This window comes from Mercurialis annua, linkage group LG2 (assembly GCF_937616625.2).
Source record: "Mercurialis annua linkage group LG2, ddMerAnnu1.2, whole genome shotgun sequence".
Lineage (NCBI taxonomy): Eukaryota > Viridiplantae > Streptophyta > Magnoliopsida > Malpighiales > Euphorbiaceae > Mercurialis > Mercurialis annua.
Window position 1 is genome coordinate 2,650,979 of NC_065571.1, and position 72,089 is coordinate 2,723,067.

Genomic DNA, 72,089 nt, shown 5'->3' on the forward strand with positions numbered 1-72,089 from the left:
TTTAATTATTGTGAAAATCGCATGATATGATTTTATATTTGACCAAGTTGATCCACAACAGTATGTTTTTTTTTCAATTTCAAATATTAGAAAAATTTAAACTATAATAAACATAATTTTGGCTATAATCACTTTTTAAGAATTTATTTAGAACTTAAAATGGATATTTTGTCAATATACTTTAAATTTTGGGACGATGACAAAAGTACCTAAAATTTTAAAAATATTTATAAAAGTACCTGTAAACTTTTTTTATTTACAAAAATACGACTGATTTAAAATTAATTACAAAAGTATCAAAAAATAAAAATTAATTACAAAAATACGATTTGTATAATGTCGGTATAATTATAGTATAATTTTGAAATATTAAAACTACAAATCAGATAATTTAAAAATAATATTTGGTTTATTATTGGTATAATTTCAGTATATTTTTGGTATATTGATTATAAATTTTTATATATATTTTCTAGTTGATAACATGTATTTTTTTTATGTGTATTTTTCACTATAGTTGGTAATGAACTAGAAAATTTGTATACTCTTGGTATACTGATGGAATAATTTTGGTATATTATTAATTTAATTTTCAGTATACGATTTGATGTAATTTTGGTAAATTTTTATTTAATATTAATAAAATCTCAGTATGTATAATGTTGGTATAATTTTGGTACAATGTTGATATAATGTTAGTTTATTAGTATACTAACATTATACCCACAGTATACACCGTATGTTTGATATTATTTTTTATTTTTTTATACTTTTGTAAATATTATTAATATTTTTGTAAATAAAAAAAGTCAACATGTATCTTTTATAATTATTTTCATTTTTTTTGGTAAATGGTGTAATTTCCTCTTAGGCACCGTTTGGATTGATGGATTCTAAACGATGGATTTTAAACAATCAATGGATTTGGACAAAATCCATCGTTTGCCTCAAAAAAAATTAATAGAATCAATGGATTTATAGATTCCCTCATTTTCTACAATCCATCATTTTTTAGGGTTTTGATTTCCCACCTACTAGGTGGGAAAGTCTAAATCCACCATTTTTTATGAATGATGGATTGTTATACTATTTATTTTTTTCCATAAATAATGTTAAAAACCATTGATTTTATTTTCAATCCAAACGATGGAATTTTAAAATCTATGGATTTAAATTCCATTGATTTAAAATCCATCGATTTTGTTAAAATCCATGGATTTTAAAAACCCTCAATCCAAACGGTGCCTTAATTTTTTAGGCCTTTAGCCTTAAGCTATCGACCATAGATATATATTTTTTCTGAAAACTAATTTACATGTTGGTTTAATTGGCTATTTCTTTTATTTTTTTTCTTTCTAATTTCAATGGCTGAGTGTTGTATTGAATTGAACTTGCTGAGTACAAAAGCTTAAGCAGCAAGCTTATTATGTCAAAAGAGTTCTTATAATATTTGAATTGGTTAAAAATGACCCTATATTACTTTATTACGCCAACTCTTTTGCTACATGTTTTTCAACATGTTTATGTTCATAATAAAGTAAATTTAATTTTCAAACAAATCCCAAAAAAAATATAAATTCATTAAATTAAAATATTTAAAAAAGTTAAAAAAATTTATAGCTTGCAGAATAGTCCATTACATATTAATTTTTAAATATTAAAACTTTTTATAATATTTTTTTATAAATCATTTATCTCACGTGCTCACTAAAAAACCAAAGTTATCAATGAATTATAAGTAGAATAAGTGATGGTCGGTATTCTTTTAAAGTCGTAAGTATAGAGACATGCGTTTATTTTTTTCAATAATGACAAAACAGAAAATCGATTTTATATTCAAAATTTCAAATAATAGTAATAAAATTTACATTCAAATATTCTCAATTTTTCTTTTTCTTTTTAAGAGAAATATTCCCAATTTGGATGCAAGGAAATCCAAAAATTATTTATCTGTATTATTCTAGACATATATTTATTAGAAAAAAGAAACATGAATTATATATAAAATGTCTTTTTCAGCCTCCAAATTTACTGAATTGCCATTTATAATTAAGTGTGTCCTGTGTAGAGGCAATTATACAAGGCGTGTGGGCATACCAAACCAACCAGCTAACGGACTCACGCACGTGTCAAAGTCTATAAATTGAAGTTTGTTTGTGTGATTTGACACGAGTGCCGTCGCTATTGTCTCTCATGTCCCAAATCAAGAAGCTCACATGGCTCTCGGATTACGGATAGCATCAGCGACAATTCTTTGGGCCCTCACTATTAGGGCTGTGGATGTGTCATAGATTTCTTTTAAATTCGAATCAAAAAATATTAGAAAGTTTATAAATTTATCTAAAAAATATGCGCTTTTTATCTCGACACAGAAAAATTAAAAACAATACCTCATATTTTTTAAAAATTTATATTTTTTTCGGTATTTAAAATAATTATAATTTTACACCGCTATCATATAAGTAACATATAGTATATTATTATTACCATTATCGTAATCTTTTTGTAAAAACATTTTACATATTATATCATATTATTATCATAACCTATTTTCACAAAAGTTTAACATTATCATAAAATTATCATAAATATTATCATATTAGAAACATTATTAAATCAGTATCACAATTTTTCTATGAGATTATTTTACGTATTTTATCATACTACTCTTATAACCTATTTTCATAATCGTACCATTATCATAATGTATGTTATCATATAACATTATCATAATGTATTTTATCATATAACATTATCATAAATATTATCATAACATCATCATCATGTACTTTATCATGTCTTTACCCCCATGATTTTGCGACAAATTTGTCCATTGTTAAATAAGTGAAGAACTTTCTTTTGCGTCGTTAATAATTTAGCAACCCCTCAATTAGCGATGAAAAACCTATTTTTAGCGACTGAAAAATACCTCGCTAAAACAAGATTTATAATAGTGCATTTTCTTCATCATGAAGAATGTAGTTATGATTACTCTCCACCTGCAATCGCTAAATTTCACTCAGTCCAATCTCAAAAATCCAGTGCTTCGCTATCTCGTTTATCTCCACCTTCATTTTCAACGTTTGACCATTTTTATCGGCTTTCTAGTTAATTTTCTGCCTTCGTTAATCACTGCCGTAATTTGCGAGACCATGCTAACTTTGACGACGAACCAAAATCACCACCACCTTTCAATGGGTCTCCGTTTTTTTTTCATTAGGCACGAGACCCACCGTCGACAATTGCAGGCGGTGAAGAAGGAAGAAGAGGAGGATGGCGGCGGTGATAAAAAAAAAATTGATTTCGTTCAGATTTAGGTTGATTAGGATTAATTAGAATTTTAATTTAGGATTTTAATTAGGATTAGTTAAAATTATTCGGGGTATGTTAAGCTTAAATTTGCATCTCATTCTCCTTTTTTGTCAGAACGGTGAAACCGACCCGGTTTGACATAGTTTTGGAATAAAATGATATGGTTTGTTAATTTAGACCTTTTTGATATTTCGTGTTTAGTTGATGGGGTGAAATGATCCTTATCTATCATAGGAAAAAGACTAAAAAATGATCCTAATGTTGCCACCTAGGCTCTTATAACCCCTTCATGTTTTTTGACGCTCAATTATGATCCTCATGTTATTAAAATTTAAAATTTGCATCCTCTCATGTTAATATTTTAAGTAACAGTGTAGTAGGAAAGGGTGTAAATCTTAGGCTTAAATAATATGGGGATCATAATTGATTTTCAAAAAATATAAAGTAGCTACAAAAGACTTAGTAGTAACATTAGGGTTATTTTTTAGCCTTCTCCCTCCATTCTATATTACACCAATAAACGTTAGACAACATTTTGCCAAGATCGTGACTGCTATATCCCTCTCACAAACGCTCCAACTCTCAAATTATCAGAACTCAATACTACCAGTACTAGTAACTATGAAGCAACTAAATTTTAAATACTGATGACATGTCATTACACTAGTAGTTCGTGTTTAATCATCGTCTCCTAACCTAATGATGGATCTGTAACCTTTTGATAACTTCATTTCATCTAATTATATGCAAATTAAGAGTATATTTGGTGTAAATAAATATCACAGTAACATTTATATTTGAGTTAATTAAAAATTCATTTAAAATTTTGATTATTGTATGTACTATGTAATTAAATAAATTTTTGTTACGCTTTAAAAAAATAAAAATTAATTATAAAACATGAATAATATTTATATAACAATAGAATATGTATAATATTAGAAAAATATACTACACGTTAAAAATGTATTTAACTCAAATAAATTTACTTCAAAGACAATATTCATGTAATTTAATTTTATATGTCTTTCTTAAATATCACCAAATAAAATAAAATAAAATAAAAATGAACCAATCATATGTTTGTGGAAAGAATTGAACGCACGACCTAACAGTTTGTTACTCATCGTATATACCATTTAAGATATAACTCATTGGTACATATTTAAACATTTATAATAACATGAAAAGTGTTTTTTTTTATAATTGAAATAGAGAAAATGCTTGTGGGAGATTTTGATTTTGTTGTCAAGTGTTTATACCATTTAAATTATAATCCATTCGTTCAAAAGTGTTTTTATTTATATCGTTAGTAAAATCTATCATATTTGTTTAATTTATCAACTAATTGGTATTCATCGGTGAAAATATATTTTTAATAGCGGCACTCGATCTTCTAAATATGCTAGCTTCATATTTGATGAGTCATGAGAGTATTATGTAAATAAAAGAACAAAGGATCAAATTCACCTCCTCAGCTTGGCATAAAATATCATATAAGTCATTTTTACCGTTTTTGGATTAAACAGACTCGCAACTTTGCAAAATCGTACAAATCGCACCCTCTTTAGGATAGTGTAGCACACTCTCTGGTTTGAAGAAAAAAATTCAAAATAGTACTTAATATTTTTTTCATTTTCTGGTTTAATGGTTAATGATTGTAAAATTCTAATTTTATTCATTTTATTTCAAAACTTCAAAAATTAATATATTTTTCAAATAAATATTTGGGGACTAAAATTTCCTTTTTTCCTTCTTCTCTTTCCCACCTTCCATGTCCATTTCACCAAATTTGTCGTTTTTTTCTTCTTTTTCCACGGCCGCCGGCAGCCATCACTTCCAGGCGGAATTTTTTTTCTGGCGGATCAACAGACCCGTTCTTCAAAAGAAACAGATATCATATGTTTTCGGTGAAGAACAGCAGATCACGAAGAACAGCCTCTTTTCTTCGCGAGAAGAACAAAAACCAGTTCTTCTCGCGCAGAACAGATCTATGTTCTTCTCGCGAAGAACAGGGATCGGTTCTTCTCGTGAAGAACAGATGCAACCGGGAGGGAATTTTTTTCGGCAGCAGTCCTGGTGGTGGACGGTAGCGGCGGTTTCCGGTTGATTAGTTGTAGGTGTTTAATTTAAATAGATAGGTTTAGTTAGATTCTTAATGATGTTTAATTAGTATTAAATTAGGATTAATTTTTCTTGATTAGGTAATCCATTCTCTTTTTTTTGTCAGAAGGGTGAATTTGAGCCGGTTTTGCTAAGTTGCGGGTTGAATTGATCTGATTTTACTAAGTTGCGGGTTAGTTTGATCCAAAACCTCTTTTCCAATTATTAAAAAGAAAAAAGAAAAAAGCCATGAAAGTTATATCACTAAGCAAGATGCCTACACTGGAAATTATTTGGTGATACTGATAACAATTACGAGCATAAATAAATCATTAAATTCGTCTCCTAAAGGACAGTATCTTAGATATGTTATATGTGACTAACACGTCTTTGTTTTATTATTATTTCATCTCATGTCTTAACACACCCTTAGTATTATTTTTGTCTCTCTCTGGACTATATACTACACTAGTTTGAATCCGGACGGGTTTTAACAGATTTATTTTGTTTAAGTTGGGTTAATTATTCTAGTCAATTCAATTCGATTAAATAATTGATTTGATTATAGTTAAAAAAATTAAAAAACTCCATTTTAAAGTGTTCATAAAAAAATATTTATTGAAAAAAATGAAATATTTGATTAAAATGAAAAAAATATGAAAGTATCGAATAATTCGAGATACAAAATATTCAATGTGAAAATTAAATTCAACAACACCCTCTTCAGCCGATAAAAATAGTTAGGCATCGAGGTTTTGATGCCAACGAGAGAGTTTTTAAGATTAACTAGGGATATTTGAGATTAATTTTGGTTAATTAGAGATAACTAGAGTTATTTAAAGATTTTAACCGATTAAAATTAATTAAGGTTTAACTAGAATTTTAATTAAAATTTTACATTAAAAGTTAATTAGATAATTCACTCTTTTTTCATTTACCAAATTCAAAATAAAAGTGATCTTAGCTTAAAATTAATATTTTTGATAATTTGTGCCAACTAAATAAAAAAAACAGTTCTGCTAAAAAATAATATTACTATATTTCAAATATTTCTGAAAATTATTGATCCCATTAAACCTTTACTGAATTGATCCTTTAAACTGAACAATTAGTTAGCCATTACCTAACCCAAAAAACCATCCAAACAACATTAACTGCCGTTTCTTCTTCTTTTCTTGACCCGGCCCTTCCTTCTCCACTTTCCCGCGTCATCGTCACCATTAAACTAACCAAAAAAAACTAAATTAAAATTCCTTCCCTCTTCAACAACTCCTCCTCCCTCTCACTCTATCTTTTCCTTTCTTCCAAACACAACTTAAAAAAGACCCATTCAATTCCATTCCAAACTAACCAAATACCAAACAAACAAACTTTCAATTTCATTTCCTATTTCTTAAATTTTTTTATCACTTTAATTTTATTTTCCTCTGTTTTAGTCACATACATGCAATTCTCCTTACAATGTCTGTTCTTCATTTCATTTTAATCTTCTCTTGTTTTCTCTCCATATCCCTCTCTCAACCTCCACCTCCTAGAGGTAATTATAATCCAAAACGGAAAGCGTTTGTGGGAGAAATTGAGCTTGACAGTTGACAGTCTGCTGCCAAGCGTTTATACCCATTTGAGTTATAGCTCGTTATTTAGATTAATTTTTAAACGTTATTTCTGATTTTTTGTAATCTTTTTCAATTTCAGGTACGTTCATCAATTGTGGGGCCACTTCTCCGTCCACAATTTCCGGCCGTCAATGGCTACCGGACCTAGGGTTTGTATCCCAAGGAACACCGAAGAATCTCTCAATTTCTGTTCTATCTCCGATTCTCTCCACCGTCCGATCATTTCCGATCATAAAAAATGTCCTCGTCAAATTCTGCTACGTCGTCCCTGTGTTTCGCGGAGCTAAGTACATGGTGAGGACTACCTATTTTTACGGAGGGGTAAACGGCAACGATTCTCCGCCGGTTTTTGATCAGATTTTGGACGGAACTTTGTGGAGCGTGGTGAATACGACTGAGGATTATGCTAACGGCATGTCGTCTTATTATGAAGGTGTTTTTATTGCTCAAGGGAAGACGATGAGTTTATGTATTGGGGCTAACTCGTATACGGACTCCGACCCGTTTATTTCGGCTCTCGAGTTCGTGATTTTGGGTGGTTCGCTTTATAATTCTACTAATTTTAAACAAAATGGGTTGAGTTTAATTGCTAGGCATAGTTTTGGCTATAATGGATCCATTATTAGGTGAGTTTCAAAAGTTATCTCAGCTAATCATTATATTTAAATTAACTTTTTTAATTTTTATGTTTGTTTTTTGAATTTAACAGATTCCCTGACGACCAATTTGATCGATTTTGGGAGCCATTTGGAGAAAATGATGTTGCCGTTTCGAAAAACGAGAACGTTTCGGTTTCTGGCATTTGGAATCTTCCTCCCGCGAAGGTATTTCAAACGGAGTTAACGGGTCAGTCTGGCGGTGCCTTGGTGGTGAAGTGGCCTGCAGCGCCACTTCAGAATTCTACATACTACATTGCTTTATACTTTGCAGATGATCGGAGTTCTTCTGATGCGCCGGAAAGGTTGCTTAATGTAAGCATAAATGGGTTTACTTATTATAGTAATTTGAGTGTGTCACAAGAAGGGTCTTCTGTGTTTGCTACACAGTGGCCGCTCAGCGGTCCGATGACTGTTAGTTTGACTCCTTTTGATAATTCGAGTGTTCCTTTGATCAATGCTGGTGAGATTTTTGAGATTTTGGCGCTTGGAGGACGAACTCTTACAAGAGATGGTATGGTTGCTTGCAATCTGTTTTGGCTTATATGTTCATTTAAACTAAAGTTTTGTTTGATTTGCTCATGTATGCGTAACATTGAGGAAATTCATTTATCATTTTTTATTTGATTGAACATTGTAGTGATAATACTGGTTAATGACATGTTTCTGGTGCCTTTGTTGCAGTATCGTTGATGGAACAAGTGAAAAGTAGTTTTCAGAATCCGCCACATGATTGGAGTGGTGATCCCTGTTTGCCTCGACAGTATTCATGGACTGGAGTTACATGCTCTGAAGGCCCCCGAATTCGTGTGATTTCTCTGTGAGTTTGATGTAGTAGTGATTTACAACACATTCGTTTTTGTCTATTTTTAGCAGTTATTATTGTTTTACAAATTATTTACACTAGTTTCTGTCTTATTTGCAGGAATCTAACAGGCATGAGCCTATCAGGGTCACTTTCACCAAGTATTGCTAAAATTACTGCATTGACAGACATGTAGGTTATAAGAATCATATCCATTTACCAATAAATTGAGTAAGAATATTTTAGATTGACAATCTGTTATTTTGACAGCCTGCTTGGAAACAACAATTTAACAGGCTCATTACCTGATTTCAGTACATTGAAGATGCTGCAAACACTGTAAGAATAACTTCCACCATCAACCCCGCTCCTCGTTTCTGCCATTTTTCTTTTGCTTAGATTGAGACACTTCAATTTGCATGAAATATCAATACATAAGATACCATTTTAATGGCATTTTGCCCTATGGCTATAGGGTGCTTATAATACCCGTCAGGGGGTTTCTTTATGTTGTAATCTGCTGTTTGCACTGCTGAATTTGTTGGATAGTGAGGAACCAATCACTTCAATACTGATTTGGCAGTATCTGTTGAGGCTCGTTTTATCTGACTTTGTCTTTCTTTTGAAGGCACTTGGAAGACAACCAGTTCAATGGAGGGATCCCCTCATCACTTGGAAATATTAAGAATCTGCGAGAACTGTAAGTCTTTATTAAATGAGAAAAATTATGCAGTTTTCCCTTTTCTTTATAACCTTATGTGCTCTCTTTCCCTCAACTATTTATTGCATACATATTACAAATTGATATGGTTGGCGTGTAATTCGTGTGTCCTACTATATGCTTTTAGCTGCCTCCTCGTAGTAGTTGTTATGCTAAATAAACAGGATAAGTAGAGCCCTTTCTTGGATTCTTGTTCTTGAACTGAGGTCTTCTTAAGTGGAGGAATCTTGAACCATATAAAATGGTGGTAAGTTTTAGGTTAGGAATTGGTTTTGGTGGCTTTTAAAAGATACAAGAGAGAAATTTAGCCAATCATTCATTTCTTCCTTCGTCAACCACGTCTATGAGTTCGTTTCCAATTTTATGGTTAACAAACACATAGAAGTCATTCTTATTAGATGCGTGTTCTTCGCCTTAACCTCAAGCCAACGGTTCTTATGTTGTACTAAAAATTGTTTTAGATGAAGGTTTCTGACTTATGCAGATGTTATCTGCAAATTCACCACTGAACTTTATTGCTCAAATTAGCAAAAAGAATACAGAAATATTGGTTTCATCTTTTATACTGTCAGATCAGATTCATTACCATTCTAGGATTACTTCCATCAGACAGTTAAATAATGTCTTTTGTTCTGAACAATTGACCTATCAGATCATTTATTAACTTTGGATAATAAAGAGGCAGATAAGAGCACCATGCATGCAGCTTTAGTTAGGATGCAGGGGATTCTTGATGCAGTTATCAGTTGTGAGATAGTTCTGCTGCACCATCATTACACTTTTTTCATGAGTGCATTAGAAATATTTAAGTGAAGAAAGGTGTTAGATTGAACCCATTGACCTCATATACAGTGATATCGGCACCTAACAAATGGCTGAATGACATCATTTATGGTTGCGCAAATTGTGATTCCTTAACCCATGGCTTCTTGAACCACCAATGTAGAGGTAAGAGTGCGCACCAAAGAATTTACTAGAGTTCCAAATTAAGCGGCTTTCGTAGTCTGTTCTTTTAATCTTTTCCAAACTCAGGTAAAGGGATATTTCAAATTAATGAGGCGTATCCGTTTAAATCTCCTCGCAAAAATTAAGATATGGAGTTGTGCATGTGAACCAGAACATATGTTCATGCACCAAACTGAATATTGGACCAAAATTCGAGTTAATAATTGGATAAAAATTACTCTTAAGATGTTTTTTCTCGTTAGAAGAAAAAATAACTTTCAAAGTGTGGAAAAAACAGAATAGAATGGAAGGAATGCTGGAAAATTTGCTGCTGTTCTGAGCAAGTTAGAATTACCGATCTGATCTTAGATCTTTACATTAAGGGCAGGCCAACTTTCAACAGAATTTGACTGGAAATCTCCTTTTTTTCCATGACATTTGAAAACTTCGTTCCAAATTTGATTGTGCATTGCACTATCTGACAACTCTGTCCTACATGGCTGCTATATCAGCATTTTTATATGGTTGTTGACTAAACCATACAATAACAAAATTCATGATTAATTATGGTTAAGTGTCATCCTCAACTATTGGTTGATTGACCAATAAACGTGTCATCCTCAACCTTGATTAAGTCTACCACCAAACTTGTACTCCGAGTCTACCCAAGAATTCTTATTTGAGAATTGCAAATAAATTAACACCTTATCTAATAAATAAATTCAGTCAACATGCATCTGATGGTGTTTATGACTGAATTCGAGAAGTTTATCTTATCCATAATTTAGTTGGATTTGATGGCCGCTTAATTTTAAAAGCTGGGTCCATCTCCTGAATCTATTCATCATGATCTGACTCTTTTAACTATATCAGAAAGAAATTATCTCTTAAAGCTGTGGTGGCTCATAAAGCCATAAGTTTTGTGGTGAATACTGAGTACTGCAGGATTGCCATGTGATCTGTCTTCTTTGTTGGTTACTGCATAAACCTGCTATTTTTTGCATTTGTAGTGCTTACCTTTTTTATTCAACACAGTGGTTTCATCAAGTTTGGAATCCAAATTTATTTGCATTTGCTAATTTGTTTCCTAGATTTCCATGCTTTTTCTTCGAACAAAGGGTTATTGCGGTTCCCGAATTTGTATGTTAGAGTCAATTAACTCACACTTAACAATTTTAATCAGACAATAGTCTAATATTAGGTCAATTAACCTCTAAATTGGGTCATTGCAGCTCGTGAACGTTCCGTACAATTTTGGCGTCAGTTGACCTAAGTATGAGTTAGTTGTTCCCGATGTACAAGTTCAGGGACCGTGATGACCCTTTACTCTGATGTAAAAACTGAATGGTTCACCATTTTATGGCATATATGCTTGACTTGTCCTACTTTTGCAAAGATCTATATATGCTTCTGATTGTTGTGTTAACAATGGCATTGAATGACAACAACACATTTACACATTTGTTTGTGTGTTCTTTGTTGTATTGCAAAATATGTCATGCACCTGACTTGGTTTCTGTGCCTTGATCAGATTTTTGCAGAACAATAATCTGACAGGTCAAATTCCAAATAACCTTATTGGAAAACCTGGGTTGGACTTGAGGTAAAACATTATATACAGAACTCTTATTTATATACTTTTCTCTATTCTTATGGATCTAAGTAAGCATCAAATTTACTTTTACTTTTATTCTAATTACTTAAATTCATATATATTGTTAGGACCACCGGAAATCAGTTAATATCGCCGCCACCTTCTTGAGCGGAATGCACCCCGAGCAAAGGCGGAAAGTAGGCATTTTTATTTCACCCTTCAACTACACTTTACATTTTACAAAGTAACATATAGAGAGTTCTTGCTGCAAATTCGACCGTTGAAAAGGCTACTCTGGTTTGACCAATACAAATATACAATCAAGTGGATATGATTCTTTATTTTTATTTTTTTTGGGTCCAACACAGCATATAACTGAATCACACTTTGAATCTACAATTCTATATGTAATTAAACAAAAATAACATGTAGTCAATTTTTTTTTCTTTTGTGTAATCATTATTTTGTTTTAAATTCTTGATGTAATATGAAAGATACCTGTTTTCATGGGTTTATGAGATGGCAGGTTTGATCGTTTGCTGTGTTTCTATTCTTTGTGTTACTAACTTATTATTATTTTCAGGTTAGTCCTCACTAAGTACACCACATGATTCTCTGATCTGATTAATCTTGGATTTAGTTTTTAACTTAAGAATCAATTAAGACCGTCTGATGATCATGATCGGATTCCTCTGGCTGATTATTTTCCATGTGGGCCTTCCTAATTCTCAGGCTCTCTGCTTCCTGCATGTGCATTGATCCCTCACCTACTGCTTCTGATCCACACATCTCTTAAGAACTGTACTTATAGTTCATGCAAATAGGATATTTCTAATCCAATTTACTATTTATTTCATAGCAAATGGTCATCACAGTTTCTGAATTTATCGACAATTTTAATCAGTTAAGGATAATATATTCTGATTTTAAGTCAATTAATTTGAATCAATTAAAGATAATATACTCTAATTTTAAGTCAATTAACCTTCAGATTATGCAAAATGAACGTATTCACGAGCCACAATGACTTAATGTGTGAGTTAATTAACTGAAAATTAAAGAATATTGTTCCTAATCGATTAGAAGATTTAAGTGTGAGTTAATTGATTCCGACTAAAAAATGACTCTTTATTCATTTATTTCCATGATTCCAGCATTTTTACATATTGATAAAGAAAATGTGAAATTTATTATGTCACAAAATAACATGAAATATTAATAAATGTCAGCATTTACATTATAATTCATGAGAAACTCACCATAATTAACATTAATCTAGACACAAAAAAAAGCAATGAAATAATTTAAACAGAACTGACAAGAAGAAATAGTAACAAATGGAACAGTCCTAAAGATTAATTAATTAAACTCTAATTAATTAACCTTAATCACCTTTCTAATCTGCCTTTCTTAAGAGGAAATAATGGCGGCAAAGAACTGTTCTTCAACTGGGTGCAAATCGGCACATTAATCATCGGCCTAATCCTAATAGTCGCCGATCTCGTCCTCTCCAATCCCTTCTTAATTCTCTTCCCATTCCCACCAGTTTTTTCTTTATTCCCCGAGCCGCCATTTTTCTTTTCTTCAGCAGAGTTAGCTGCATCAGCTAACGAGCTCGAAGAAGAAGAAGTAGACGAAGAAGACGAAGATGGCGACAGAGACGAGTTAGCTCGTTGCTTCTTTAACTTCAGCAATTCTTTCCACAAAACGGTGCATTTTGGCGGTCTTGGAGACGGATCTTCATCGACAAACCAACTATTATTACAAACCCTAGACTCTTCTAACTTGCTGGAGATGATCACTTGTTGTTCGTCTTCATCATCTAACTCGTGTTTGGATTTGAGATTGATTTTGTGAAGCTTCTCGGATTGCTCCGTTTGCCAGAACGGGAGTAGTTTGCCTTCGAAAAAGAGCTCGTCCGCCGTTAACATGGCGGCGTGGCTGCTGATTTTGTTGGTGTTTGAGAGAAACTCGAAGTCTGAAGGGATGATTCTTGAACTTTCTTGGTCTTTTTCGGGTGGTTGATGATGGTTCGGAGTGATGGAAATGAAGTTGTTTTCGTCGAGAAATTCTGTGGAGAATGAGATTCTTGGACTTGACGGTTGGTCAGTAGATCTTGAAGCTGCTTGAACAGCTTCTTGAGATACCATTTTTATTAATTTTTTTTTGGATTTAGACAAGAATATGATGAAGAGGAGGATGAAGTTGGGTATAGTGAGGTATCAGTGTGCATGGGATTTCTGATATTTAAAGAGAAAAGATAGAATGTAATGTAAAAAGAGAGAATTAGCTAATTACCTAGATTAGAAAAATATTAGCATTTAGTAACCCTAAAATTCTAACTTGATTTACATACCCCACGCGTGTCAACCATTTATTTTTTTACTCTGCTCTTTATTTTTTATACTCCACTTATACCTAACACACTTTATTCAAAGTTTCTTCTTCTTCTTCTTCTTCTTCTTCTTCTTCTTCTTCTTCTTCTTCTTCTTCTTCTTCTTCTTCTTCTTCTTCTTCTTCTTCTTCTTCTTCTTCTTCTTCTTCTTCTTCTTCTTCTTCTTCTCTTCTCAGCTCATTTAAAGAGAAAAAAAACAACAAATCAACAATTCAATTTAAAATCTTCAGCTCATAACAATTCAACAAATTGATTTCTCTAATTCTATCATTACTTTTTAAAAATTTATTGTGACTTTAAAATTTAATTTCGATCCGCTCGAATTTTTAATTCCTAGTCAAATAGCTTCAAATTTCACTTCGAACTCAAATCTAACGATCATAACTTTCTTAAAAAACAAAGAAAACTGTAAATTATTAATTTATTTGTTCTTATTAAAAATCTATTAAAAAGGTTTCAAACGGTTTCAAGTACAGTTTCAATTACGGTTTCAAACCGTTTACAAAGGTTTCAAACAGTCTAAAACAGTTTCTAAAAAACACTTTTAAACAGTCTAAAAAATAACAGTTTCAAACAGTTTCAAAAAACAGTTTCGAACCGTATAAAACAGTTTCAAACCGTATAAAACAGTTTCAAACCGTTTACAAAGGTCTCAAACTGGATAAAACAGATTCTAAAAAATACTTTTTCAATAGTTTATAAAATAACAGTTTCAAATAGTATCAAACAGTTTCAAACCGTTTACATAAAAAATAACAGTTTCAAAAAAACAGTTTCAAACCGTTTACAAAGGTTTCAAACAGTATAAAACAGTTGCAAACCGTTTCCAAAGATCTCAAGCAGTCTAAAACAGTTTCTAAAAAACACTTTCAAACAGTTTAAAAAATAACAGTTTCAAACAGTATAAAACAGTTTCAAACCGTTTACAAAGGTTTCAAACAGTATAAAACAGTTTCGAGAAAACAGTTTCAAACGATTTCTAAAATTAATTTAAAACATTTGAAAACCAGGTCAAAATATCATTAATGAAGAACATTACGATTTTTTCAAAAAAAGTTGTAAAAAATACCAAAAAACGATGCTAAAATAATTTAAAACAACATAAAAAGAAAAAAGTAGAAGAAGAAGAAGAAGAAGAACTTTCTCATCTATCACCATCATATTATCTCTTAAACTCTTTTTTTATTCAAATTTTTTTGTCTTGTAGTTCATTTGTATAATGGGGAAAATAAAAAAAGCATATTTAAGAAAAACGAAGAAAAAAAAAAGTTGCAGAGGAAAGAAGAAGAAGAAGAAGAAGAAGAAGAAGAAGAAGAAGAAGAAAAAGAAGAAGAAGAGAGAGAAAAAGAAGTGAGAGAAAAAAAATGAGAAGGAAGAAAGAGAGAAAAGGAGAGAGAAAAGAAAAAAACGAAAAAAGAAAGAAGAAAGAGGAAAGAGAAAAAGGAGAGAGAAAAAAAAGGAAAATAAAATATGCATGTGTTTAAAAGAAGGAGAGTAAAAATACAAATAAGTTATTTTGCTAATTGAGGTACAACTAAAAATAATAGAAAAATAGAGTAAAAAAGTAAATTTTTGAAATTGAGGTATTTAGAACAAATAAGTTAAAAAAAGGAGTGTTTTGTGCAAATTCCTCATGTAAAAATGCATATTTAGATGGGCTAAGTACACAAATAACCTAAATAGGCCCCTTTCTTTCATAAATACATCAGCCTATAATAAAATGCAAGAATCTCTCAAAAAATAAAAATGCTTTTCACAAATACATAAAATGATAAAACACGGAAGTTTCATTTAAAAATAGGACAAGACTACCCTTCCTTAAATCAATTATGAATATGGAAAAAGTTTCTTTTCAAAATAACAATCAAGCTCTTCTTCAAGCTTGTAAATGCCGCCATTAGAGAACAACAGGAGCTCCACAAATCTGTCATAATCAGCAGTTTAAGCTCAATATCACCATATTTTTTGAATTAAACTTCCATCTCAACACAATCAAACAGTAAATCATCAAGAACAGCAAGGTAAGCAAGAAATTTAGTTTATGGATTGAAAAATAAAAACAGTACAGTTGCTCATAAAGGTTGTCACATGAATGATTTCAGTATCTCACCAATTCATTAAATAAACAAATCTAAATGTATAAACAACGGAAACAGCTAATTAATGAGCTTGATTTTTCCTATAAATAATACCTAATTTTATTTCAATTTCTGCTTGTTAGTTTTCAGTTGTATTAACAGTAAAAATCGTATTTATGTTTTAATTTCTGCAAAACATATTTGATCGAAGGATATAATTCAAGCAATTGTGTATTTTTAGTTTGAGGAAGCATTTGATAATCTAATTTCGATGACATCAATTAAATTGTTAAACACATGTAAATCAAATGTGGCCAGTTCTATTTCTATATTTGAAATTTGAATTGAATTATTACTCTGATTTGGATTTTATTCTTTTTTGTAAAAGAACATGCTATATTTATTTGTTGTTTTTTTATGGTTCCTTGAAATTAGTATTTTTATTTTTTGATATTGATGGTTTCTGTCTAGTAATTTGATGAATTTGGTGGTAATTTTATCTTTTAATAGTTTTATTTGTTATCTTGTGATTCATGAATTGAGGTTCTTCTTTTGTAGTTTCTAAACTGTCTAAATCTTAGATTGTTATTTTAGGTAGGTATGTCTTTTTTATATGCTAAGCAATTCTTATAAGTGTTTGCTGTCCATTTTTTTAGCTTAAGTACGTGTTATTGTTAATGTTGATTCTGCTTTGTTGAAACCTGTGTTTGGACATTTATATTTTTGGGTTTTTTTGTGTGTGCACTCTTGTGCAATATTTTGGTTATTTTTGCAGTTAATAACTTATTTTTTAATGTTTATATACAACAAATCCTCATTCTTGTCGAATCTTTTAACTTTGAATGCAATTGAGATCAAGACCATTAATTTGCTCGACTCATGGAACTGTTATTTAAAATTACAAGTTGACTATAAGTTGATCTATGATTAGAGTAACACAAAAAAAAAATTAATTAATTTGTAAATAAATATTAAAACTTTTATTGTTATTTTTAGTTTACATATAATTTACTTCAAATATATTTCAGGCATAAACAATTTGGTTTATTTTAGTTGATATTTTGTTGATTTTCAGTTGACCGTTTGAGTACTCTTTTAAATTTAGCCAAATAATAAAAGAAAAGGTTAAACATGTTAAAAAAAATCATCAAAAAATTTGAAATTGACACTTTTCGATCTTGTAGTTTATTTTTTTGAATTAACTATAACTAGACCAAATATAAAATTTAGAAATTATAAAAGTTTAAAATTCATTTTCTTCTTCTTTGTAATCCCTAAATAAAGGGAGTACATTAAAATTGAAAAATGACAACAAACAATAGCACTGTGTTACGAAAGAAAAATAAAAATTTAATTGATTGATATTTGGTTAATATTTAGTTCATATTTGGTTGATTTTTGGTTGACATTTTGGTTGCTTTTAGGTTGATTTTCAATCGATTAAAATTATCAAATATGTACTATTAATTTCTCTTTTAAAATATTAAAATTGAAAATCCAAATTGAAACTGAATCGTGTCCTCACTTCTGTAGCAGTGAAAAAAATTGACACTTGATTGATATTCAGTTGACATCCGGTTGATTTTTGGTTTATTTTTGGTTAACATTTGGTTGATATTCGGTTGATCTTTAAAAACTTGCCAAATTACAAAAGTAGGGTTTCAATAAGAACTCGTCAAATCAGTAAAAATCGACACTTCTTTAAGGAGAAGGAAATTGATACTTGTCCATTTGATAGTTTATTTGTTTTGAATTCTCTATAACTAAATCAAATATAAATTGTAGAAATTATAAAAGCTCGAGATCCATTTTATTTTTCTAAAGGGAGTATAACATATTGTATGAAGAATATAAACATAACGTGCAAAATATAACATATATATATATATATATATATATACATATACACACACACACACACACACACACACACACACACACACACACACACACACACACACACACACACACACACACACACACACACACACACACACACACACACACACACACACACACACACACACTATAAATGTAGCATTATATAATTTATGAAACAGTTTACATCAAGTTGATTTCAAGTTAATTCTGGGCTGATACAAGTAACTAGAACTAAATTAACATATATAAATTCAAACAAACATAAAAAAAATACTGAAAAGGTTACTTTATTAGACATAAAGTAAACGTTCTTATAAGCATTCACAAAAAACTAAAACTAAACTGAAAAAACAATAAATTCATATTAGTAGCTTATAAGATAAATCTAGGTACTTTCCTAAAACATAAAAATGCAAAATAAGAGTCTAAACATCAGATATTTGTGCCTCTTGTATTTGACGTGACGTTCGTCATCACAGATTATGTTTGAGTCTTCCTTCCAACAACCATAAGCATACAAAGAAGAAGCATAACAAGCACGATGTTGTGCAACATCAAAACCGGGTCCCATTTTTTTTCATCCACAAAAAAATCATCAGCACGGAATATGTGGACTCAATAGTCACTGAAAGACAAAAAACGAGAAAAAAATAATCACAACACATAACAAAATTATAGTTTACTTAGAGTTGATATATAGTTGATTCAAGTAATAGTCTGCAAAATAATAAATATACACATAACAAATTATAAAAGAAATACTTAATTATCAATTATAAAAGAAATACTTACAAATAGTTATACTCATTTAGTTTCTCTTTAATTTCCTTAATAACGTCATATTTCATGCAAGTATAGAGTGATAACAATTTGCAGACTTGATTTTAAACTGCCACATATAAACAAAATGAAATATAACATACAATTCAGAGTATTATAAGAAGATATGTCAACTGTTAATCAACAATATCAAGTAAACCTGGTCATTTCATAATTTATGTGCAAAATCTGAAAATCATAAGAAGCTATGTCAACTATAAATCAACATCAAGTAAACTTGGTCAATTCATAAATTATATGCAAAATTCGAAACCTATAACTATTTAAAAACATAAAAAATCAATACAAAATCAGAAAACACTAAAAACGAGATGAAAGCTGATATGAATAAACATAAAAATAAACTACAAATCAACTAAATTCAAACCCTATAAGATAAAAAAAACAAATTGATTCTAATGAATACTGAAATTAACAAACAAATTAACATCAAGCAAACTATGAATCAACCAATATGAAAACCTAAAAAGCAAATAACAATCTGATTCAAATAAAAACTGAAAGTATTTTTCTTTCTCCAAAGAACATCAAGAAAACCATATGAATCAACAAAAATTAAATCAGTAAAGTAAAAAATAATCTGATTTGAATGAAAATCGGGCAAAGTAAATTATAAAAAATTTAAAACAGTTCATGAAAAAGAAAAGTTAAAAAATACAATAAATTATTTTAAAATCATACCTCATATCCCTTTTGTTGCGTTTCTTCGAATGAAATTCGTTTTTTCCTTTTAGATTCACGAGCTGGTTCCTTTACATGCCTCTTCCTCGAAGATCTGGCGACTGATTTTGTTTTAGTTCGAGATATCTTACTCTTCTCTGCAGCATCGGAAGCTCGAGATCGAGCAATTATAATGAAAGAAAATCTCTAATGTAACAGAGAAAGAGAAAGAAAATAAAAAACAATAATGTTTAAGAGATTTAAGGAGATATAAATGACAGTTATCAAGTTTTAAGGTTTGGAAATATTTAAAGTTTGAAAATAGAGAGATAACAAAAATCGTGGGTAAGAGAAGTAGAAGAGTAGCGTGAAAGAAAATAGAGATAACAGTGTAGTGGGAAGTTAGGGGTAAAATGGGACTGAAATTATAATGAGGTATAAATGAAAACTCTAAAAAACAATTGAGAGATTTTTGCACAATTTTTAACTTTGAGTCGCTAACGTATAGTTTTATTAAAAATGAGGTATAGAGTATAATTTCCTCTATTTAGATTCCTGTATTATAACATTTTTATAAACTAGATATCTTTAATTTTAGTATTTGTCAAGATTAAATCCTTTAAAATATTAATTTATAGATGTTATGTTCCTCCCTTATAAAAATAAAAATGCATGTACTCCATACGCTTTTAATTTTGTCAAAAATAAGTTTATTAATCAACTTTTTTACTTGACACCATCAATATTTTTCATGCCATAAAGATTTAATATCTATAAAATTTAAAGTGTAAGACTTAATAATATTTTTATCAACATTCTTATTATAAATTATAAACGACCAGTGATTAAATATTATATTATAAACTAAGTCTAATTATAATATAATAGTAAAAAAATTATATTAGTTTCGAATTTACTTTTTGAATTTTGAACAAAAATAAATATTTAATTAAATAATATTTTTATAAATTGATATTTTATTTAAATGAATAAATACATTGAGAAGCTGCGAGTGATAAACAAGTAAACATGGTCATGTTTAGTAAAACATGGTTATGTTTACTAATTTGGTTTGGACGGTGAGATTATAAAAATGAAAATGGTCTGTTGAGGTAGAAACAAGTGTGTTTGAGTACATGGGAACAACACATGGACACCTTGGGAATTAAAAGACAACTCCTTTTCCTACTTTTTACCTTCTTCTGTTTTTTATCTAAATTAAAGCATTTCTAATCTCTTTAATCATATCTTTGTTAATTTTCTATAATAATCTCAACATATTATTAAAAATATAAAAAAATTAAAGGAATGAACTTTTCCATTATGTGCATATGCTTCTTTTCATGCAAAAGATTAGTGTTCGTATAGGGAAGTAAACGAACCGAGCTGCTTGCGAGCAGCTCGGTGTTCGGCTTGATAAAACTTCGGTTCGTGTTTGTTCATATTATAAACGAACCGAGCTCGAACTTGATTTTATGTTCATAAATATAAACGAGTCGAATATGAACATAGTGGTGTTCGACTCGTTTACGTTCACGAACAGCTCGACTACTAGTTCGAGAACAAGCTCGTGAACAAACTCGTGAACAAATTCGAACAAGAGTTTGTGAACGAGTTTGTATATAATTCGCGAACAAGCTCATTTAGATATTTGATTAGCGCGAACAATTTTATATAATTATCTTAAATAACCCGAAAATTATAAAGAGAAAACAAAACTGCGTAGTTTTGATATAGGAAAACTCATAACCTTAAAAATAGAAATGATATACTAAAATATAAAAGTCTAAAAGTAAAACCAGTAATCCTAAATCTAAAGAAAATGATATATTAAATTTTTAGAAATTGTTTTTTATAATAAATTCAGCTCGTATTTGTTTTTATTGAAGTTTTAAGATTTAACTTAACCATTCTCTTCATTGCTCACATTTTAGAAGTGACATTTTTTCCTTGTATTATGTACTAAAATTTGTATTTTAGAATTTCTCTTTTATTACTTTAAATATATATATATATATGTTTGAACGTAATTTATAAAATAAGATATTATTAAAATAAAAAAAATAACAATAAAAAATAAATTGTTATATCTTTAAACAGTGTGTAAAATAAAAAAATAATTAAAAGAAGGTGAAAGAAGGAATTTTCCCAACAGCAATATTAATTATATCTCAGATTTGTGTATTTCTAAAAATACTACTACTATATGTTTTGAAATGAAATTTATTTATATGAGTATAAATGAAGCAAGGATTTAATGATAACTAACTAGCAATTTGATAATGAACTTAGATCAGTCAAAGAAAAAGTTTGATGCTGGACTGACTCTAATTAACATAGAGATGAATTAGTCCTTAGCCATGTGGCCACATGAAGTGTAAGTTCTTCCCATGTGATAAACTGAACCAAAAACTGTTTTAGATAGATTTAAATGACAAATATACCCTTTTAAAAATTGGCCTTTGTAGGTATAACATGAAGGCCTAATGTCTTAAAAAACCCCGACCTTTTAGCCCCTTTTCAATCATACCCTGACGTTGAAAATTTGTCAATTTTACCCTATTTTGCATTTTTGTGTTTCAATTGTACCCTGAAAAATTAAATTAACGTTTTTTGCGTTTGGAAATTTGTTTAAAACATTATTCATGTCTCGCATATATTGATTGTATATTTTTAAAATTTATTTAAATTTAGTTAAATTAATTAAGAATTTAAATTCGTGTTAATTTGATTATGGTTTTTTGTTAGTTTTTAAAAATAAAGGAGGTATTTGTACTTTTTTGTATAAAAAAAAATTAATTTCATGTTTAGACTTAATGAATTGAATGATTTCATCATTTAAGTAAAAAAATTAACAAAAATTAAAATATTGGGGTACAATTGAAAACGGAAAATTCAAAAGTGGGTAAAATTGACAAATTTTCAACGTCGGGGTGGAATTGAAAAAAAGTTTAAAGGTGAGGGGTTTTTGAGTGATTAGGCCTAACATGAAATATTGGGATTAAGGGTATGGGCATTTCAGGAATATGAATTTGCAACAGGTGGTAGATATCTTAAAAAGTTTCTATTAAGATTTGAAATGGTTTAATCAAATATACACATAATGTTAAGTAATTAAAGTTTGTATAGTCCATAATTATTTCAAGCATTGATTTGATCTATACTATGGTCCTCATATCTTGCATTATTGAGGGAGACAATAATGTTAAAGCTTTAAGAGACCCTCAATAAACAACAAATTTAAACATGTGATTACAAACTAAATTAAGATTAATCATTTTGTCACTTTTGCTTTTATCTCTTCCTGCACTTTATTAGCTTCTGAAGCTCCATTATTGACTAACTTAATGGCTCACTTACATATTGGGAATTAGATTAAGTTTATTATTTTTTGGCAAAATAATTCTTATATCCACAATTTTAATTGTTTTATCAAACAAATACCTAAAAAGTATAATTTGGACATTAATTTTGTAAACTGAGATAAATATATCAAATTTTTTATTTAAACCTATTTTTGAACACATAATCTTCTTTTAAACCCACACAACTCTTTCTAAACTAAAATAAAAACTTAATTGTGTGAAATAATTATTTATAAAAATAAATTTCGAAAATAGCATTTGAAGGTTGGATAAAATTGTTCCAATTATAAAAATTGAGGGATCAAAATGTCCAAACTATTTTTAGAAATATATTTAATAAATGGTCAAAGTTACGAATATAAAAAGTATTTTATCTTATTTTCTTATGTTTTTTTATGTTCAATGTATATATAATAAATTAATTTAAGTAAATAAAAATTTAAACTCAAGATTCTCATAAATATTCATAAACCACATATGAATATAAATTTATAATAGTATGGGGATTCAATTCCGCGACTCGTAAATTTTCATTAAAAATGAATAGGGTCATGACTCGACCTTAAAACTTTATAAATTTTTGATTGATTTGACAGATAAAGTGTAGATTTAAAAGTAAAAGTGTAAAGGGAGAAGATTATAGAGTGATTAATTAGTTGATTTAGGAGCGGAAAATTTAGGTGATTAGACAAGAACAAGAGATGAAAAATTGAATGGGGTAGAGGAACTAATTATGGAGATTAAGATGATGAAGAAGGATTGACCCGGAAATGACTCCAAGACAAGCAGTGTGGTTACAAAAGCAGGGGACCATTATCAAATTTTAAAATTACTTAAATTAATGCATGGTTTTAGTCTGTTTTCATGCAAAGCATAGCTGTATGTATTACTTCAAATATCTCCTTGCTTTAAATGCTTTATTGCTTAATAATCCATCATCTAATCATATTATACTATATCTTTTCTGTCATTCAGTCTATATTTGGTTGAATATTGTTCCAATTTTTTTGACTCGAAGAATCTTTAGTATAAAAAATTGTTTTATTTTAAGTACAAGAACATAAGATTGTTATACTCATTAGACTTTAATCTGGGAAAAAACTCATAAAGGATCCGGATATACATAATTACTTATTGGTTAAATTTTTAACCAGTGTTCTAAATTGTAAAATAATAAAATTAGGTGGGTATTTTGAGTTGTAACAATTAAAAGTTTGCGTATTAAATTTTTATAATTTTATTTGTGTTTATCTCAAAATAAATTATATCCTCCTTGGCTAATTTAGAAATGAACAACTAAGAGCATAAAACACTCATCCATCAAACCAATTCTGATGTTGGATTGTGTAATTAAGCATCCTATTGGGTAAAAAAAAGTATTAATTATAATAATTAGATATTAAACTTACGGGTCACTCAACTATCCAGATTTTACAAATTGGTTACTAAACTTTCATTTCTTTCAGTTTGGTACTCAATGTATGGATAGTTGAGTCAGAGTGACCCAAAAGTTTAATCCACAACAATTGTAAAATTACTGATTTAGTGACAGCATCCACAGAGTTTAGTTGGGTGAAACAGAATTGAATTAATGTTATTACATTGTTTTACTACTAGGGGAAACTATAAATGCTAAAATTCTCTAATTATGATGTTTATGAAATCAAAGACCAAAAACAACATCATGCAAAATTATTGGTGATGTTTTAATTAGAGAATTAGGAACATTTTCAGACAAAAGAAGCTTCTAGCAGCCATTCTACGAACTAGGAGATGTTCAATCGACAGGACACAAAATGATTGTGGGCTAGTTAAGTAGTAGTAGTACTATATTAATGATTTTGATCTTAGTTGCCTTTGAAACTGTTGTCATTTATAACCTTGCATGCTCCGAAATTCACTATAATTGTGCCCAACACATTGTAGGTAAATAACTAGCCAGAGCATATACATAATTTCATTGAATTACTACACTTAAACTAACAGCAGAACTATTTTCCGCTCGGCTTATGTGCATGCTTTTCCTCAGCAATTTCGGTTCATATCAGATTATTAAAATTTAGAGAAAGTATTGAAAAGCAACATTATCATTAACTTTTTACAAATTACAACCTCATACCTTTTATACTACAAGACAGTGTAACAGAAATAACAAACTCTGATACACGTGTCATTATTATATTGGCTCTAATAAAACTAACATGGATTAGACTAACTAACTCAATACAATTGTCTTCACCTGATTGGCTGAATCTTGGCATCACTTGAATCATAAGAAGTAAACTTGATTGGTTGAATCTTGGCATCACTTAGATCACAAGACACACAAATGATGAACTGAGATTACTGAGGAAAAGCACATAAGCTGAGCAGAAAATATTTCTGCTGTTATAAACTACGAGCAAAGGATATTGTGATCTGTGAATTTACGTATCAGGATCAATTAACTCATGCTTAGTCATTTTAAAAACTAATACCATCGAATTAACTTTTTAAGCTGTACAAATTAACGAGTTCAAAGACTGTAATGACCTTATTTGAAAATTAACTTACAATTAGAGATGGTTGCCGATAATTGACCTAAAAATGAAGACATTGTTTAACTAATTAAAGTGACTATGTATGAATTAATTAATCTTAATACACGAATTAAAGAACCATGATCAAGGACGGAGATAGAGGGGCTACACTACTAGAAAACTGCATTTTACCAACGGATTTTTCCGTCGCTAAAGGCTGAAATCCGTCAGTAAATTAAATTTTCCGTTGGTAAAAGGCCAAAATCCGTCGTTAAATCAAAAAATTTCCGTCGGTAATTTTCTGTTTTCTAGTAGTGCTAGTTGGGGCATTATCCCCCAATTTTATCACAAAAAACCTCTTTCATCCTCAATAAATTTATTTTTACCTTTTTCATTCCCTTAAATAAAATGGTTTTAAGTTTTATACCTTCCAATCGTCTATTTTTTACTTTTACATCCCTCAAAAAATAAATGTTGATTTCTTCGTTTACTATTACTATGGCTCTTTAATTATCCGTTAACCTATAATCGCTGCCATCAGCAATTTTGAAAATTTCTGCCCTAGATTTGCTTTATATTTAGATTATGGATCCTAATCAAAAAAATATCAACATTTTTACTAACTTTTTTTTTTTAATATTGATCGGTTTGGATCCATAAATAAAATATAAACGGGTTTTATATAATTTCTTTTCCATAATTTTCTATATGTTACTGGGATTTGAACTCCAAACAAAAAAGCCCAGGCCACCTATCTTTACTACTGGCCAGAATTTGAATCTCAAATATGGGAAGTAATTTGGGCCCTATCTCTGTGGTCGTTAAAGAACGTTAAATAATTTACAATTTAAATAAATTTAATCAGTTGTCCCTATCTACCTGCCAAAATATTTTTTAAAAAATAAAGTAGCATGAGATTCAATGCCTGCCGTGTAGTGCTTATGATGAGAAGATATTATTTCTGACTATAGGATATTTTAGATATAAATCTTCAGGACACTAGTGTATTGTAACGGTCACCCCGCCAAATCCTGCCCCTTTTAACACCTATCTTTTATCATTTTGACACATTGAAAATCAATATTACTAGATGAAAACGTTTTATTAGACTATTTTTTATATTAAATTTTATATTCTCAACTTCTATCAAAGGGCTCTATATACAGTACCACTCAAGCTTAGATACCAACTGCAATTTTACTTTTTATAACCGGTAAAAATAACCTGGAGATTTTAAGGAAAAAGGAAACATTTTATCCTTCATATTTGATATAAGCTTAATAATAACCCATACATAAAACTTTTAGCTGAGTAAATATTAAATGTTATATATTTAAAATATCTAAACTTTTATGAACTCAATATTAACATATTGACATATCCCATGAATCTGATATAGTTAATATATACCATGGAATAATTTAACCTTTTATTCTAGGTTAATAACAAATAAATAACAGCTAAATCATCTTGTTTTTTAAGTAATTTTTTTCGAAGTTTTATTATTCATAAGTGGTCCAACGTAATTTGATTTTTTTGGATAGATAACTGCTGAATTATAATATGACAATTTCTTCTACAAATTAGGCACATAATTATTGGCTTTCATTATCTTTATTTAATTTATTCTTTTATCATAGTTACTTAAATTAATTTTTTTTAATATATAAGATTTTCAATCAAAATATAATGAAGAGCACTTCATTTTGATTGTTATATGAGGATTTAATTATAAAATTAAACAAAATAGATTCGAAGTTTATAAAATATATGTATTAAACATAATGTGCTGAAATGTTAATTTTATACCTATAAATATTTCATATTTAAATATACTAAAACCATTAATAAGTTAATACATGTAAATATAGGTACGAATATAAATATTCTTTAGTGTATATAAATGATGATGAAGTGGTGAAAGTTGGATATATTAAAAGAGTTAAAAAAATTAAAGCATAGACACAAGAATAATTATTGAAAACAGATATGTAAATTATTTTATCTCCAAAATTAAGTATCACAACTGAAAAATTCAAGGAGGCTTTCTATTTCTCTTTAGATATAAATATTTATCAATAGTATTATGAGAAAATAAATAAATAAATTATATATAAGAAATGAACTATGTATAATTAAATTAACATTACTTCATAAATACAAGGAACACTTCTACTAATTAAAAATATTTGATTTATTAGGTCAGTTCGATTAATTTAGATAATTCAAAACTCAAACTAACTGAAAACCAAAAATTAAAAAATCGAACCGATAGAATTCAAATTTGTCACCGAATCGACCGAGAATCATTACGTTGGTCGGTTCGATATTTTGTTTCCTCCTAAAACCACACTGCTTGTGATTTAAATACTTCTTTAAGCATATCATATGTGGTGGATAGAAAAATAAAATAAAAGATAATTTATTTAAGCATTGAAAAATATGTTTATCGGTCAAAATGATAAAAAAATTAATCATTTTAAATAATTTTTTTGAGTTCGAGTATTATGAATAAACAAAAATACATTACTTAATACTAAATTATCCGGAATACAAATTTGCTTGTGGATATCATATGATTAAATACCGAAAGGTCCAATTGTAACAGAATTATTAAATTAGAAAATGATTTTTAAATTTTAAAAGTTTTGGACAAATTGATAAACAAGTTTAAAAAATGGACTTCTTAAATATTGATTGAAGACTGAATTTTACTATTCATGTTAATTAATTAGAACAACGAGCAGTATATTATCATGTCCATGCTAGTGTTTATTAGCTCGGTGATCTTATTTGTCAAAAAATGAAAGTTGGTTCAAATTCTAAAATTTGTGTTGTAATTACAAATCACGTTAAAATTCATGATTTAATATAAAATTAACCTTAAAATTAAACCCTGGATATAAGAATAATTACTAAAACAAATATGTAAACTATTTTATTACAAGGACTAAGTATCAAAAGTGACAAATTTAAGAAAAGTTCCATTCGAAAATATAGTTAGATATAAAATATTTGTCAATATAATCATAAAAATACATATATTAAATTTAAGAAATAAAACATATATATTAAATTTAACATTACATCATCAATATAAAAAATAATTATAAACCAAAAATTAACAATATCTGGTTTATTCAGTCAGTTTGGTTAATTTGATTAATTTGAATAATCTAATTTTCGAATCGAACTGAAAAAAATAAATTAAATGACATCGACTAAATCTAAATTTATTAGCGAACCCAAAAAGTATCAATTTGATCAGTTAATTCGGTCGGTCGGATATTTTGCTTTACCCAATTGACTTAGGGGGTGTTTGATAACCCAACTTATTACTTAAATTAATATATTAAGCACTTAATTGTTTTAAGTTGGTTTGATAACTCAAAAAAGTTCAACTTAACTTATTCAGTTAAGCCAAAAACTACTTAAAATAATAAGTCAAAAATTTTAACTTATCTTTTATACTGAAAACATTAAGTTATTAAATATTAGTTTTATCATTAAATAAACTTTATATTCTTATTATTTTTAATTATTACTCACAAATAAAAATATTTTATCTCATATATATTATTTTTTTTATTTTTTTAATATCTCAATAAGTGTATTATATTTAGATCAGCACTTAAAATTGTAAAGTACTATATTTTTCATTAGAAATTTATTTTATATCTTTACTTTTCTTGTTATAGTTGATATGTCATTTATTTAATATTTCCGTTTTTTAATGTATTTGAATTTATGTTTGTAATTGATGGAAACCGAACTTCAATATAACTATAATGTAACCAAGTCGTACACGATCTACCCTTATCGGAGAATCCTAGCACTCGCCTAAAAAGCGGAATATCGACACCCGATTCCATGAGATTCGCCAAACTTGAAGATTATCAGATTTAAATGATTTTTCAGAATTTTAAAAACTAGTATTTTATTTTAAGGGCTAATTTTTAAGTTAAAGGGGAGCATTGTTATAATCTTTAACAACTAATTATCAACATATGCAACTAAAATTTAATATTATTATTTATGATATATGTATTATTCGTAATATTTTTTACATATTATTTATTTATATTTAAAAATTTAAATAACATATAATTTATATTTAGTAATTTATTTTTAAAATAGTTCATCTTTAAAGGTTTAATATGCAAATATAATAATTTCAATAATATTTAGTAATTGCAGATTTGCAGTTATCAAACAGACTTATTTAATTCAGCACTTAAAATAATCAGCAATTATTATTTTCAGCACTTAATTTTCAGTTTTATCAAACGCCACCTTAGACTTATATTTAATGAGTTTTAATTTGAGAAAGTTTAAGTAAAAAATTGCAAAAGAATTCTATTTGACAAAACTCTTAAATCTTAATGAGTAACTCCATAAATGTTGTTGCATCAATTATAATGCATTGTTTTTGAAATAGTGTTAACTGCTTGTATTATCCAAATGTTAATTTTTTTGTCGACATTGCAACGTTAATAAGCATTAATGGAGTCGACTAGAAATTGACAGTAAGCATTTTTGTGGCAATTAATGATAATTCGGAGAAAAAAGTAAAACATAACTTTAGTGGGAAGAAAATAAAAATCAAGGAATGTGAATGATACTATTCATAATGTAACCTGTACTTCAGGTAACAAGTCAAAAAATTAACGGTCATGATTAAATAGTTATCATCTAAAGGTGTCAATTTAAAATGGTATAGAAGGGTTAGTCGATGTCATTTAATTTATTTTTTTCAGTTCGATTCGAAAATTAGATTATTCAAATTAATCAAATTAACCAAACTGACTGAATAAACCAGATATTGTTAATTTTTGGTTTATAATTATTTTTTATATTGATGATGTAATGTTAAATTTAATATATATGTTTTATTTCTTAAATTTAATATATGTATTTTTATGATTATATTGACAAATATTTTATATCTAACTATATTTTCGAATGGAACTTTTTTTAAATTTGTCACTTTTGATACTTAGTCCTTGTAATAAAATAGTTTACATATTTGTTTTAGTAATTATTCTTATATCCAGGGTTTAATTTTAAGGTTAATTTTATATTAAATCATGAATTTTAACGTGATTTGTAATTACAACACAAATTTTAGAATTTGAACCAACTTTCATTTTTTGACAAATAAGATCACCGAGCTAATAAACACTAGCATGGACATGATAATATACTGCTCGTTGTTCTAATTAATTAACATGAATAGTAAAATTCAGTCTTCAATCAATATTTAAGAAGTCCATTTTTTAAACTTGTTTATCAATTTGTCCAAAACTTTTAAAATTTAAAAATCATTTTCTAATTTAATAATTCTGTTACAATTGGACCTTTCGGTATTTAATCATATGATATCCACAAGCAAATTTGTATTCCGGATAATTTAGTATTAAGTAATGTATTTTTGTTTATTCATAATACTCGAACTCAAAAAAATTATTTAAAATGATTAATTTTTTTATCATTTTGACCGATAAACATATTTTTCAATGCTTAAATAAATTATCTTTTATTTTATTTTTCTATCCACCACATATGATATGCTTAAAGAAGTATTTAAATCACAAGCAGTGTGGTTTTAGGAGGAAACAAAATATCGAACCGACCAACGTAATGATTCTCGGTCGATTCGGTGACAAATTTGAATTCTATCGGTTCGATTTTTTAATTTTTGGTTTTCAGTTAGTTTGAGTTTTGAATTATCTAAATTAATCGAACTGACCTAATAAATCAAATATTTTTAATTAGTAGAAGTGTTCCTTGTATTTATGAAGTAATGTTAATTTAATTATACATAGTTCATTTCTTATATATAATTTATTTATTTATTTTCTCATAATACTATTGATAAATATTTATATCTAAAGAGAAATAGAAAGCCTCCTTGAATTTTTCAGTTGTGATACTTAATTTTGGAGATAAAATAATTTACATATCTGTTTTCAATAATTATTCTTGTGTCTATGCTTTAATTTTTTTAACTCTTTTAATATATCCAACTTTCACCACTTCATCATCATTTATATACACTAAAGAATATTTATATTCGTACCTATATTTACATGTATTAACTTATTAATGGTTTTAGTATATTTAAATATGAAATATTTATAGGTATAAAATTAACATTTCAGCACATTATGTTTAATACATATATTTTATAAACTTCGAATCTATTTTGTTTAATTTTATAATTAAATCCTCATATAACAATCAAAATGAAGTGCTCTTCATTATATTTTGATTGAAAATCTTATATATTAAAAAAAATTAATTTAAGTAACTATGATAAAAGAATAAATTAAATAAAGATAATGAAAGCCAATAATTATGTGCCTAATTTGTAGAAGAAATTGTCATATTATAATTCAGCAGTTATCTATCCAAAAAAATCAAATTACGTTGGACCACTTATGAATAATAAAACTTCGAAAAAAATTACTTAAAAAACAAGATGATTTAGCTGTTATTTATTTGTTATTAACCTAGAATAAAAGGTTAAATTATTCCATGGTATATATTAACTATATCAGATTCATGGGATATGTCAATATGTTAATATTGAGTTCATAAAAGTTTAGATATTTTAAATATATAACATTTAATATTTACTCAGCTAAAAGTTTTATGTATGGGTTATTATTAAGCTTATATCAAATATGAAGGATAAAATGTTTCCTTTTTCCTTAAAATCTCCAGGTTATTTTTACCGGTTATAAAAAGTAAAATTGCAGTTGGTATCTAAGCTTGAGTGGTACTGTATATAGAGCCCAAAGATAAAAAATAATGTTAGTAATCAAATAATCAATCCTATTTCCAAATCTTTGCTTATCTTTTATCTAAACCAAGCTTAGCGCTTTTATTTCTTGTATTAGCCAGCGCCGAATACTTCCATGAGAGATGGTTTTTGATTATTATTTTAACTAAAAACTATATTTTTATCTTCTAAGTTTTCTACTATTATAAATAATAGTTATTTAATACTTCCTCCGTCCCATTCTAATTGAGAAAATTCCAATTGCACATTATTTAAGAAATTTTAGTAACATTACTTTTATATCCTTACTTTACATTAAATGCATCACAACTTTTCAAAAATATGCTTTCTAAATGCATTAATTGAATAGGGTATAAGAGAAAAGTAGTGTAAAAACTACTCTATAAATGGAAAGTGTCAATTAGAATGAGACACCCAAAAAGGAAATAGTGTTCAATTAGAATGGGACGGAGGGAGTACATATTATATCTTTTATTATCCGCCTTTTTTACAGTTTTATCTACTTTATATAAATTTTTATCCACTTTAAATGGTTTGTGCCTTTCTCAAACCAAGAGTTTTGCAAGGTAATGTTTTCTAAATTTCATACAAAAGATTAAGTATTATAATACGATGTTGCGCTTTCCGAAATCGCTTGGTGGCTCTTTGTTTTGAAATTGATTAGAATAAATTTACTGTCAAAATTTGATTTTCTTGCGTTTTCTTTTAAAAAATTTGTTTAAATTTAACTTTTATAACTTGAATTTTATTGTCTGGATTTTTAATAAATCTTAATTTTCTTTTTGCAATCATTTAAATTTTATTCACATTTGTCTAGATTTATGTTTAGATTTAAGTGTGTTTATTTTGGCTGACACTTGAAATTATCAAACAATCTCATTTATTGTTATTTTCAGCTCAATTTATGTAATAGTTGCGACTTTAATTGTCGATTTTTCATCTATAGATGAAACTATCTTCTATTGAACAAAAAAAATTTCAAACCATCTCATTCCTTGCACAACCAACAACACCGTAACCCTACCATTCACCTCCCTACCTTCCATATCTCTCCAAATCTTCTCATTTTTCATTAAATAAATGGTTTTTTATATTAGTTTTTTTATATATTTTTTGTGTGTTTTAGTTTCGTCCACCTTTTATATGCGTTTTATCTATTCTATATGAGTTTTATCCTTTTTAAATAGTGAGCTCTGCAAGGTATTTTTTCTTAATTTATTTAAGAAATTTAACTCTAATGATTCGCGCTCTTTAAGATCACCTGGTGGTACTTCGTATAGAAATCGATCAGAATAAGTGCCGTTGGTGTTAAGAGTTTCTTGTGTTCTCATTTGAACAATTTCTTTACATATTTAATATTTATATCTTGGAACGCTCTTCAGATTTATTATAGATCTAAATTTTTTTTTTGAACAATTTCTTTGCGTTCTCCTTTGTATTTATATCTTGAAAAGATGTTATTCGTTTATTGATACAAAAAAGTTTTAGATAAGTTTAGTGCATTCTAAATTAAAGAATGAAACCAATTGATTTAATTTTATATTTCTTTTTATAAATTTGGTCCAATTCAATTTTGAAAAAATAAATAAATTTCAACTTAATTCGATTCCGTTTAAATTGAATGCATACCCGGACCGAGTGAACCCAATATAAATTATATGTTATTATCTACAATGAAAAATAAATAAAAACATATAATTGAAGTGATCTCTCTAAATTATATGGTACTATCTACAAAGAAAAATAAATAAAACAATATAAATTGAAGTGATGTCTCTAAATTATGTTGGCATGAAAAATAGGACCATATAAATTAGAGTGAATGTGAAGGATCGATGACATATGAGCTGTGTGTGGATAGATTTGAATGTCTAATAATTCACAATCCAAAAGTTTGATGTTAACTTTTGAGTTCCATCCCTATCAACTATCCTGCCCCTTCCTTCAGGTTTTTTCAGTTCTTTTCAGCTTTCACTTCACACTTTTAGATTGTATACATACATTTTTGAGTGCGACTTCTTCACTAATTGACTTAATAGTCAAGCTCCTATTTTTATACATGTTTACGAGCCGAATCTGGACGGATTCTCAACGGATTCAACCTAATTTAAATTTTTTAAATAAAAAATTAAATCCGGTTTGGAGTATATAAGATCAGCTCATATATTAAAGATGAAATTACGCTATATATTTTTTTTGGCAAAAGATGCTCGTTCTTATTTTTGATAAAAATGCGCTATTTTTATTTAAAATTACTAGTTTCTAAGAATTTATCAAAAATCTACCAATGATCTACCGAAAAGCGTATTTTATAAAACGTTGAATTGTATTTTTGTAAAGAAATATGGATGTGTTTTTGCAACAGTTTGACAAAAAGTATTTTTATGAAAGCCCTACATTAAATTTATAGGATTTTTTTACTGTGTTCGAATCTATATAAAATTTCATCCGTATAAAAATTCAAGTCCGTACATTAAAAGCGGAGTTAATACAAGTTTAGATTTGAGTCGGATTTAATGTAAAAACTAAATGCTCAAATCCGACACTTGTGCGGTCCGACCTAATGACAGGTCTACAGTTGGATCTATATATTAGCTTGGTTTGAAAGTTGATCAACAAATTAAGTTGTCGATTTATAAAGTTTTACGTCCTGTGATTTTTTCATCCAAAAACGATGAAAAAAATGCGCTATTGCTGAATATAATAGCCTTATGGTATGGAAATCAATGAGAAATGAGAGTATAAAGTTAATTATGTGAGCTTTGATGAATTAAAAAGAAATTATAGACAGAAAAAAGTATGATGATAAGCAGAATTGACATAAGCTACCTACCTGGCCAATCAGATAGCCACAACACTTTGCATTGACATGGCCTACACCCAAACTTAACCGGACCAAAAATACTATTTAAACATTTACCTACTTATATAGTCTGTGTATGTTTGTATTATTATTTGCTCAAAACATTACAGCTTAGCATCGAGAATTTTTCCTTTTTCATGTGGCGAGGACTCTTCCGAATCGAACTCTAAGATCACTGTCAAACTCTAGATATAAACGGTCCGCAAGCCTACATCTCTTGTAATATAATGACCAGCAGTCCGGTCACAACTACTCTATTTATTAAAAAAGGCATAGCCGAAATTTGAAACCACGACCATAGTGTTTACACAGTTAAAACTTAAACCACTAGCTAGACTAGACCAAACCCGTGTGAGCTGATATTTTCCTCTATTTCTCTGGATTTGCAAATTCCACATTGGGTCTCTTGCTTACCAAACTCTTTATACGAATCTTTCTTAATTTATATTTTTTATTCTTAAACAACAAGCTGCAATGGAAACTGAAATGAAACTGAGATTGGCTAAAATGAACTAATGTAGCTGCACAACAAAATCCATATTGGTGGGGAAAAAATTATGAATCCAAAATGAGTAATTTAATTGATAAATGTCAGCCAAGAAATACATGGGGTGGGACTTAATTTGTGACCTCTCATACAAAGTTAATTAGAATAGATTCAATCAAACAAATACTTATCCAACATTCTACATAAATTGCTGTCGTATGATGAGCCCTATATATCTGTCTATAAACTATTTATCATATCTTGTCACCAAAAGTAGCCCTTGATATTTTTTTATAGTTCCAATATAAATATGTGTTTAGTAGGTAATGTTATTATAGTATGATTTAAACCGAAATTTTAATCAAAAAAGTATTGAATAATTAAATTATACCTAAATTATGTTGAACTAGTTTTAAATTAAATCAATTTTAGAGACTGGAAAGGAAAAATTAAAATTATTTTTTATTGTCAATTGGGTGATAAAATTGAATATAATACAAAAGCTCCGTAATTATAGAATAAAAATCCCAATAAGAAAACTCAATCACAATGAAGTTCAATTTCTTATTTTATCAATAAAAGTAAATTAAATAATAATATTATAAATAATCACTCTTGAATTCATAAAGGGTAGTACTATTCGCCGCCCCAAATAACCACCCACCGCCCAACTTTTGACCAAACTACCCCTAAATCATTTTCATTTTTTTAAAAAAAAATTCAATTCTCTCAAATCAATTAAAAACCCAACGAATATCCGAACGAATTTATAATAAAAATGTTAAAATCGACTAAAAATAAATCTAACAATTAATCGGTTTTAAATTTTTTCATTTAAAAATTTTTATTTTTTTTTTTAAAATTTTTTAATGGGCCATCGACGGGAGATGGCGATGGTCCAATGGACCATCGTCCAGCTTTGGCGATGGTCCAATGGATCATCGCCAAAGCTGGACGATGGTCCAATGGACCATCGCCATCTCCTGGCGATGGTCCATTGGACCATCGCCAAAGCTGATGGTCCAATGGACCATCGCCAGGAGATGGCGATGGTCCATTGGACCATCGCCATCTTAGGGCGATTGTCCATTACAAAATTTTAAAAAAAAATTTAAAATTTTTTAAATGAACAAATTTAAAACCGATTAATTGTTAGATTTATTTTTAGTCGATTTTAACATTTTTATTATAAATCCGCTTGAATATTCGTTGGGTTTTTAATTGAATTGAAAGAATTGATTTAAAAAAAAAACTGAAAATAGGTTAGGGGTAGTTTGGTCAAAAGTTGGGCGGTGGGTGGTTATTTGGGGCGGTAAATAGTAGTCCACATTCATAAATCTGAAAAGCCTCCAAAAGTGTAGTATATATTGATAAAAATATTTAAATACACCGCAAATCAACTATTAAAATCAGTGTTTTAAAAACCGGACCGGCCGGTCGGACTGGTTGAACCGCGAACCGGCTAGTGGTCCGGTCTGAAACTGCGAAAAACCAGATCTTTTGGCTGGACCGGTTTAACCGGTTGAACCGGATTGAACCGGTAAAAAACCGGATGTTGAACCGGATCGGACCGGATTGAACCGGTAAACAACCGGTGAATCGGAATTTTTTTAATTTTTTTAATTTTTCAAACCGGTTGAACCGGTCATTGAACCGGTTCAACCGGAAACAGGTAGCCTCACCGGTTCGGCCACCGATTCGGTTTTTAAAACACTGATTAAAATATCAAAATTAAATTAAAATTTAATAATTGATCTGCTAAAAACATAAAAATCAATTTTACCAGAGCCAATACAACAATAAATTCAAGGGTTTTTTTCATTTTTTTTTTAAAAAAATACTCCTTTTTGGTAGTTTATTAGTGGTTATACCAATAATCTACTAATAAACTACTAAAAGAAGTATTTTTGCAAAAACTTCAAAAAATAAGATATAGAGGGTAATTTTCCCTAAATTCAAGTGATGAGATTTTCTAATGCTATTTACATCTTTAAAACTTCCATCATCGTTATGTTTCTTTTTCATATATTAATAGATAAACTATAGCCTTGATTATAAAACAAAACTTAAATTTAAAATTTAAACAACAAACGTTAAATAATCATTGATTAAATCAAAGGCGTAATGCCTTAAAAAACCTCCGACCTTATAACCCCTTTTCGATCTTGCCCTGACGTTGAAAACTTGTAAATTTTACCCTATATCATATTTTATCGTTTCAATTGTACCCCAATAATTTAATTTTTGTCATTTTTTTTACCTATTGATGAAACCATTCAATTAGCCATTTTTAAAAATAAAATTAAATTCATTTTTATTCAAAAAAGTACAAACAAGTCCTTTATTTTTAAAAACTAACTAAAAACTATAATCAAATTATAACTAATTTAAATTATTAATTAATTTAATTAAATATAATTAAATTTTAAACATATACAATTAATATATGCTATACATGAAGAATGTTTTTAAATTTTTTCCAAATAAAAAAGACGTCAATTTAATATTTTAGGGTACAATTGAAATGATAAAATGCAAAATAGGGTAAAATTAACAAATTTTCAACGGCATGATAAAAAAAAAAACTATAAGATCGGAGTTTTTTAAGATATTAGGCCTTAAATCAAATATCAACACACAAACAACATAAAAATACAGAATTTATCAAAAACACACAAACTAAACTCACCAATTTCTACAACATAGTGATTTATGAGAGAAAAACGTATTAAACAGAGGAAATATAAACAGAAAGATAAAAACAACTATGAATTTTAGACTTAGGATCAGAAACCATCTCTTCCATACCTCTCGCAATCAATCATTAGTGTAAGAAAAGTTTGGAAAATTATGTTCTTATACATTTAATTGCATCTCAAACATTTTTGGGTAATCTGTCCATCCATCGTTACTCCATCGCATTCCTACTACCAGTTTTCTTTGCTCAACCGACACACAAGTCTAGGTGCTAGTTCGTTTGGGTTCGGTTCGGTGTATAAATTTCCAAAATCAACCCGAGCCATTTCTATTAAATTCAAAATCAAATTTTCTTAGTTCGGTTTATAGCTTTTTGATTTGATGTGCCAAAGTTTCGGTCCAGTTTGGTTCGTTACAAACAGAAAAATAAAAATTTAATTCACCATAATCTATTTTTGAAATGTTAAAATTATATTTATAATTTATTATTACTTTTACTAAATAAAGTGATAATTTAATATTAGTTTATAATAAAATACATAATGAATAATAAATTTAATATTTTAATTTATAATATATAATTAAAAAAATAAAAATTCGGTTTTCGGTTCAGATTACAGAGGTCTAAAATCAACAAGAACTAAAAACTATATTTTAAAAATTCTAAATTATACCGAACCAATTTAACTATTTCAACCAATTCACTTTCAATTTTAATTCGGTTCAATTCAATTTTACATATGATTCGGTTTTTGCTCACCCTATAGGTCCATGAAAGGATACACTAAGCAACCACCGACTACAAGTCTACTTAGACAAATTTAGATGTTACAATTAATCAATATGTATCTCCTCAATTAATGGCAACACAACATTTATGAACCAATAAAAATTCAACACATTCCATTATTTAAACAATTTTAAAATATATGAGCATTAAATGCACATTTGAATTTTGGAAAAAATAAAACAAAGGGATCGAAATTGCATCGTTGGTTCATATATAACATGCACCGTCTTTATGTTATTTCTGAGATTGTGGAGAGCGAAATCTGAAGCTTCATTTACTCTTTCTCACATGCATTATTCAGCACCAAAATTAAAATAATTGCCCTCTCTTAAACGACAAAATCACAATACTATAGAGTTTGGACAGACTTCATTTACAAATTATTTTAAATGTAATAACATTATATAATTTATATTTTAAAAAATACATATAAGACATTGCATTGTAAAACACGTACTCGATAACATAACGTTATAATTTTATGGAGTACTATATGTAATTAACCAAAAAAAAAGAACAATTAAAAAGAACCATATTATACTTAATTGTCGACTTAAGTAGTATTTTCTCCTTCATTCAAAAAAGTGATATTTTCCCCATCAACTTACAAACTATAGTTCATTAATATATATTTTAATGTTACGATCAATTCAATCATAAACTTGACCTTTTTATTAATTTATCCCATGTTTAAATCTAATTTGGCGCATTTAGCTCACCTCCAATAATTATTATTATGTTAAACTGGGCAAATTTGATAAAAAAAAAGAACAATTTTATAACCAAATTGACAATGAAATCAAAATAAGTACTCTGTACTAATTAGACAAATTGAGGGAGCAAATTTTCATTAAATTTTTTAATTATTTTATTTTTACATATGCGGTAATAAAATGCTAATATACAGATTTTCTCATTTTCAAAAACTAATTGATATTGAGCACAGAAAACTAGACTATGAGTCAGTCAGGTCTACTCCACAATTTCCCTTCCCCAGTTTATATTCCTCACGTTACAAAACAAGCTACAAACAGACAAATTTAATCTAATATATTTTATTTTACCAAAAATTAATTAACTACTGACCAAAAAACACAGTTGAAGAGCTTAAATTAGAATAATTAATTAATTAATGCACCACATGCAGCTTTTTACCACTACGCTACTCTGAAACAACTACGAAGAAGCTAACACCAGAGTAATTCACATGCATGCCACTAAAATTAAACTTAAAAAAGATTTAAAATAATTAAATTTACTAAAAGTCTCTAATTCATAACAAAATTAGATTTCATTACTGATAATCATACTCTTGTTTTGAACCATGGAGTTTTTGCAGTGAGCAATTGCACCTTGAATAGCACTCTGTAATTCCTCCATTGATGACGTGTCACCTGCATAATATATTCCACCTCTACCGGAGTTTACACCGGCGTTCTTGCAGAGTACGCCGGAGTGGCTTGGCGATGACCTCATCGATGACGGACAGCTTGATACACAGCTTCTCCTCCTTGGATAGCGTAAATTACCGGAGAATGAATGAGAAAAACCGCCGTTGTTATTGCTTTCTTTATTTCTTGCATTCTTGACTGAAACGACGTCGGATCTCTCTGGTTTTATGATTGGATTAAGATTATTTAAACTGTTAATTACTCCCATTTTTTGCTGTTGTTTCTGAGAAAGTTTCTCGTAAAGCGGCTTCACTTTCTTTAAATATTTTCTTATTACTTCTCTCGCCGTCGTGCTCATTCTTTTCACCGACGAAGAGCCGGAAACGCCGTCGTTTTCGCGGTTCTTCGGTTTGAAAACAGAGGAGAATCTTGATAATGAAAAATATTTGTTGTTTTTCTTGGTTCCACTATTATTAAGTTTCTTGAACTCGTCATCAAACTCGGTGACGGAGCTAGGTCTGGAAGAGTCACAGTCACCGAGTAAAACAAGATCACTCGCGAACGAAGCGGTGGAGTCGTTAGAGCTGCCGGTGGAGTCGCGGGAGGCGGTGGTGTTGGTGTCGGAGGAGGAGGAAGTGCTTGATGAAGCTAGCAGAAGTGTACGGACCATTGAAATGCGGGGAGAGAGATGGAGAGGTAAGAGCTGGCCTTTGTAGAAAAGCTCATCGGCCGGCCGGTAAAGCGCGGTGGAAGACTTACGCGGCGAGAGAGAGACTGTGAATTCAAAATCTGAAGAGGATGAGAATGAATGAGAAGGTGAAGAAGGTAGTGTTTGAGATGATCTTGAATCATCTAATTTCTCTCTTCTGCTATTTTTTCCCATTTTGATAAATTTCTCTCTCACATTATTATCATTTACATAAAAATATAGTGAAGGCTTCTTATATAGAGGGTTGTGTTTGACTTCACTCTCTAAGATGGAACGTGTAGAACAAGCGCCGCCACGCATTGGTGGTGGTGGTCCATGGTGTTTTGTGGTGGGTGGGCAAATTGGTGGATCTTATGATCGGAGAGGGAGGGAGGAGGGGTCAGATGAGAGGTTTGTTAAGTCTATTTTTTTTCATATTGTGTGATTATATGTAGTGAGGTCACGTGCCCTAAACGTTAATAGTGGGGTTTGAACATGGCTAGACCAGTTCATGGGTCGGCTGTTTTTGCAGATTGAACCGGATTTAACCAGAATTTACCCTTTTAAATATTAATTTGAGTTGTTTATATAAACTAGTTTCGCATTACGTGCTATGCACGTGGCTCGTAACATAACTTGTCAATAAACATATTAGTAAATTTCATATAATTATATCAATTTTTTTATTTATAATTAATATTAAATTAGTTAAAAAAAATTGTAAAAGTAAATATAATATATTCGGTTATAAAATATTTTTCCATACTGAATAATAAGATAGAAATTTAAATAATAATATATTAACCAAATATAGTATTTTAATTTTGTAATTCAATCAAACTAAAAAATAGGTATTCCTACTAATTTGGAGACAATTTAGTTATTTTTTACAAACTAAAAACTAAATTGGAGATAATTTAGCTACCTATTTTAATTAGGACTTTAATTACAATAGTGATTAATTAAATAACTAATTAGTTAATGACTATAAAACCTTTATTTAGTAGTAAAGTGAAAAGGATTATTCAGTAAATTTGCTTGTCCCTCCCCCCATCCGTGCTTTTATATATAGTATAGTACTAGCGTTTCGCCACGTGCTACGCACGTGAGCGATGACCCGTTAATTATTTAAAATAAATTAAAATATTAAATGAAATAATTTAATTGTTAATAAATTGATATAATTTTTTTTATTGTCATGTCTTTTGATAAAAATTAAAATAAGCTATAATAAATTCAGACCCGTGAAATTATCATGGTAACTATTAAGTTTATAATATTTGTAAATATGTGAATGCTTCTATTTGTAGTTGTAGATTTGCAAATTTTTATTATATTATATTATTTTTATTTAAATTAAACTCTATAATTTAGAGAGCGATAATAATTAAATTATTAGATGAATTATTTAATTTCAATAGTATGGTAAATTTCTATTTTCATTTTAAAATTAGTTTTTTTCTATTGGAATTGAACTTGTATTTGATTACCATTAGTTTCATTATTTTCTTAAATCTTTAAGAATTTTTTTTATGAATAAATCTTTAAAAATTTCATTTGTGTTTAATAATTGCAGGCTCTATAACTATCGTTGGCTGTTAATTAAAGAAACAGTTGTATGATCCATTAGTATTAGTGGTGGAATTCTAATTAACTTATAGTATTAATTGTGGTTATGGTCGTTAAAACAAATAAAAAGTCTCCAACTTACTTTAGTATGTATCTTATCTGAACATGCAAACAAATATAATATATGTATTTAACTCTATGTTAATCCTAAATTAATAGGATTTATGTTTGAAATTAATTTTTTTGCGATGAATATTTTGTATTGAATTCTTTTAATTTGAATTATACTTGCACTTAAACTCATGTTGTAATTAAACTTTTAATTAATCTATTATATTTTTATTTATATTATTTTATTTAGATTCAACGTTTATATTTTTAAATATATGTTTTTCCTTAATGAAGTCTATTATCGTAAATTTGGCCACGTGCTACGCATGTTAGCGACATTTACATGACCCGTTATATATTAAATATTAAATAAATTAGTTAAAATTATAGTATATGAGTGATTTTATATGATCCGTCAATATTATTTTAATTATTAAAAAATTAATTTTTAATTATAGCATATGAATGACGTTATATGACTCGTTATATATATGAATATTAATTAAATATTTTTGTTACAAAAAATATATAAGGTTCAGTTTATAATTATTTCATGGTTTCTACTATTTGAATTATTTTTGTGATTATCCTAACAATTTATCATGTTTATGTCCATTATGGCTAGAGTTTAACTTCTACCTTATATAATTTTGAAGTGGATTTCGGTATGTAATCACTTTTTGATAATTTACAAATAATTAAAAAGTTAATTTATACATAGAAAAACTTTCTCCTATTACAATTAAAATTCAAAATTTGCTAATCATGTTATAGCAGGGTTTTTACAATTCAGACTTTTCACGTGTCAAGCAATTGTATCCTAACTAATTTATAATGAAATCAAACACTTATATTCTTAGTTAATGTTTACTTCTACCGAAAATAAAGAACAACCCTAATTAAAATATAATGTCATTAACACAGTTAATATCTATTTTTATATTGAAATCGGTTTTTTATTACAAATAAACTACTTGTACTTGATTATTATTATTATTTTACAATTTCTTTAATAAATTTTACCCTTAATGAAGCCTATTAGCGTAATTTTGCTTGCCCCCCCTTCCCACATATAAGATAGTTATAGATAGATAGATAGATAGATAGATATTTTGATTCTTTTATTTCATTTACATTTTATAAACCATGGAATTTCGTTTTGCAACTTAATCAACAATTAAATTTATTTTTAAGTAGATATTAGATTGACATAGAATTAATTTCAGCCACGAGATATAAAAATTAATTTGAAAAGAGATTTTAAATAAAAAAATTACAAGTCACCAGTGTCAAAACTCGGTGTGGTTTTTAAATTCTTAAAAAACCGATATCGAAACGAAAAACCGGATGCACACTTCAATTAATGTATATGGTAATTAGTATGATCTTTTTTTTATCGGAAGTAATTAGTATGGTCACGGTACAGTATCAGTACATCAGCTGACTAAGATCATAGTTGTCAGTAATGAGTAATATAACAGCTAAAATTAAACAGCATTAAGTTTTATATTAATCCATACCTAGTTCCTCTTACTTATTTAGGATTTTAATTTTTAATATTAGTATATATCTAAATTGAAATATAAAATGATTACGTTCATACTTCATATAGTACTGATTGATTCAAATATAGATTAATCAGAGTATAATATAATCAATTAAACTAAAAAATGAAAGTTGAATGATGGATTCTATTGTTATATTAACTATTTGGAGCAACATAAGCTATTTGAGGAATCATTACTTTAAGCACGCAAATTATATGCAGATATTTTGAACCTTTTAAAGAAATTTAAATATATATACTTTTTTGTTTGCCCTAATAATTAGTATTGCAAGATGAATTATAAAGGTTGGTTTTAAATTGAACCGAGCAAAAACAACTTATGCCATAATATATGATAAAATATACACATGTTACCATTTTTCATAATGAATAACATTCTTATAAGTCATTCAAATTATATGAACTTATAAATCTTGGGAGACTAGTCTAACAATTTACCGTAAGAACCTCCCACTTCAATACGGATTATACCAATTAACTGCAAAATATTACGAATGTATATCGGGGAGACGGAAATTCAAACCACTGGCCTCGTCTTTTACCCTTAACTTACACTCAATTACGAGTCATTTTGTTTTTCAGTTATAATACTTTTAAAAAATCATAATCTGATCAAAATAAAATTTTAAAATGGTTTTGATCGTCAAGTCAAATGGGAAAATTTATTAACCATCTGTTAGATCTCTAGCATTAGCATTAAGCATAATAATCAATTAAATTAATTAAGATGGATACTGTGAAAGTTTTGCTTAACAATTAAATGAAGGCAGCAAGAATCAAGATCTCACTTGCCACCGTCACGTGATAGATAAGCAACGGTTTAAGGTTAATCCCAATCTCCGAAACACGGCTTATTAATTAACATTAACTATGTTTTTTTAATTGTATAAAAAATATTTAAAATGTTCATTAGATTCTTAAATCCAAATGCCAATAGTGATACAGTTATACAGGGAGAACTTTTCGTCTGTACAAAGGGGTACACTTTTTCTCAAAGTAATTAATTTATACAATAAAAAGATAAAGTGATTAACAAATCATTAAGAAGAAGTCTAATTATATTACTTAAACTAATCAATATAAAAAAATTCAAAAAATATTAATTTTCCCACTATTTTGTTGGCGTGTATTCACCAATTGTTCAGGATATAATGTCATAAAGGCGAACTGTAAAAAAAAAGAACTCTAATCGATAATTTTTTTATACAAAAAAAAACAAAATTTATAATTATATATTTTAAGGAAATTAATATTCCTGATTAACTTCGACCAAGGCGGATGCACGAGCCCATCCGTGGGTGGCTCCACCATTGATCTTTACTATTAAAAGCATCTTCATTACATATATTGTATTTTGTGCTATTTTAGTAAAAAAAATATAGTAAAATATTAAATATAGCATAATTTTAAATTTTAATTGTAACAAAAATGCTATACTGAACAACAAAATTTCACTTTTTTAACGGATTACAATTATCATTATCAATTTTATTTGAATTTAATTTTGTGATTGATCCGCAGCCTGAATTTAGCATTATTTTTTGGGGTCAGTGCATGAGAAAAAAACTCTCATCAATTAGTTAGTTTGAATAAATGGTTCCCTACCCTAGGTTTACAGGCTATTTGTTGGTGATTTTTGAAAGCCTTGGGCAAATTGGTCCAGTTCCGGGCCTATTTTTTGGCCCAGTTCTGTTCTAACCAGTTTTGAGTCCATTTGATCGGGCCCATTTTAATCCGGTTTCAGTTCGGAATCAGCCCGTGGCTAGGTTACACAGGGATGAGAGAAAAGATGAGAGTATTTGACCTGCAACGACTCTTAAATCATCGAACGGCCAAACTGGTGTGTGATGGAGGAAGGGATAAGTTATGTAACTGAAAGTCGCCCTCTAAATTTGTGACACAAAATCAACTAACCTAATTTATATTTTTTTAATTAACTAATCCTAAAACTCTTCATTTTTGGGTGAAATAACCCTATAATTATTTTTTTTAAACGCGTAAAGTACAAATCGGAGGTAAGGGATGAAAAAAAAAAGAATTAGATACCTCCTCAATTGTTGTGATATAATTATTTTAAATCTATTTTTTGAAATAAAAATATAAATTATGGTATTATTTGACCTAAAAATGAAGAGTTTTGGGATTTGTTGCTCAAAAAAATATAAATTAGATTAGATGAACCCGTGCCACAAGTTAAGGGGGGTGTTGACCCTTTGTTTTTAAATCAACTTTTGGAGATTAACAAAGTTATGAATTAATGCACTGGATTAAAAAAATGAAACCATAAAATTATCCAAAAAAATTATTTAACTCTCTAAAATATGCTCCAAGTCCAAAAAATTTAATTGCACCTAAAAAAATATATTTTCATATTTTCCGAATTTATTTTCCATATAAAAAAATAAATTATATATACATAATATACCTCAAAGATATATTGCTGATATATCTCTGATACGGAACAGAAAAGGCGAGAATTTTAAGATGATGAATGAAAACTTTTCCTAAAAAATGTGTTTTAATTTTTTTTAATAGTTTTAATGTTTTTATTGTAATTTTCAAAAAAGATTGATGTCATTAAGTTTTGGTCTATTTGTAAATCAACATGAAAACACTATAAAGTTCTTGATCTTAAATGAACCATCCTTCTATGAGGTCATAAAAATGGAGAAGTTTTGTTCTTGAACGTATTAACCACAGATTGTTTAGGTTGTTTTAAATTGGTTTTATAAGGATTGCGTTTGTTTGTGTTAATTGTGTATAAATTGACCAATTTAGGAGGATCAAATGCATAGAAATATGTATAAAAAACAAATTGGGAAAGATCTTACGAGATCCCTAGCGCAACCAGATTGGGAAAGATTTAGTGGAAGTACTATGTAAATGTAATTGAAATCCTTAACCAGAGGATGTGGATTTCATAGAAATTAAAAACTTAATTAAGACAAATAGAAAGATAACAAGATTAAGATTGAAAAATTAGTCATTAATTTTTTATTCTGTTTATATACTTCAAAAATTAGAAAAATGCAATAAATGAACCGACAATATCCATCTTTTAAACAGATTAATTTCAAGAAAAAGTAACAAAAGTAAAGAAAAAATTTGTAAAATTCTAATTTTGTTCATGCACTAAGAGATAAGTATTAAGGTAGTGGCAGTAGCAACACTTTTGAAGTTGTTCCTACCCCTATGACCCAAAATTAGGAGTTTTTGATAGCTTCAGTGTGTGAATATAACTCAAGAGGAGAAAAAAGAAAATGGAAGGGGAAAAGCCAATACTGAAACAGACAACTTGTATTGCCTGTCCACACTTGAGAAGAGTATGTGAAAAGTGGACACTTTATCCTAAGAAAAAGATAGAGGTAGATAAGAACAAAAGATATTTACAAACAAAATCCTAATTTTTATATCGAATTATAAATTAAACCACGATCTTTAAAAATTGATAATATCAATTATATTACCATTTTGAATTTTGGTAAAGTTATGCCGATGTGACAACCAAACTTGAGTCTAATTGTCACATCGGCCTAAATTCACTAGAATTTATTAAAACGGTGATAGAATTATAAAATGAAAAGTTAGTCGTAAATGACATTGTCAACTTTTAAAGTCGCAATAAAACTACAATTCAGTCTAAAAGTTGAGATTTTTATTTATAAATACCCATGAGAAGAAAAGTGGAAGAGGAAGCTGTCTCCTACAAGTACAATTAATTCCACATTGTTTTTGTTTTGCTTTTCTACTACCCTTTCCATTCTTATCACCCATCAACTTCTTTATATCTCACCTTTTCTCCTAATCTTAGTACACCACTCTAACTGCCTACCACCAAATTCTGAAACCACTCCACACTACCCAATTCTTGATCCCTATATATACATCAACAATCCCTTTGAACCCAACAAGCTTTTCCTTCTCTCACTTTCTTGAATCTCAGTTACCTTGCGATTTACGATACATAAGACCAACATATGGCTCGATTTACAAGAATGCTCACCGGTTTTGACTCCACTCCGGCAGCTGAACCTGCCAACGTTGAGTCGGATTTAGTGGTCATAATGGCAGCTCTTTTATGTGCAATTGTATGTGTGGTGGGGCTCATTGCAGTAGCTAGATGTGCCTGGCTCCGCCGAAGCAGCAGTGCTTCTAGTTCTCCTCCATCTCAAGCAGCTGCTGCTGCTAATAAGGGTGTAAAGAAGAAGGTTCTTCAATCTCTCCCCAAGTTTACTTATGGCTCTGCTGCAGTTGCAGCAGATTCGGATAAGTTTGCATCAACAGAGTGTGCAATCTGCTTAGGCGAGTTCGCAGCGGGTGATGAAGTTAGAGTGCTGCCACAGTGTGGACATGGGTTCCATGTTGGGTGCATAGACACTTGGCTAAAATCCCACTCTTCTTGTCCTTCTTGCCGCCGGATCTTGGTAACTGCTAGATGTCAGAAATGTGGCCTGTTTCCTGCTATTTCCCCTTCTGCCTCCTCATGTGCGGTTCAAACACATAGCAAGACCGGAGAAAGTAACAATAACAGAAACAGTAACAGCAGTGCTAATGCTAATGCTAATGCTAGTTATAATAATAATCACCACCAGACTGTTATTGCTGGCTTCTTGCCTTGACAATTCCAATAGAAGGATTATTTTTACGGCCACCGACTCGGCCATTTATGCATTGTATAGATGAATAGATCAGTTTCCTTAGCCTCAGGCCAGAGCTAATTACAGTTTGTAGAGTTTTATGAATACAAGATACTACTTCTAAATCATTTCTTTTTCCTGTTTTTTTATCAATTATCTACAGCTAGGTTGAATTCAACTAATTCCTTCTAATCAAGTCTAATGAACATAAACTGTCTTTAATAAGTTAGGAAGACTACATAACTAGAAGTTTGATTCTTGAATACATTAGCCCTATGTTCTTATTCTTCATCATCCAATATATAACTAAAGAGGAAAGTACATCCTTTCTATGGCTAATCATATAATTACTCTATAGGACCCAAGGGAATGACTGAATTCTAAAAGAATGAATGAATCAGAACTCATAATCTGCTTTACAGTTCCAACATACATGTAAAGCCATTTAGTCTATGCAATTCTTTTATTCCTAAGAACTGTATTCGATTCTCTATAATGCACTTCTCCTTTTGCGCTTTACAATAATAGAAATGTGTCCTTCACTATTCATATTCCCTTTCTATTCTATACCAAGAAAAATTAGGAAATTTTACTTGAGATAATTTTGTCCTCCTTGGTCCATGACTACGAGACATTAAAAAACAGAATTTTAAAATTTCCATCCAACGGTACACATGCATATGTATAAGTGGAATCATAATGCAAATGAATACAAAAGAAAAGAAGAAAGAACCTAAAAAGAAAGAAAAAGGAAGATGCTCTGCTGCTGTCTGTTAAAATTATCCAATCAAATGAATTTTAAGAGATAATAACTACAAAGTGGTGATATTTAAACTAGGGGTGTCAAAATGGGTTGTCGGGTCGTGTTCGTGTCGTGTCTACCTACTCCGTTGACACAATTAGGGTCGACACGAACAAGACCCATTTAACTTATCGTTTCAAAATCTTCAAACCTAACACGACACGAAGGTAACATGATTAACACGATTAACACAATTACACGACTAACACGACACGAACCCACTTAACAAATGAAAATATTTAAACCATTTAAAATATAGTTTTAACCTCACATTAATCAATTAGTATTAAATTACAAAATTTTAATATAATTAATTTTATTTATATATTAATTTTATTATACTTAATTAATTTAATAATTATATTTTTATTTTTATGTTATATTATATTATTATAAATATTATAACTTGTAAACGGGTTAGACATGCTAGATGGGTTCGCGAGTCAACTCATGACATAGCCTATTTATTTCGTATCATAAATAAGTTGACACGTTTTCGACACGAATCCGCTGAGCCTCAACTTAGATTTGCCATTTCGTGTTAGAAAAATTGTGTTATCGTGTCATGACCCATTTTGACACTCCTAATTTAAACAGTGAATGTTCTATATACTACAGAAAGCAGAAAGCAAAAGAGCTGTAATTTTTTTACCTTTTCTTCAAAGCTCAAGACATGGTCCACCACACATCTGAGGTTATCCTTCCTGAAACCAAAAAATAAATAAAAAGCAAAGATCAGAAAAGATTTTGTAAATATCAAGCGATATTTTTTCAGATTTTCCCTTTTCCAACCAAGCATGATTACAAGGGCACTAAAAGGACATACATTTTCTACCAGTTAAAAAAATATATCGGAATGTACCAAGTGTATATAAACAATTCCAGACTTTGTGCCTGTCCTCGTCAAATATGTGATGCATGGCTTGTTATTATTGACTGCTCAACATAGTCAGTGCTGTTTTGCCAGCATTTCCTAACTTTCCTGATATTCAATCAATCAGAAGCCATCACCTCATGACCCAACTTGATAGTCTGTGTGAGTATGTGCTACAAAAAACAATTACTAACAAAAGTGCAGCAGTCAAAGTTAAATACATATCACTGATATAATCCTGCCTACTCTCGGTAAGCAGATATGATATGCACATAAACAAGACACATACATCAATTAATACGCCAGGCCTTTATTGAGCCAAAACAAGCTAAATATGAAAAGGTCTAAAGTTCCAAAGGTATCATTGTTTAGGTATTAGACAGAGCCTTAAAATCTGGCAGTTCCTGTTCTTGTGTAATGCACGGATGACGACGGGTCTAACCATAAAAGAGTCAATTGTCATCAGACTCACATGACTGCATTTTCCAGTGTTTTCGACATGTATCCAAGTTTTCTTCAATAACTAGTGTATTAAGGTAGAGCACAAAACTACATGCAGTAATTCTACAGCAATTACCTCTTACCTCTTATACTAAAGGCAAAGAAGGCAAAATAACAGACAATTTCAAAAAGCTCATTTATTTATCTTGTATAAAGAATGAACTGATATTAAACATCCAAAATCACAGATAGTGGTATTCAAAGAATAAAAGTATCAAAGTACTCGATCCAAAAATTGACATCTATTTTATCAATTAATGCCCTCTTCATCATCACTGCCGCCACAGAACATGGCAGCCATTTTCATGGCCACTCCTGCTGCCATTTCTCTCCTTTGAAAATCAGGCATAAAGCCTCAAGTTGCCACGAGTATTTCCAATTTCAGACATCAACTTATCTAAATCCTTAAATTCAAAAGATATAACCTCATTTGGTTATGTGCCCTTGCTAGGATCTTGTGTTGGTTATCACTTTTATATCATCCTGCAACTCTACCATTGATGCAGATGGCTGCTCGCCAAATTTTTCCCACCATGATAATTTTGCTCCCCCTATGTCTGAAACAGTACTAGTAACATTCGCAGAAACACATCCTCCATCTGTGCCATACCATGGTTCAGCTGATCCCGCAGAGAGAACTTCATACTCAAAAGTCATAATCAGATTTTTCTCCCGACAGATCTGTACATGATATATGATATGAGAACATTTAGAATCCTTATCCCAGTTAACGAGTAAGAAAAGCAAAATAGCAGTATAAAGACCCTTCTCTATTAGGTACTGTCTCCAAATGCTGTTGTTTAATTGCGTTAGACATTCTATATGACCGCCAGAAAATTATTTCTCGTCCTAAAGACATATACACTAAGTTGGGGATAATGATCACGTAATTTATTCTCAGCTTACAGCTATGCTATATTAGTGAAATTGCAAAAGTAAGATTAAGATAAAAGAATAAAAAATCATAATTTACTTCAATTTGTACTTAAGAAAGGCTAGCTGGTCTAGGATACTAAATAACCAGAATATCTTTTATCTTAAGAATACAAAAAGAAAGTTAGGTAAATTGATAACGCAAATTTTGTATGCATTCATCAACTTGGCATACATTAGTCAAAAAGATGAAGTGCAAAACTTTTACTAGCTGATTATAACTGGGCGTGCAGAGTAGGTCTTACACTTGTCAAAATCAACACGCTGCACGACTCAATACATGACTTCTTGATCACCAAAGCTGGCTCCTCACCACCCAATAGACTGCTTCATTCAGTTTCAGATATCCCAAACTCAGAAGAGTCCGTATAAGTATCAGAAGAAGACTCAATTAAGTCTCGTTAGGCGGCCTCTATATTCAGCACGGATGGGATGACCTGGAATAAGATCAACTTTATTTCCAATGCATAATGATATTTCAAACTTAAAAATATCAATGGGAGAATTAGATACCCAATCCTGAAGCACAACGAAAGATGATAGCTACACAGTAAGCCATTAAAAGTAGAACTAAACTAAATCAGCTGGACTGCAAATAACAATCCAAACAGAAATTCATTCATTTGCAATTAATAGTATAACTAAAGAGCTAACTAACATCATTCATGTCTGAAAACCGTCACTAAAGCAGCAAATCTATTATAAATTGGGAGAGACTTAATGGAAAATTCATCGCGAAGATTAGCCATTCACACAGAAACATCAGCTGTGTAATATAGAGCGGAAGCTGAATCAAACAATAGATGATTCAGCATTACTGAAATACTCACCCACGGCCAAGCAATTCATAGACACAATATTTATTTTCGATTCAACCATAATTAAGCATAATGTGTCGAATTAGCTGTGAAGAGATTGCCCAAAGTTAATTTTAGGTTAAGCAAATTCAATCAATGGATTTAGGATAAGAAAGGGGAATAATTACGGGAGAGAAGAGTCCGTTTGCCAACTTGGAGGATCCAGCCATGAAGACTCCGGGTCGGTTCTTTTTTCGGTAGAAATTATTGACTGCTGATGTTCGATTTGTTCGTTCATAATGTAAGTTTAAAAAGTTGGGAACTTCTGGTTGTTTTTGGCGCTCGAATAGCCAAACCAGTCGAGAATTAAGATTACGGGTAGCGAACCGACCCGGCATCTTTACGATCGGGTCAAAATTTAACTTGAAAATTTAGATAAATACTCCTAAGAAATAGTCAAAAGGTACCAAAAAACCCTCGTATTTTACACAAAAGTATAAATCAGCCTTTTCACTTTTGGGTCGCCCTCTTTGTTTTCAAATAGAACAAACAACTCCTTTCACCCAACACCGTTAGAAACACTCATTGACATGTTTCTCATAATCATATGGAAAAAAGTTCAAAAATATTTATCAAAAATTTGAGGGGGTAAGTGTCCAAAAGTAAGTTAAAAGAGTTTATTTATTCGATTTTAAAACAACAAAGGTTTAATTGTTCAATTTTAAAAATACGAGGACTTAATTGTGATTATAAAAATAAAAAGGCTAATATATATTTTTTCTCAATAGCCAACATGCTTCTCATAATTATATTGGAGGAATATATATTCCACATTTTAACTTTATTTAAAGATAAATATATTCTACGTTTTAATTTTATTTCAAAATAAATTTTCAAAATAAAATTATCACTCATTTTCTTTTTGAAATAAAAGTATATTATATTAATTAGAAATATCGGTATATAAAGACAAACGTATAAAATCTAGTACATCTGAACTCCAACTGAAAACATCAGGCATGGAGATGGACATCGTAATAAAAGTATGAGTAGTCATATTCGCTGATCAACTTTCACTATATATCTAAATAGATTTTTTTTTTTAAAAGCAATTTTATCTTTGTGTGCTCTCCATTCTCTTTAAAAAAAAACTCTCATTTTTTTTTTCATATTCATTAAAGTGGAAAAATATGATCTTTTATCCACCTATATAACCATTTATTGTAAATATTTTTTTTTATTCATTAAGTATTCAGCAATTGTTTTTCTCTATTTAGTCTTTTTTTATCATGCTTGATTAAAATTTATTTGGTTTATTGTATCTTTTTTGGTTCGATTTTTTTAATTTTTCGGAAATTTATAGTGTTTGTTTGAACTTTATATTAAAGTTCTTGTAGATTTAAGAAATTGAGGTTATAGATCTAATTTTTTAGAATCTCGCTGAAGATGAAGATCGAGAAATACTAGGTCTCAACGAATCGAGCGAATCGTTTGTTAAATAAGAAAAAGAAAATATTGAAATACCCGATCCAACAGAATTTTGTTTATGGTTATGTTAATTTTACGAGATTCATATCTAGATTTTTCTTGTTTTTAATTATTTTTACTACTCGTATTTTAGGTGGTGGTTTTTTTTATTTAGTAGTTCAGATTTTGAAAAATCACATATATGCTTCTAGTTACATGTTTTCTCTTCTTTGTAATTTTAAGGTTTGTTTGATTCAGCTGTAATTGTTAGCTGGTAGCTGATAAAACATGCATGTTTGCTGCTTTAATTAGCTGTTACTGTTTATATATAAAATAGTCGGGAATAATTTTTGTTATTTATTAAATTATAAATATATTATATTATATAATATTTAATAAAAATATTAATAATTTTTTCTTTATAAAAAACAATATTTATTTTAAATTTATTTAGATATACTTTTTGATAAATTTACGATTTATTTAGAAAAAAATATTAAATTATAGTTGTTTTAATATAAATAAAATAATTTTATATAAATGATTAGTGTATTTAAAAATAATTTAAAGAATTTTATATATTAAAAAAAACAATATATTATAGTAGAGCTAATTTTGTCTAAATAATTAATTGAAACAACTATCAACGATCGGAAGTTGAAAAAACTCCAAATATCTCTTAAAATAATCCCATCAAACGCTTTAGTTGAGTTTTTTTGAAACAAAATCTAAAAATTTCACCGAAATACCGAACCAAATCCCCTAATCTGTGCCTGTTTGGTTCGGATGTTTCTTATAGCTGGTGGCTGTTAGCTGTTGCTGATAGTTGTTAGCTGTTGGCTGGTAGCTGATAGCTGATAAACTATAAGTGTTTGTTAAGATTTAATTAGTTGTAGCTGTTTATATATAAAATGACCATAAAGAGCATAATTTTTATTTTTATTTATTAAATTATAAATATATTATATCATATATTATTTAATGAAAATATTAATAATTTTTTTTTTATAAAAAGCAATATTTAATTTAAATTTATTTAGATATTTTTTTGATAAATTTATAATAATTTTTTAAAAAATTATTAAATTATAGTTGTTTTAATATAAATAAAATAATTTATAAATAATTAGAGTATTTAAAAATAATTTAAATAATTTTATTTATTAAAAATGATATATTATAATAGGGGTAATTTCGTCTAAATAATTAAAAATACTCAAACAGCTATCAGCTGTTTGTAAAAAGCTCCAAAATGGAAATTTTCAAACAACAGCTGTTGGAGGTTCAAAAAGCTCCGAAAAGCTCTAAAAAAATTCTCACCAAACACTTTGGTGGAGTTTTTTGAAAAGTAAAAGCTAAAAACTCTTCCAAAAAGCTGAACCAAACACCCTCTTAATGGATTGGGAAGTTCTTACCTAAATCCGGTTCATAAAAAATTCATGGACCTATCCAATGAGATTTTAAAGAAATGAGAGGAAAAATAAAATAATAAAAAAAAAGAGAAAAAATTGTATTAGATTTTCTAACACCTCATTGGGTAGGTGCATGGAAAATTTATGGACCGGGACTAGGTAAGAATTTCCCTAATGGATTATAACTTAGAATTTTTTTCAAGATTTCTTAATATTTTTAAATTTTTAGTAAAATATCCAATCCAAGTATAGGATTTGGTTAAGATATTCCTTATGGAAAAAAATATAGTATTAAAACAGCCAAAACAATTTTAACTCTGAAATTTAGTAATCTCACCCAATGATTTCAAACCCGGACCGGACCGGCCGATTGAACCGGTTTAACCGGAAACCGGAGGCCAGTCCGGTCCGATTCTTCATTAAAACCCGGATTTCCGGTTCAACCTCTTTGAACCGGAAATACCCGTTGAAACCCGGAAAACCGGGAAACCGGTTGGACCTTTAAAATCGGTTTTTATCTGTTCAGTGGGAAAATAATTTCCAGTTATAAAAATAAAAAGACAAAGATATAATGATGCAAGAAATTGGTGATGCGGCACAACCAGAAAAATGGGAATTGATGATCATGATTGATGTATTCTTCCAATCTTCTATTATTGATTGCCAAAGGATGTATTTCAAAAAATTTGCTGCCGCCATGCTTTTGTAAAAAGTTATCAAAAGGAATATAAAACCCTAATAGTGTAAGTTGTTTAAGTACATGAAGTTTGAAGGGCCTGGATATTGATTATAAAGCCCACATATTCATTAAGAGTCCAAAATAAATTTCTTTTGCCCATTTATTTTTTAAATATATTACTATGCATAGCTATTCATTTATTTATTATTCAAACGGTTCAACCAGCGGTTCAACCGGTTGAACCGGTTGAACCTTTAACCAGTGACCTCACCGGGTCTGTCGCCGGTCCGGGTTTTAAAACATTGATCTCACCTATAATTTTAAACAAAAGAAACGCACCGATTTTTTTGGATAAAAGTAGTTCAAAAATAAATTTCAATTTTATTTTTATTTTTATTTTCATTATACCTCTCTTCTTCTTTAGCTCTTGTCTCTGTCCATCTTTTTCTTTTCCTTTATATTTTATTTGACCCCTTTTTACGCCTTCTCTTCTTTAAATTAAACCCATCAAATTTCCACCTTCAATTCATACACAATTTTATCTTTAACTCAATCACGGAGCTTAGATCTGAATTTCATCCCAATCAGGTATTTTTAATTTTATGTTTATCTCTAATAACTGTGTTATTTCTAGATTTTTAATTTTAATTCATCCTGTTTCGATTTGTCGACGATTAAATTAAATTCCAGTTTCAATTTCCTTAATTGGGTTTGTTTTGTTAAATTGTTTAACTTTTTGAGTTTGATTAATTTAATTTAAGTTTGTAATGGGAAATTAATTGTTGTAATTGCTGAGTTAGCATGCAGGTTTGAGGTGATGTTAATGTGTATTTATTAATTTTTTGATCCTTAGTTTAATTATTAGGGGTGGGAACTTGATGAGTAAATTTCAGCTTTATATAAATTTGTTGCATTTTTTTAATTTTGTATCTGTCACTTGCTTATTGGCCAATTTAATGTCAGATTTCTTAATTGCTATAGTATTTTTTTTGCTTGGATATGGATATCAATTGAAGTTCAAGTGTTTGAAATTTGGAGGTAATAGAAGTAATTTTGTTGACATTGTTTTGTTTATGGCTATTTGTTTGCAGGAATGATGTCGTTTGCTGCACGGAATTATGATTCGCAAGGAGGCACTCTCTATGATGATCATTGTTCCTCGTTTAGTAGACACAGCTTTAATACTCATAGGACTCGGAATATGAGCAACATTACACATAAGAACAACAACAATAGCCATTGTAATAACAACTATAACTATAAGCATAATTGGAATTATAATCATGACTTCCCGGGGAGATTAAGGGACCATTTCAACGACAATAACAATTATGTTAACCCTCCTAGAGAAGCTCATTCGATGAAAAGGAGAAAACTTAGTGCTGGTGCTTGGGGAGATGCCGGGAGACATTTTTTGCAACCAGTCTCGTGTGAAAATGCTGCTTCTGCAGCCTATAACAATCCAGTCCCTTTTACAAGTTCAAATGCCGAGACGTCTACGTCCACCAGTTGCAAACGTGATCGCTCCAAGTTGGAAGATGATGATCCTGTATTTATGTCTAAGGATGAGATTGAGAGACACTCCCCATCAAGAAAAGATGGTATAGATGCACTACGTGAAACACATTTACGGTATTCTTATTGTGCATTTCTTCAGAATCTCGGGATGCGGCTTGATTTGTAAGTGCTTTGTCTTGAATTACTGTGTTAAGCTTAACTAGAAGCTGCATTTTCTTTAATGCTAGTTTAGTCTCCTGGAAATTAATTTGATAAACTAATTGTGTTTTACAGGCCGCAGACCACTGTCGGCACTGCCATGGTTTTGTGCCACCGTTTTTTTGTTCGCAGATCACACGCCTGCCACGACAGATTTGTGAGTGTTCATATTCTTTTTTGCATCACTTATAATTTAGGTGCTCTCACGAGAATGTCATTTTGTCAGAAAAGTTGTTTGCCCTTTACTTGTTTTTGTATATCTTAACATGGTAAATTGTCTAAGCATTTTCCCAAATTAAATTCTAGAAAAATGTCCTTAAATCCTTAGGACATCTATCTCAAACAGGAACATAATTTTTGTCTACAATCAATATTACTTTTTGAAAGCTCTTGTTATGTTGAGTACTTTGAATATGACCAGTGAAGTATCACCCTTGGCTTATTGTCCCTGGTCTTCAAAGAACCTTTAATATTTCTCATTTTTTCAAAGCACCCTACTTTTTCTTCTTGTTCTCTTTAATTGATTTATATTCATAAAATTGGAAGGGTAGTGCTTTTGTATTGTTGATGGTGTAGGCTTTCTCATGTCCTATGTTTGCATTTATTGTCACTTAATGTTATTTAATGTCTTTTAGCTGTATTGAATTTACTGTTTGCTGCTCCTAATTTTCTGGGTTTCGGTCTTTGAAGATGCATGCTATGATTTTTAAGGTGCATATTCCTGCTTGCAACAGTTTCTCTTATCATTTGCGATCTGCATTTGTGACAGTTAATTGCTACTGCTGCACTTTTTCTGGCTTCAAAATCAGAGGAGACACCTCGTCCTCTGAACAATGTATTGAGAGTATCTTCTGAGATTTTTCACAAGCAAGATATGACTTTCTTATCGTACCTGCTCCCTGTTGTAAGTATTCTACTGGGCTCTTCATTTCTCACCTTTCTGATTTAAATCAAAACAAGAAAAAATATGAGCATATTTTTTTTTCTCCATAATGAGACCCTGAGGAGACATAGTTTTGTGTTTTTTTGAACTTTTTCAATGATTGAACATAATTTCAGGGACCTTAGACTTGTTAGAAACATTTCTTACTTCTGCATCATGCGTTATCATGTTTTAGATTTTGGAGTTCCCCAGCACCGAACAAAGTTACATTGCATTTTTGGAGTTCTTAGCATGTTCACTTGACATAAATTGTCTTCCACAGGATTGGTTTGAACAGTACCGAGAGCGAGTAATAGAGGCCGAGCAAATGATACTGACAACTCTAAATTTCGAACTCAATGTGCAGCATCCATATGCTTCTCTTACATCCGTCCTTAACAAAACAGGATTTTCACAGAATGTCTTGGTGAACCTTGCACTAAACTTGATCAGTGAAGGGTGAGTTATCATTTTCATTGTCGTATTTTTAATTGAATATTCCATTGTTACAGGTTCTACAATATCAAATCAGTTAGATTTAACAACACAGTGAACAAGCATATATTGTGGATCCATGAATATGATCATGCTTCTTTCTTCAGGAAGCATGTGAGTTATTGTATCGTAAGTTATAATTTGCATATTGTCTTGAGAGTAATTTACTTAAAGAATCTGTCTTAATTTTAGGGAGTGGTGTTGCTGCTCTGATTATCCGTCATGTAGATTAAGGAGGGTGAGTGTTTGAGTCTTGGCCAATTTGAACATTTTTTGAGGTTTTGTGATACTTGGGCCTTGGCGGAGGATGTACTAGGCGGTCGTGTTCTCATTTGGTTCAATAATGTGTAATACTAGTGTCAACAATTTTCTTCTTTCGAGCAATTACCATGCGGTAGTAATTCTAGTATGGGATATTGATTGTTTTGGCATGCCATAAAATTGCAGGGTCTACACAAGAATAGCGTGCATATTAGCTGGCGGGTGTTGAATGCTCTGCATGGAATTTTTTTTATACTTCTGAAGTTGAACTGATGATATGTTATGGATCAATGACCATGATTATTATTTTATCCCCCATCAAACTTTGGTTATCTTCGATAAAGATAGCCTCAGAACCGTTTTTGCATCCAACTTTTTTGCCTATACAAACTTCTAGTTATTGGACCTGGTTACTTTTTCCTTTGGTGTTTCTTCACATTGATTGGACTGAACCCTGTCAACTTGGCAAGGGTCAAAGACCATATAGTATCTTTCTGCCTTTCATCAAAAGATTGTTTTGAACCATCATTGATATTTTACCTACTGTAGCGGTTTCTTCTATTCCTTCAGAAAGCCTTTTTTAAAATCACAGCTGTTTTCTATTTCAACTTCATATATGACTATCCTCCCCCCCCTACCCCAAAAAATAAAAATAAAAATAAAAATTAAAGAGTTCAAAAATTGTCCCACAACTCGAGCAATTACAGCCATTTGATATGCAAGTCAACATTATGGGTGGCTGCATATTATGACCAATTCTAGATCACTTTTTATGGTTTGCAATGGTACTTGTGTATCTGTTTGGAATGGGCCTGGTGCTTGTGATGTTACGAGTAAAAATGGTTCAGTTTTTAGCTTTGTAGACTGGGGTTGGGAATTGATGTCAATTTTTTATAATGGCTTGATCACAATAGTTCTGGGAGTTGTGTTCAGCGTATATCTGGCATTGCCTGCCTGATTATTTTGAACAATTCGTGCATCGTGGTGAAGGCCTCATACTGGGAAACTACCATGTTGCTATCACTCCAATGGTCTGTTAAGGTGCCTAAGAGGGATAAAAGTTGCTTGTTACTGTTCTATAGGTGCAAGAAATTGGGGCAAGGAAAACTATTAGGAAATTTTTTATATTTTGGACTTTTTTAGAGAGCCCATTAGATAAGAAAAAAACGAAGAAAATTAAATTCGGTTAATTGTTTACATAATACAAGGATTAATGAGCTGTTTTTCTTTGCAAGTGACAATATTTGCTAAGCTTATATATCAGTGGAGTAATTAGAGGTGTTAGTCACTTTGATTCATCTAAAAAATGTTCAATTGAGCTACGCACCGTGCTTGGAATAGTTTTCAAGTCATATTCTTTATGTCCATTCTGATAAATTTCGAATCTCTATGCAGATGCCTATTTCGAATGTCATATATCCTAGTAATATATTTTTTTGTTAGAAGATTCTTTGATGCATAATTATATATGATATTGAGTAAAATGTTGCGATTCTTGTCTTCATCCTGAGGGCTCCCACTCTAATCAGACCTGATTCATGTAAATAAGAAATGTTTGCCTAGAGAAGCTATTCTTTTGGCTTATTGCTTGCAATCTAATGCCTAGGATGTCTAGCTAGATTTTTCTCTCACATAAAAATGCTGCCTGCGGTTCTATTCAATAAGAACAAAGCTTTAAAGCTTGTGTCTGGACCGTCTCGTATTGATACATCTTTTATACGGATATGGAAGTTTTAATTTTTCATCTTCGGTTTTTTAGTTTGCCATTTCAACAAAGCTACAGTGTCTATGATCATAGCTATTAATTCTTTATCCTAATTGGAGGTTACAGCTGAAGGACTTGGAGGTCTCAAGTTTAGAATATTGGGAATTTTTCCGTCTCGTTTAAATTTTGGAAGTGGCAAGGGGGATGATGTTGTGGGTTTATGGAATGGGGGATACTCATTGTACTCTCATTTTGTATCCCTAAGACCTAGTGAGCCTTGTAGTGGATGCCACTTGCCCCAAATAAAAGTGAAAAAGCAAAACGTGAGCTCTTGTTTTTTTATTTGAAAATGATTTTCACTGATTATCTGAAGGAACTGTGGAGGGGCTATATTATTAAGATGTTACAAATGCCATTGTGAAGCAGTATGCCTCAGCCCTGTTTTTTCCTGGTTTCCTTCATTTTTAATTTTTTTTGTAACTTTGTAATTTTAATTCCCTATAATATGTAAATATTTCAATTTCAATGTCATTTCTTTTTTAAATAACACAAATAACTAAACTAATTTCATATTCAACCAGTCTTAAAACTGCATATTATGCGTGTGCTTTTCTGTTTATGTTTTTATACATATATATATATATATATATATGTATGTATCTTCTACCTACAAAATATCTGTCATTTTTACTTCATCTTTTTGTTCTTCTGAAACTAAAGGCTTGATTGCTTTCAAAATCACGAATTTTAGCGTGTTTTGCAGTTTCAGTACGAACTTTCAATTCTGGCAATGTGAATTTTTTTATTTGCATTTCGAAACATCGAGCAGTTTTCCGTTTAAGAAATGCAGATGTGGACACCGGAATATAGGCGTCCTCATCAGCAAATTTTTACAAAAAATTGTTGGGTGTTTCGAATTGGAAAAATTCGGAAGTTGGTGGCCGACATTGCAAAAATTAAAAGTTTGTGTTAAATTTGCCAAGACGCTGAAATTCGTGATTTTTAAAGTAATTAAGCCGAAAATAGATGTCATTTGTAGCTTTAACTTGTGCCTGCTAGAGGATTTGGGATGGCGGTATTCTAAAACTTGGGTGGCATGCATGCCTCATGAGCATTAATGCATCTTTTTAGACTGGCCTTTCAAGATCAATTTGGGCAGAAGATGCAGATAATGGGGCTAAGAAGTCAAGTTGTTTGTAACAACACCTAGCTTCTGTATGTTTCTTACTAGAGCTTTGCATGTTTCTGGAGTTAAAAAGCCCCTGCAGCAGACTTGGTTGGGCTGGGGAGTAATATATGTTTGTAAATCAGTATATAACTTGTTTGCTATAGTTTTGGTACTCTATCAGCCATCCTGCACAGGTTCTTGCAAAATATTCTTCCTTGGTTGCTGCATTTTTGTTTGGTAAGATGAAATGACTTGACTTGCTCTCCTTTCTTGCTTTGTATATCTAATGTTTGGTTTTAATTTTTGTATGCTTATCTCATAAACACTTTATACTGATTGATGTGATTTATATATTATCGATGTGGAATAATTGTCAAGTTGCACGAGAGTTTTGCCTTATTCTCACCAAGCTGGCTGGTTTGGCTGTTTATGCATCTCTCATTTGCTGAACAGTTGTGATTTTGGCACCGTGATATAAATAATGTTTATTGTTTTGTGTTGTAGGCTTCGGAGCTCGCTGTGGCTTCAATTTAAACCTCATCATATTGCCGCTGGTGCTGCTTACCTTGCTGCCAGGTTTCTAAATCTTGATCTGGCTTGCTACCATAATATCTGGCAAGAGTTTCAAGCAACGCCGACCATTATCCAAGGTAGCTATGCATATTCTAAATCGATACTCATAGTGCTTTGTTTCAAATCAATCCCACATTGCTGAATTTATTTAGGCTATGTTTGGTTCGTGGAGTGGAATACACATGAAATAGAATAGCTACTCCTAAGGAATGAAGTAATAAATTCATGGAAGTACTATTACATGAAACATTGACTCTCTTACAATATCTATAATTCATCTAACTTGTAATTTATTTGATAGTAACATTGACAAATTCTACGAAACTTAAAAATTAGAGCTACTCCATGAATTTCGAAGTAAACTAAATACAACTATTTTCATTTATAAATGAATTATTAGGAATTTATTTTAACCAAACGCATCAAAATATTCATAAGTTATATATACTGATGATGTTTTGGGTGTATAATGCAGATGTGGCGCAACAGCTGATGGAGCTATTCTAAGATTAGATTGAATCACTTGGTTTGGGTTTGAGATTGACGATACACCTTTAGGTCTCATCGATACATATTCATATAAGGATATACGTGTTCTGTTTTCATATTGTAACCAATATCATTAATCGTGTAGTTATATGTAAATTAGCTGTTGGAAAGAACACCGTGTGAAGTTTCATATTGAAGTCTCCGGTGATGCTCCTTGTTGCATTTATGTTTCATCATTATTGATAATCGAAGCTTTTAATTTTTTTCTCATTCTTCGTCTGACTTTTTGGTTGTCTTGAAACAGATGACTTTCTATATTTTGACTACAAATTGATAGATTTTAGAATGGTGGTATGATCCAGTTTTATAGGCATTGAATTCCCACATGGTAGAGGCTCTAATCTGATCTTTTTCACTAGAGATGGGTGCGGGTAATTGACTCCGGGTATCCAAACTAGTAGTATATTTTTTGTATTTCGGTAACTAAATTTTGATTCGTTATAATTTGGTTAGTAATTTTTTTTAATTTGATTATTAAACTTTAATTTTATTTAACTAGAGATTATCGGTATAAAAATACTCGTTCTAGCTGAAAATTTTGGCAAAAAATTTTTCCGGTAAGCTGCTCATTAAAATGTAATAAATTGATAAATTAGGTAACTTAAGAGTCAATTATCCGAGGATGGGCTGTGACGGCTTTGTTTACGGCTTTGTTTTGGCATGAGTCAGGACTCAGAAGCAAACTTTTTGAGTTTTTAGATAAATACCAAAAAAAGATAAAATATTCTCAACAATACTATCTCAAAGTTTTTTTTTGACAAATACAAGCTGTATTTTTTTTTTACAAAAATAACTTTTATTATTCTTAAAAATATTTTTTTTTATCTCAGAAATACGATTTTGATTACCTAATGGTATACTAACACTGTTGGTTAACCAACAAACAAAACTATTACAAATTCAAACCTCCATTTCTATTAAACTAGTTGAAAATTCTATTACAAACCCCTCCGCCTTTCTCATCGCAAGAGCAACTGTCAAATAAAACATAAATCGTCCTTTTTAAATTTAAAATTATTGATTAACCATCTGTTAACTGACAGTGTACTAAAAACAAGGTTATTGGTGTACTTTAGGTACACCATTGGTTAAATAGCAACAAAATAAAATTCAACAACAGTTAACTAACGTTTTTATTAATAATATATTTAAAATAACATTTATTACAAGTTACCCAACGGTTTATCTAATGTTAACCATTGGTTATACAACACCCAAAAACATTACAATTCTCATAAGCATTTCTTCAAACACTTAGAATGCAGGCAGCGCAACACCCAAAATCGAACCACCACCACATCACTTGTTCACAAAAGAAAAACCAGTTAACTAACGATTGGTTAAATAGCAACAATTTTTTTTTCATCACAACAGGTCTGCCACCTCCGGCGATGACAACCAGTTAACTAACGATTTTATTAATAATATATTCAAAATAAAATTTATTACAAAGTTATCCAACAGTTTACCCAATATTAACCATTAGTTAACCAACACCCAAAAAAACATTACAATTCTCATAAGCATTTCTTCAAACACCTAGAGTGCGGACTGAACATTGATTCTATATATACATCCACGACAATCCACCACCAACCTCCACAATAAACCCAACAAAACTCAAGAATCCAGCCACATCAAAGAACAAAACAAAGCCTGTTATAAAAGAGAGCAGCTGCAACTAGCGAAAAAAGGGAGCGGCATCTTCGAACGACGCAACGTAGCAGAAGCAGCAGAGCGGTGGAATGGAGCAGAAGCAAAAACGAGACGGAGAGCGGCTACGGCGTTTGACAGCGACAGTAAAGAAATATCGAAAATCTCAATAGCAGCAATAGTGAAGACGACGACGGCGTGAGTGAGTGAGATACAAGTTCAGAGAAAAGGACGGGAAAAGAAGACGAAAAGAGGCAACGCCGGGATGAGAATAAGAGAAGAGGCGGCAAGTTAATTAGATTTCTTGAATGAAAATAGGTTTTGATGCTTTAAAGGAATTTACTGGAGTAAGAAATATTTGTGAGAAAGCAAAAGGTAGAAATCTAATATAAAAAAGTCAAAATGTATTTGTCAAAAGTGAAACCTAGGCCCGTATCTTTGAGATTAAAATGATATATTGTAGTATATTGTCTAATTAACTCAACTTTTACACTGTCTTTTAGGGGCTAATAATCACCGACGGTCCTCGACCTTTGCTCTAAGCTTTCATAAACCCCCCAACCTTTCAAAAGCTTCCCTAAACCCTCCAACCTTTATGGCGGCGCTCATTCACGGTCCTTATGGACGAAAATATCCCTAAGCGCCGTCTTTTTTTGGCGGCTACAATTCTAAAAAAAAAAGACGGCGCCACGTGTATCTGACATGTGGTAAAATATCTAAAAAAAATTGAAAAACCCAAAACACCCTTACAACTATTAAAATTTAATTAAAACAAAAATAAAAAATCAAAGCAAATCAACCCATTCAAACCACTGAATTATCGAAACCGAACCGCCACAACCGAACCCGCCTCCGGTCATCTTCTCAGGTGAGAAAACGACCAAGCTCGTCGTCTTCTCACCTGAGTGCCGAAATTTCTTTTTTGTGGCAAGCAAGAAAGAGTGTTTCCTTTAGGAGCGGAAATACCTTTAGGGGAAGACGAGCTGCTGCTCGTCTTCTCCGGTTGTGAGAAGACGAGCAGCAGCTCGTCTTCCCTGAGAAGACGAGCTGCTGCTCGTCTTCTCCGTTTTTGAGAAGACGAGCAGCAGCTCGTCTTCTCCGTTTTTCAGAAGACGAGCAGCAGCTCGTCTTCTCTGAGAAGACGAGCTGCTGCTCGTCTTCTGCACATCTGTTCTTGGAGAACAGATTCCGATGGGTCGGCGGCGGGTGGTGGTCGGCGGCGGGTGCGGTGAGTGGTTCGGGTTGGCGGGTGGATTGACCGTGGGTTGGGTTTGATTAAGTAAATTTGATTTGGTTTAATTTTTAGGGGGTATTTTGGGTGTTTCAATTTTGTTTTGACATTAAATGACGTGTCAATTAACATGTGGCGCCACTATTTATTTTTTTCTAAAAAAAAGGACAGCCGCCAAAACCAAAAGGGTAGTTTCGTCTATAAGGGCCGTGAATGGTGCCGCCACAAAGGTTGGGGGGTTTAGGGAAGCTTTTGAAAGGTTGGGGGGTTTACGGAAGGTTAGGGTAAAAGTCGAGGACCGTCAGTGATTATTAGCCTCTTTTAGGACATTTGAAATATGACAACAAAACGTGCCATAAATCGGAATCAATCAATTTCCTAATCCACTAGATGGATTGAATTGTCAAAAAAGACAGTTTTGGGCATTAAAAATTCATTATTATAACTTTTTTTAAAATATTTTATTTTTAATTTTCTTAATAAAAAATATTTCAAATATCATTTTACCCTTTCATTCTAATTCTATTGTTTCTAGTCAACCACTACTCTATTTTATTTTTTCAAAGTTAGAAAAAATTTTCAAATTACTCTTTTATAATCTTTCTTTCCCTTCTCTTTTCTGCTTCTTCTTTCATTTATTTTCTCATCTTTGGAACGTTTCTGTAAATTAATATATACCAATAGTTTATCAAAGTTTGATGTACTACAATTATTATAATATTAAAAAAAAATTATTTGTAATAGAACTATTATTCATTGTCAATCTTGATATAGTTATAAGTTATATTCTTACAAGTTCATCAAAATTTATAGGCTTAATTGCATCAAAAATCACCAACTTTCGCGTGTTTTTGGTATTTAACATAATCTTTTTTTCTTGGCATAAAAAATCATCAACTTTCATTTTTTGGCATATTCGTCCACATAACCGTTTCCTTTGAAAAATTAAGCGCAAAACAACGTCGTTTTAGCACAAAACGGCAGCGTTTTACATTCAAAACGACACCGTTTCACATTCCGTGGACAAATATGCCAAAAAATGAAAGTTGGTGTTTTTTTATGCCAAGAAAAGAAGATTATGTTATATACCAAAAAACAGCGAAAGTTGGTGATTTCTTATGCAATTAAGCCAAATTTATATGAGCAAACAATATCTAGCCCCTATTTTATTTATGAATAGTGATAAACAAGTAGAATTTATCCGGTCAGAATGATATAATATAATTTTTAATTATTAGATGATTGATCTTTATAAATATATGCATTGGAAAAAAATAAGTAAGTCTTTTGTATAATCATTAATTCTAGCATTAATGATTTTATCCGGATAAATTCTATCCTTTTATCTTTAGTGTTTATGTTAATGATCACCTTTTTCAAAACATGGTTCGACTATATTTAGTAAATTGTGATATGCACAAATAATAAACTTTAAATAGTTTATTTTGGTAAGAAAAAGGGTTAAAGGTACTAATTTGATCTATTTTAAAAATGTAAATCTTATATTCAAAAGTAATAGTTATTTTTTTAAAATAACTTTTTTTAATAGCAAAGAGAAATATTTAGATACGCTTGTGAAAAGGATACTATTTATGATGTGTTATCGATACTTATATCATTTGGGGTATAGCTCGTTGTTAAATGACTTGATATCTTGTAAACTTTAGTTATAACTTAAAAACTAATTCCTTTAGTTATAACCTATAGTTGTATATAAATTGAAAAAATCAAATACATTGCCATTAATTAATACTAGTATTTGGTTAAGTAGCATATGATTCCCAAATCTAACTCTCGGCCGGCGATTTAACTCGTTGCTGAAAACAACAAAAAGAAATCAAACAAAGATAAAATGGCAAATAAATACTATTATTTTTCTATTTTACAATTAATATTTCTTCATTAAAATCATTCATATTTTTTGTATATCATCTAAAAATAAAGAAGCATTTTATTTTATTTTTATCATCATCATCTCAACCGCATGGCTTACTGAATCCCATCATCTTCCTAGAAAAGCGTGCCTTTTCTATTTACCTTTTATCTATTTCTTTTAGTATTAAATAATCTTTTGTCACTAAATAGTATTTTCCCGGGAACCAAACAGAATAAAAATAACATTAGCTTTGCTCAAAAGTATATACTAGAGCCGCTGTTTTTGATTTCGCCTGCTGCTTAAAGAACATATCATTATCAAATATGGACATCGACCCAGCTCAACGTCGCCTTGAAGCCATTCACGGCCACCTTGTCGCCGCCGGTGATTCTCAATCTCAACATCTCCGTCTAAACCAGACAGCTGGCGAGTTTTTCTCCGGTAACTAACTAACTCACTCTCGTACCAAAATTATTCTAGCTTTTATAGTAGCAGAATATATAGTTAATTCGAGTTATTTTATTTTTGCACTAAAAGAAGATCTAATCTAATTATTTCTTAGGTAATAAGATTTTGCTATTCCAATCAATTGTTATTTTTTTTGCCTCTTCCTATCAATTTGATCGGTTTATAGTAGAAAATAAAAATTCTATTTGTTATTTTTCTTTTGGTATTTTTTTTCAATATAGATATGATTCCGACTACTAAAGTTTCATTTTGTTAGACGTTAGTTACAGAGGCAGTGTTTGAATCCACGGCCTCCGAATGTACTTGAAAACGCCTTAACCAAGTAGACTAAACCCACACTGGCCTATTTTTATGTTCATAATCTTCAATTTAATGAGCAGTGGGTTGTGGGGTCAGTTTATGGCTTCTTTTCTATTGAATACATAAAACAGAGATGATACGGGACTTATATTCTCATTCTCTGCAATCAATTGCAGATTGTACTATAATTTAACGGTCAATTACTCTTTAAATACTGGTTCTGTTACAAGTACATTATTAATGTTTATGATTGAAGTGAGATTATTGATTTTATTTTTAGAGAAATTCTTAGGTAGACTCAGTCCACCAATGCTTAATAGTTTAACTAAATTTTAATTTATGGCCTGGACTTTTAAGTGCAAATTAAATCACGAAATTTAGCGAGATTTGCAATGACGATATGAATTTTAAAACTTGTTAAAATCAGTCATCGACTTTCATGTTTTGGCATATCAGAACGGTGTTATGTTTTCCGTGAAAAAACGCTGACGTTAATATACATTTTTTCAGTAGCCACATCAGCGATTTTTTAACGAAAAATATATCAACATTCCCAGTTGCCAAAAACTGAAAGTTGGTGACTGATTTTGTCAAGTTTTAAAATTTGTGTTGTAAATGCAGAATACGCTAAAGTTTATGATTTATTTTGCAATTAACCCTTTAATTATGAGGTAAGCTTTCCGCCTTCTAATTATTTCCAGGGCACAGTTATTGAGTTTCTCTCAGGGCAGAATAGTTGGATAAGTTCTGCATGGTTTTCTGTTCCTTTTCTTTTTATGTAACTGTCACATTGGTGCATTCAAAGAGGCTAATGAGTGGAGAACCCTAATAGTTTTCGTGCTTATGCAATTTTAAGCGACAAGAATACTGTAGACCAAACAAAGCCTAATTGCTAAGCAAGAATTATCAAAGAGATATTGGATGAAAATAAAAGATTAATAATTGTAGCCATATTAAGCTTAAGATGTATTTTCCATAGATATTTCTATTAGGAAGTGTGAATTATGATTGGGGAATAATGATAATAACTCGAACTCCAGTTTTTATGAGTTGAGTTCCTTAAATTTCACATAAATATAACTACGTATTTTTGGACCTAGGGATACAATCATACAAAAGGGTCTAGAGGCTTTCAAAGCGAGTAAAGATAGTTTGCTTCTTATATTTATATAATAGATTCAATACTGCTGGTTGGGCAAAAGCAGCAAGCATCTAGTAGCCATCAGTTTGAGGATGAGTTGTGAGCCTTTGTTTGAAACGGGAAAGAACGTAAAAGATTCGGGGAATTTTGGTTTGTAAATTGTATAAGCTGTTTGTTGAGTGCCTTATCTCTAGGAATTGTGCTGTAACCCAATCATGTGATCAAGTTGATAAGATTGTCTGTTAGAATTAGTTTTTGTAAGATGTGTGCTGTTTTACGGTGTTGTCTGTATCAACCATATAAAGGGTTACTAATTGAATAAGTGTTTTTCTGACACAATATTCTAACTCTAATATGTTCTGTTGTAAATATGTTCGTTAATATTATCAATCCTGACATCATGCTTTCAGCAGAGCAGGGTTACAGTGCTGTGCTTCCAGAAAAGTTACAAACAGGAAAATGGAATGTCTACAGGTTAGTGTTTATCATTATTCATGGACTTGCTGGGCACTTCCCTTGAACTCATATTATGTCTTACTTGTCTTTAAAAATCTTGTTTCATTTTCATATTAGGTCTGCCCATGCTCCTTTGAAGCTTGTGAGCAGGTTTCCCGATCATCCTGAAATTGGTACAATGCATGATAATTTTGCGTAAGAACTCTTTTTTTCTCAATTTATTTGTGCCTGAAGTTCTCTACATCACACCACAACTATCTCTTCCCTATGAAAAACGTATCTCTGCTTGTGAAACTAAATGTGGTTTCTGCACTTCGTCACTGTAGGCGATCAGTTGATACTTTCCGGGATTACAAATATTTAGGTACACGAATTCGGGTCGATGGCACAGTTGGAGAGTAAGTCCCCTACAAGCTGATGAGGCTCGCAATTCATTTTTGGGTTTGCATTATCCGTTCAAACTTTTTTTTAATTCTAGGTATAAATGGATGACATATGGAGAGGCAGGTACTGCACGAACTGCAATTGGTTCTGGCTTATTGCATCATGGAATACCATCGGTGGGTAATCTGCAATAATTAAATGCTAACAATAAACTTCATTTGAACTTGTTTGCAATGTTTAATTTTATACTCATATTTACCGCATGCAGATGGCGAACTGGCATTTCTTAGGTCTGTCCTTCCTGATATCTGATTATGATTTGTTTGATTCGACAGGGATCGTGTGTTGGATTATACTTTATCAACAGACCAGAATGGCTCATTGTTGATCATGCTTGCTCAGCATATTCTTACACATCAGTCCCTTTATATGACACTCTTGGTATGTCTACAATAAAGAGAAAAGAATTTGATCTTTGCCTGCTTTTTTGGATCATATTCTAACTATTGATCCTCTGCAGGTCCAGATGCTGTCAAGTTTATCATAAATCATGCTGATGTGAAAGCTATATTTTGCGTGCCCCAGACATTGACTCCAGTGCGTTTGATTTATCTCCTCCGTAGTTGTCTTG

General features: G+C 30.1%; 6 protein-coding genes and 1 long non-coding RNA gene across 12 annotated transcripts in view; 4 read left to right on the forward strand and 3 right to left on the reverse strand.

Annotated features, from left to right (window-relative positions):
- The first annotated feature begins 6,566 nt into the window (after positions 1–6,566).
- On the forward strand, positions 6,567–12,286 carry LOC126669237 (probable LRR receptor-like serine/threonine-protein kinase At1g67720). Its single transcript, XM_050362651.2, has 9 exons — positions 6,567–6,952; positions 7,111–7,657; positions 7,741–8,201; positions 8,372–8,507; positions 8,613–8,684; positions 8,763–8,831; positions 9,121–9,192; positions 11,690–11,761; positions 11,881–12,286. Exons 1-9 carry the CDS (start codon positions 6,877–6,879, stop codon positions 11,918–11,920), a joined length of 1,545 nt encoding a protein of 514 aa, XP_050218608.1. The 5' UTR covers positions 6,567–6,876; the 3' UTR covers positions 11,921–12,286.
- A 669-nt stretch (positions 12,287–12,955) lies between these two features.
- On the reverse strand, positions 12,956–13,984 carry LOC126669238 (uncharacterized). Its single transcript, XM_050362652.2, has one exon. It carries the CDS (start codon positions 13,900–13,902, stop codon positions 13,141–13,143), a length of 762 nt encoding a protein of 253 aa, XP_050218609.1. The 5' UTR covers positions 13,903–13,984; the 3' UTR covers positions 12,956–13,140.
- Positions 13,985–40,230: 26,246 nt separating this feature from the next.
- LOC126670764 (probable membrane-associated kinase regulator 1) lies at positions 40,231–41,619 on the reverse strand. The gene has a single exon (XM_050364585.2). It carries the CDS (start codon positions 41,530–41,532, stop codon positions 40,417–40,419), a length of 1,116 nt encoding a protein of 371 aa, XP_050220542.1. The 5' UTR covers positions 41,533–41,619; the 3' UTR covers positions 40,231–40,416.
- Positions 41,620–48,101: 6,482 nt separating this feature from the next.
- Positions 48,102–49,223, forward strand: LOC126669241 (RING-H2 finger protein ATL80-like). The gene has a single exon (XM_050362655.2). The coding sequence runs from the start codon at positions 48,436–48,438 to the stop codon at positions 49,075–49,077; it is 642 nt and encodes a 213-aa protein (XP_050218612.1). The 5' UTR covers positions 48,102–48,435; the 3' UTR covers positions 49,078–49,223.
- A 2,171-nt stretch (positions 49,224–51,394) lies between these two features.
- Positions 51,395–53,389, reverse strand: LOC130015143 (uncharacterized). 2 transcript variants are annotated; one of them, XR_008790134.1, is made up of 4 exons: positions 53,191–53,389; positions 52,719–52,794; positions 52,451–52,642; positions 51,395–51,953 (listed from the first exon to the last, which is right to left on the reverse strand). It is a non-coding gene; the product is annotated as an uncharacterized LOC130015143 (long non-coding RNA). The 2 variants fall into 2 exon arrangements; XR_008790133.1 differs by lacking the exons at positions 52,719–52,794; positions 53,191–53,389 and adding an exon at positions 53,036–53,184.
- Positions 53,390–56,963: 3,574 nt separating this feature from the next.
- On the forward strand, positions 56,964–64,159 carry LOC126667043 (cyclin-T1-4-like). Of its 4 annotated transcripts, none has more exons than XM_050359989.2 (7): positions 56,964–57,148; positions 57,652–58,240; positions 58,352–58,433; positions 59,046–59,180; positions 59,482–59,657; positions 59,886–59,931; positions 60,141–60,497. In XM_050359989.2, the coding sequence occupies exons 2-7, from the start codon at positions 57,654–57,656 to the stop codon at positions 60,225–60,227; spliced, it is 1,113 nt and encodes a 370-aa protein (XP_050215946.1). In that variant the 5' UTR covers positions 56,964–57,148; positions 57,652–57,653; the 3' UTR covers positions 60,228–60,497. The 4 variants fall into 4 exon arrangements, 3 of the variants coding, with proteins under 3 accessions (XP_050215946.1, XP_050215947.1, XP_050215945.1); XM_050359988.2 differs by lacking the exons at positions 59,886–59,931; positions 60,141–60,497 and adding exons at positions 63,332–63,477; positions 63,876–64,159 and having other exon boundaries at positions 56,967–57,148; XR_007638057.2 differs by having other exon boundaries at positions 56,966–57,148; positions 59,482–59,807; positions 59,886–60,497.
- Positions 64,160–68,822: 4,663 nt separating this feature from the next.
- LOC126668962 (long chain acyl-CoA synthetase 6, peroxisomal-like) overlaps positions 68,823–72,089 on the forward strand; it is a 7,530-nt gene continuing 4,263 nt past the window's right edge. The window contains exons 1-7 of one of the 2 annotated variants that reach the window (XM_050362225.1): positions 68,823–69,150; positions 71,029–71,092; positions 71,192–71,269; positions 71,401–71,472; positions 71,553–71,634; positions 71,794–71,899; positions 71,979–72,055. In XM_050362225.1, the coding sequence (XP_050218182.1) occupies positions 69,033–69,150; positions 71,029–71,092; positions 71,192–71,269; positions 71,401–71,472; positions 71,553–71,634; positions 71,794–71,899; positions 71,979–72,055 (597 nt within the window). In that variant the 5' untranslated portion in view covers positions 68,823–69,032. The remainder of the gene's footprint in view (positions 69,151–71,028; positions 71,093–71,191; positions 71,270–71,400; positions 71,473–71,552; positions 71,635–71,793; positions 71,900–71,978; positions 72,056–72,089) is intronic. The other variant, XM_050362226.1, reaches the window with a different exon arrangement.

What these genes read in the sequence shown, in the direction of transcription:
- LOC126669237 (XM_050362651.2), top strand. Translation starts at nt 6,877, where the DNA reads ATGTCTGTTCTTCATTTCATTTTAATCTTCTCTTGTTTTCTCTCCATA. An exon ending in CGAATTCGTGTGATTTCTCT is followed by an intron (nt 8,508 to 8,612) that starts GTGAGTTTGATG and finishes TCTTATTTGCAG; the next exon opens with GAATCTAACAGGCATGAGCC. An exon ending in ATTAAGAATCTGCGAGAACT is followed by an intron (nt 9,193 to 11,689) that starts GTAAGTCTTTAT and finishes TGCCTTGATCAG; the next exon opens with ATTTTTGCAGAACAATAATC.
- LOC126669238 (XM_050362652.2), bottom strand. Translation starts at nt 13,902, where the DNA reads ATGGTATCTCAAGAAGCTGTTCAAGCAGCTTCAAGATCTACTGACCAA.
- LOC126670764 (XM_050364585.2), bottom strand. Translation starts at nt 41,532, where the DNA reads ATGCGTGGCGGCGCTTGTTCTACACGTTCCATCTTAGAGAGTGAAGTC.
- LOC126669241 (XM_050362655.2), top strand. Translation starts at nt 48,436, where the DNA reads ATGGCTCGATTTACAAGAATGCTCACCGGTTTTGACTCCACTCCGGCA.
- LOC126667043 (XM_050359988.2), top strand. Translation starts at nt 57,654, where the DNA reads ATGATGTCGTTTGCTGCACGGAATTATGATTCGCAAGGAGGCACTCTC. An exon ending in CTCGGGATGCGGCTTGATTT is followed by an intron (nt 58,241 to 58,351) that starts GTAAGTGCTTTG and finishes TGTGTTTTACAG; the next exon opens with GCCGCAGACCACTGTCGGCA. An exon ending in AACGCCGACCATTATCCAAG is followed by an intron (nt 63,478 to 63,875) that starts GTAGCTATGCAT and finishes TGTATAATGCAG; the next exon opens with ATGTGGCGCAACAGCTGATG.